Genomic DNA, 62,721 nt, shown 5'->3' with positions numbered 1-62,721 from the left:
TTTACAACGTTGATCGTGTCACAGAATGGGTGCCGCACCAGCGCTAGTACCTTCCAGACTTGCTGAAAATGAGAAACATTCAGGGTTAAGCATTTAGCAATAAAGTAAAACCATGCAGCTGGTTTAAGCAATAAAAAAACATTTTTGGAACTTCACCAGTGTTTACCACAGTCTACCCAACATAGTACAGGGGCGTCCAACGTGCGGCCCTCCATCTGCTGCAGGACTACATCTCCCATACTCCTCAGTCAGCCCCTTAGCTGAAAGAGCATTATGGGAGATGTAGTCCTGCAGCAGCTGGAGGGCCGCAGGATGGACACCCCTGACATAGTATATTCTCATCTGCTCCTGAATACACCATGACTCATTCCTGTATTAATCTTGAGCTTGCTGTACGCATCATTATCTGCTAAACCTTCATGGGTCTGGAATTGTCTTACATTATAATGAAACGGTAAACTCCATTGAGAAGGCTTCTGTCTCCCTGTCGGTAATGTGTCCGCTATCATACAATACGGCAAAGTCTGTATCGGCTTTATGACAAAGTGGTAATGTTGCTTTCTGTTTATGCAGGAAAAGTATCCGTCCGCTGTTGGACTTCCCCTTGGATCCTCTGGTGAATATGTGGCCCTAAGAAACCCAAAGCTTCCTGGGTAAGAGGTGTATGCTGTATATGTACCCCGTTCGGAATTTGTTGGCATCTAGCAGCACTAGTTGCCAATAACACAGCACTGCATAGTTGACGTAGCACTTATTCCCCAAGCGGTAGGCAGTACCATAACCACCAGGTGTCATTAACGTTATTTTATTTCCCATTCAAAGGTGTATTTTTAGGTCCAAAGTCATTTTTCAGTCTTGATAGTTTAGTGGACATGACATATTCTAATCTTAGTTAGCGCTCCAAGGCAGAATTAGTCACTAGGACACTTTGACTGATTCCTTAAATATTATTTGCAGCTCATCAATCTTTGGGGGCTTTGACACAGCGGCAGTGTGATCAGCAAAATGAACGGTCTAATTCATCTTTGTAAGCTTTCAATGCTTTAAAACTGGTTTACTGTTTTACGGTTTTTAGTCTGATGTCTTGTTCCTTTTTTCTACCCATCATGCATCTGGATGTTAGTCAACATCTGCCTGCAAAGCACAAAAATCACAACTGTTTAGCTCAGTGAAAAGGACAGGGTGGCAGAAGTGGACAAACTCTGGGACCCCGTCATTTGGACCCAGAGTGACCACATTCTACAAACCTTGGCTGCCAGGTCGCCATGCCGACAAGAAACCACTTCCTGGCACCCAGGGTTGCCATCATGAATCCCCGTGGGTCACGTGATGCGCAGTGCTTGCCTCACCACACTCCAGGAAAGCATAGGGTGGCAGATTAATGATGGCAGAAGATATACAGCGGCATTGCTGGTCTCCATTATGTGAGGGGGGAGGTAGTGTATGTGAGTGTGTGTATACTATAGCGGCAGGATCTGTGTGTATATGTATTTGTATACAGTATCCATACACTGACTCTAGCACTATATATTATATATATATATATATATTATATAGTGCTAGAGTCAGTGTATGGATACTGTAGTGCTGGGGTCTGTGTGTGTGTGTGTGGGTATACTGTAGTGTAAGAATCTGTGTGTATATGTATAGTGCTGGAGTCAGTCTCTGTGTGTATACTGTAGTATCAGGGTGTGTTTGTGTATATGTATAGTACCGGAGTCAGTGTGTGTATACTGTAGTATCAGGGTGTGTTTGTGTATATGTATAATGCCGGAGTCAGTGTGTGTATACTGTAGTATCAGGGTGTGTTTGTGTATATGTATAGTGCCGGAGTCAGTGTGTGTATACTGTAGTATCAGGGTGTGTTTGTGTATATGCATAGTGCTTGAGTCGGTGTGTGTGTCTATGTATAGTGTCAGTACGTCTACTGTATTATAGTGTGACAGTAAATGATGACATTCTGTTATACATTTATACATCCTTCACGTGGCAAGCCAGCACCAGGGTGGAACATAGCGTTACCGGAGCCTCTGGGGAGTATTTCTTCTGTGCCTCCCCTTTAACGAAAACACACGGTAATATTAATATGCAAACGCCCACACACTGTAATGCTATACACATACATACCTTACATTACTAACCCTAGACTCACACTGACATTCTGACACACGCACTCTAAAACTATACACTAACATGCACACATATATGCTGACACCAAATGTTTTTGCGGGGGGGTGTCCGGGCGACGAGAGCCGAAGTCCGTGGGCAGGGCATATGATACATGGATGCTGTAGGACGGGAAGGCGAACTGGGCATAGGCGATAAACAGCACATACATAGAAAGGGAATACATTATTCAAAACAGGAATTGATATAGATACAGAATTAGTTAACCCCGGATGGTCGAAATAAATGTTCTGGACGGCACTTATTAACCAAGGGCCATCACAAATATGTATAGTAAATCAATATACCGTATTTGCTCGATTATAAGACGACCCTGATTATAAGACGACCCCCCAAAATCTGAATATTAACTTAGGAAAAAAGAAAAAGCCTGAATATAAGACGACCCTAAAGGAAAAAAGTTTTACCAGTAAATGTTAATTCATGTAAACTATTTTTTTTAATAAAAGCTATGATTGAGAAAAATATTTTTTTTGTTTTTATTTCTTGTATTTTCCAGCCTGTCCCCCAGTTACGCACATCTGCCCCCAGGCTTGCCACACCAATATGGCACTGTGGCCCATGATATGCCTTTTAACCCTCTATATGCCACTGTGCCCCATGGTATGCCTTTTGACCCCCTATATGCCACTCTGCCTCCAGAAATGCCTTATACCCCTATATCCCATTCTGGCATTTAGGGGGTTAAAATGCATATTATGGGGCAGAGTGGCATATAGGGAGGTATAAGGCATTTCAGGAGGCAGAGTGGCATTAAGGGAGTTAAAAGGCATTGTATAGAGCACTCTGCCTCCAGAAATGCCTTATACCCCTATATGCCACTCTGGCATTTAGGGGGTTAAAAGGCATATTATGGGGCAGAGTGGCATATAGGGAGGTATAAGGCATTTCAGGAGGCAGAGTGCTCTATTAAATGCCCCCTTAACGCCACTCCAGAAATGCCCTATGCCCCCATTTAACTAACACACACACACACACACTCTCTCCCCCCCTCCCCTCCCCTCTCCTCTCCTCTCTCCCCTCTCAGCCCTCTCTTACCGGTGCTTCCAGCCGGGGCAGCGGGTTGACGTCGCCTTCTGCTGCAGCCGGAAGGAGGTGGAGTTGGCAGCGGGGGTTTGTATGCTTCCGTCGCGTATACTTTCCCCGGCTGTCAGAGATCAGAGATCTCTGACAGTCGGGGAAGGTCTACGCGACGGACGCAGACAACCCCCGCTGCTAGCCACACCTCCTTCCGGCTGCAGCGGACGTTGTCTACGCGGATCGCGTAGACGTCAACCCGCTGCCCCGGCAATACAGCAGGAAGCACCGGTAAGTGTGTATGATGGGGGGGGGGGGGGGTGAGACAGGAGGATCCAGGTCCCCTGCAGCTCTGCGGGGGATCTGGATCTTAGTCTCCTAATCAGACTCTATTTGAGGTCTGATTAGAAGACGACCCCGATTAGAAGACGAGGGGTATTTTTCAGAGCATTTGCTCTGAAAAAAACCTCGTCTTATAATCGAGCAAATACGGTAGTTTTAATACTTTTTTTTTTTTTTTTTTAATGCAGAGCTACTATTTTTTATTTTAGGAGCCCTCTTTTTGTTTCCCCCTTTGGCTTTCTGAGATTCAATTCCCATGTAGAAGTCTGCCCCTGTCTGTTGTGTTTCAAAAAGGAGCCAATTAGTTGTAGTCCGGTTTATGGAGTGCTGTAAGAATTGGTAGTAATGTTAACAGTACAGATGTCCTTACTCTGAGATTGCAACATCCTTGCCGCCAGCATTTAATATGCCTGTACTAACACTAACTGCCCCTTTAGTACTAGAATGTCTTTGTCCGCAAACCATGAAACACGGGGTCTGGAATGCGGCTTCGTTATTAACATAAACATTTCTGGTTTCTTTTTACAGGTGTGAGCTGCTGCTGGTTTGGAAAATTGAAATTGATGAAGAAGGAGCTGTGTTACCAGTCTTGGATTTGTTGCCCAAAATGCCAGATCAAGGTAGCTGTCCATAAGAGTTTGTATTCTGAAATGCATCATCATAAGCACAGGGTTTTTGTTCATCATATGAAGTTCTACCTACACTCGTGGTGTGCTTTAACATCTCGAATCACCATGGGGACCTGCATAAATATTATTAGAATAGGAATTTCTTATTCTCTGCCTCTGTATTCACAAGCCCTGTTACTTACACGGTTCGTTGTCTTCAAAGTATCAACACTGATTTTGCCGCCTTTTGCCAGGAAATATCCAGTGAACCATTTGATGTGATTTTCTCAGCTCCCTGTGTTTTGCCGGTCTGTCATTATCCCTGCACCTGCTTTATCCATTCTAAATACATTTCCGTCATTACAGTGCCTCCCTTCAATACAGAAATATTTCTTAACAACAAGTTCAGTTGTGTTTGAGTGTCTCTCTCTCCTAACCCTGACATCTCTTCCGCAGCTTTAGCCCTGGATAAAATGAAGGTCATAGAGGAAGCTGCCACGGGCTTTAGAAACCTACTACAGGCCTTTGGAATTGAAAGCTCAGTTGAAAGCATCATTCGAGTCTTCTGCTTGCCGGAAACGGAAATGTCAACGTAAACTTTTTGGCCTGTTTTCACTGTGTTACTTGTAATCATTTATATCATAGATGTTTTCATAATTTTTCCACTCATAAACGCCTAATGACATACGTACATTATGTATGACACATTCTGTTTCACAATAAATTACACAGATACTTTAAATATGAATGGTACAGAACATAACCTGACGTTCGTTTAGACATGTTTACAGCATAAACCTTTTATTGGTAACTCATTTGCAGTTTTTCCCCAAAATGTCATTTTAAAACCTATGCAGAAAAAAGTATCTGGGAGGGCAAACAAAGCAATAGAAATATGCAGTAACCATTATACCCAGAACTGCACTCCACTGTCAATATTGTGTGTGTGTGTGTGTGTATATATATATCTCCAACGATAGTTACCGGCACTCCAGGGACTTTCTTAATAACCACACGAAAAACTTCGAAAATCGTGTAGTTATTAAGAAAGTCTCTGGAGTGCCGGTAACTATCGTTGGAGATTGTATTATTTACTGCTACTTGGCACCGGGCAGAAAGTTGGTACTTGGAGTGCAATTGTTAATTTTGGACATATATATATATATATATATATGTCCAAAATTAACAATTGCACTCCAAGTACCAACTTGACAATATTGACAGTGGAGTGCAGTTCTGGGTATAATGGATAGATATATATATATATATATATATATATATATATATATATATATTATATATAAGCACTACTCAACATTCAACAAAACGGAAAAACAAGATACAAATAAATTTGTGCATTTAATTTGCTGTTGTCCAACTTTTAAATGGGAGGGTACATCTCATGAAGAGCCAGCGGATGGGGTGGATGTCATTACATTATCAAAGCAGATTACATGATTTATGTAATGAAGCTAAAGTACTGCCAAAGGCTATAAACTGCTAGAGGAATGATAGGGAATGTTTCCTAAATAAAACGTACTTCGCCGCAGATGAGGTTTGTTGAATATTGACGCGCTTGTCAGACGAGCTAAAGTAGCCACGTTAATGAGACGAGACAAACCTTTGCTATTTGTTCAGCATTTCTCTAGCAGAAAAAATGGTAGAACAGCTTTGAAGAACACTGCGAACAATCAAAACTTTAAGGCCAGCACTAGCATAATAAACCCTCACACTTTTGTATCCTATGGCTAGTACTTTAATGTGCCTTATCATATACCTCATATAAAGGAAAATAAATTAGTAAGCTTTAGGAGCATCTGGCCTCTCATCGGTCCATTTTTCATACAACTTTTGGTCAATCAGTGGCTGGAAAGCACTTATTGTTTTACTTGTATACCATTAACCTACGTCATTCACATATGAAGACCACCTACAGTTTTACTGCAATCATTGCAATTGCTTGGAAATAAAGGATTCAAAAAATACTACTACTATTTGCCACTGAAAGAGAGAGCGGAGGCAGAAGGTGGCTTACGTGTAAGCATTTTCTAGCCCTAAATGCTACTCCGTCGTCACTGCTTTCATAAAAGTAGCCTGAAGCTATGAGCTTTCACCAAAGATGAGTTAAAAACATGCAGACGCAGAGAACAGAAAATGTAAATCGCTGCTCCCAATGGTACGCGTTTCTACTATTTTCTACCATGTCATCGTGCGCACAATCCGTTAAAGCAGCTCTGCTGCCATCTAGTGGGTGATAGCTGTAACAGATATAAAGGGATGTTTTTCTACCTGTTTGCGTGTGAGCAAAAACTCATGCTTATATGGAGGCATTGTAGCAACACAGTTTGAGTGAAAAAAATTGTCATTGGTCGTTAAATTCGATACCTCTGCATAAGAGGTATCAAAGCTAACTTTAACAACCTCCTCTTAGTTGCCCCTTCTGCCTTCTTATCTGCATCATCCACAAAACAGGAGGCATCAGTGGAATTATGCTTGTAAATCAATCTACTGAAGGGTCCATTTTCAGGACCTGCCACATCTCACCCAATCTCTTCTCAGATAAAAACTGTCTCCTTGTGTGTTTCTTTGGCACCTTCCATTGGTGTAAAATAATCTGCACCCTGAATGCTTCCTAACGTCCTTGGAAGGCTTACCTTCTGTGTTGTCTTACAAATCTAGCGTAGTGCAAACAGCAGAGAGTTTTCCTGTATCTTGCATTAGGAAGAGGTGGCTTTAAAATAAGTCACTTCAGTGTCCTAGGTGAAAGAATTTGCTATTTTTCTTAAGTAGGTAGTCGGTGGATGGGCTGGAGCCACTTGGTTCAAAACTTGGCTCTTAAAAGGTTCATAAGTGGCCTGGAGTTCAGCCTGGAACCGGTTCATAAAAACATAAGCTACATTTCACAAGAGCGAGGCACCTTACTCCCTTTGTCCCAGAGAGTATATTTACAATGTAAGCAGGTTGAACGTTCCTGTCAGAACCTCCCCTGATGAAGCCGGAGTGTTGAGATGGGGTTTTGTTTTTCAGCCATTCTGGTGCCGATACAAAGGAACACTCTTTCCTAGCGAAAAAAATAGCAATTATATATCAATATTGTACCGACCTTCCTTGCAGTGTAGATACGTGGCAGCAGCCTTTTCCGGATATTATATAGACCATAGGGGTACTTTATTTGTTTTTAGACCTTACATGGAATTTTTTCCAATATTTCCTTTTAAGGAATACTAATAAAAGTATTTTTCAATATATTCCTTTCATCTGTTTACAAGTTTTGAACCTTGCATTGAGTTCTAATTTCTCCTTTATAAAAGGATTTCAATTGTGTATTTTTTCACAATAATTACCTGGGCCAGGCAGAGCAGAAGACGACAAGGGAGATACAGGAACACGAGAGATACACACTCAGAAAATGTTCATAGAACAGAGAGATTACGTTGAAATTGTTTATTGAATATAAATTTTGTAGGTTTTTCCAATTTATAAACCATATATAACTCATGCTTTATGTACAGTATATGCATGGCACATGTTCTGTGTCTCAATAAATTATACATAAATACAAGTATTAAATACGAATAGTACAGAATGTGATCCGACGTTGGCTTAAGCATTTATTAACAGCGTAAAACTTTTCTTGGTAATTCAGTTGCAGTCTTTTGTGAGATAAAAGTTTAAAATTTACACAGAAAAGAAAATATTGGCGGAACAAACAAAAGCCTTAGAAGTGAAAATGTGAATATCGCTGCCAGCCGGGCAAATCATAGAAAGAAGACAGGAGGCACATTATATCCAGAACCTGCACTGTCAATATATAAGCAACACTCGGCATGCGCAGACTAAGGGGAAGAGATGGAAATTAACACTTTCAGTAAACAGCACAACCACGCGTTGAAGTTCTTTGTGTGTTTGCGTTTAGCAGACACGGTGCCGGTATAACCCCGGCAAGGAAACAATACGGTCTGATGCTGCATGTCCCTCCCAGCCCTGGGTGACGGGATCGTCCGGTACCATTTCTGCTCTCGCTAGTTATATATACTCATATACAGTATTTGGCCAAAACATCTGCAAACCTAAGAATCATATAGTGCCCCCCTCGTTTTTTGGGGGCCAGAACCACTTGTTGATTTTGTGGGGTTTACATCTTCTTAAAACCTTACCTGATAGCACCGATCTAAACAATAGCAGCAATATGTCTGAGAAACCAAAAGGGAATCATCGTTCTGAGTCATGACATGAAACCAGCCGACAGGGTTTGGTTTCTTCACGATCTCAGGCACGTTTTGTAATTTTTATAGAAGAATACCAATAAAAAGTACATTTTGAGTGTACAAGATAATATATCTTCCATGATAGTCCTTTTTAAGAGACATATGTGTGGCCAGTCTCAAAATACTTGCCGTTACCACAAGGTCCACCAAAACATTCTGAATCTTGGCTGTGCGGGTGACACGCGGGCGTTAAAAGGTTAGAATGATAAACCGCTTTCATCAGAAAAAAGGAATATTTCTGGATATGGCTGGACTACATGTTACATTTTGTTGTCTAAAGTACAGAAATCTGTAATGCCTTAGAAATAACACATTCTGATACAGACAGGCAGGATAGTAACCGGTTTAAAAACACTTAAAAGCCACGGGACGGATGAAAACACACACACTGCCTCGGACGTTAGTTCTACAGGAGGCAGCCATGGTGATCTTTAATAACACAGCTTCTTAAACAAACCATTTAAGTTTCCGCTTTAGGATAGATTTATAGAACGTAGTTGCTGCCCCTATAGAAACATGAGTAATATACGGCACTTCATTCACTCTCCTGAAACGTTCTAATGAGAGGACATGTTTCATGGCTCAAGTGATGACGCTAGAACAGGCCGCAAAGCTCTAGATGATAGGAAAAAAAGTTTCCTAAATAAAAACATTTAGAATAACGAAGCTCCAGGCATTTGAGACAAGTAGCAAAAGTAATGTACGGAGACAAAACTTTGCTATCGTTTTGCACAAAAGGTTTAGCGTGTAGAGATAGTAAAATGACAACCATGCCCAACAAATTCACCGGTAATAGTCACCCATCTGCGGCCACGTACTGAAAATACAACACAAGTTATGTATAAAGAGCAACAAATGCTGAAGGCACTATAGCAACCAACAGACTCGTCCCATTCATTGCACAGAGTACGCCCTTTATACAAATCCCCAACATAGCGGTCCTTCACTTACTGATGAGCAAACATTTAAAAAACGTAATAAAAAAAGATTTGACTCTATGCCACCTGAACGTTGGCCGCATTAATACATCCCCACCGGTCATTTCTCTGATGGGCCGATCGGATCAAAGGATAAGACGAGGCAGACTCGCGGCTCCGGCACGGAAATCATAGTTTCCCCTCTTTAGGGATTCTGTAGTAAAAATGATTCTTTGGCACAGTTTATATCACCTCAGCGCCCAAAGGAGATATCCTACTGACTGGACCAGTCAAATCGGTCACCGTAATGAAAAGACTTTTTAACCCTTGCAGCAGAATCAGCCTTTTGTTTATTTTGTTACAACGTGTAAGATAAACTGCTGCTTCAAAGTGAATACAAAATAATACGTTGTACATCTCCACTACAACCAATTGGCACAAAACTGCTTCCACCAGCAGGTCAGACATCATGGGAAAGCACAGATGGAGCTGCAATCTCGGACAGATGCATGAATATCGGTACTGAATTTGCCCCCATGCGTTCTTTGAGTGGGGTATAAAGTAGGGACTGGTGACTGATACATCATTAAAGTCTACCGGCTGGCATTCTCTAAACAATGGATTACAATAGAAAAAAAAAAAAATCTTCCACAGCCCACAGAATCCCATCTTAGCGTTTGGATGAATCCATTAGCAAACCCAAAGGGAACAAAGACACGACATAAACAAATAGCAAATAGCGATATTCTAATATAAAAACTGCCACTGTAGATCCCACCAAAAGCACCCAAAAGCACGTGGCACGAAATGACCTTCAGCACCCTCCATCCCGTGAGCCAAGCTGCCTTCCGATAAACGGCTTTAATAAATGTATCATCATTCTGGTGCGTTTCCCGCATAGTCTGGAAGTTTTCTCTGACGTGACAGCTTGATAAAAGCTTTTATTATGGAATTTTATGGTTAAGCCAGGCAGAAGTCCTTTACCACTTTATAAAATATCCCATCGGTGGTTTCCGGTAATAAAAGACCCGTATAATACAAACATGGATGTATTTCGTCCAAACAGTGTATCTGTACAGAGAGGACTAAACACTTCTTCCCATTTCCTGCTGGTATTAATATTTCCAGTGGTTTTGTTTTCACATCTTGAACAAACAATTCCAAACTTGCAACCAACATAGCCTGAATCTAGACTTACATCAAATGTAAAACGATAGAGAAACTGGAGATTTCTACAAGGTATAAAGGTGCCATTACCTACAAACATTTCCTTAGCAGCCATAATGGTAAAACGGCTTGAAATCCACCGCAGTCATTCAAAATACACAATAGCAAAAATCTTACCCCAAACCACTCAAATCGTTTGCATAAAGCTCAGGAGAGGTATATCTGCCCCTCATCAGGCACTCAAACATAGCAAAACTGAAAGGAGATACGTTCCCCGATATCCCGTCCCAAAATGGGAAAAATGGCGTCTGCATCGTCAGATTAACAATCATGGATTCTTAACTTTACTCCACACGTTTTTTGTGAGAGCAGCGGATGGCACGCGGCCGGTCATTTAACAGAATCCCACATCAGAGAACCCTGACCATAACGTTCACAGCTTGAGTGAAGAAACATTCCGATGGAAGGGTTAGACTTTGTGAAGCAGTAGAGTGCAGTCCTCGTTTTCCGTGAACATGTGTGATGTGGCTGGGTCTCCTCGGCTGAGGTAGTGGCCGACAATTTTACTGTCCCGGTTGTACTGGTATGGAATATTCTCGTAGGGTTTAAGGTCCAGATCCAGGATAGAAACTGAATACTTAAAACTTGACCTTGAACTCTTGATAGCAGATCTCTGGTCAAAGCTGGGGGAAAAAACGATGGAAACCATAGGGTTTTAAAAAAGAAAGGACTAGCAGGCAACAAAGAATGTAACATTTCACTCTTCCAAGGAGAATTAGCAGGCGGGAGTAATCCCTTCTTACCATTCCTCCTGTGTTGTGGGAGAGAGAGCGATCATGATGGAGCAGTCCTTTGCCGTCATGGCCACTCTGTATTGTTGAATCTGCATTAGGAACAGGAGACATGTCCATGAGAGACACTTTTGTAGCACTAGATCAGGTGGGAATACATCAGACTTCCTTTGCTTTCTAACAAAGCAAATGTTCTGAAAAATACCCCTCGTCTTATAATCGGGGTCGTCTTATAATCAGACCTCAAATAGGTCTGACTATGAGACGACTAAGATCCAGATCCCCCGCAGCTGCAGGGGACCTGGATCCTCCTGCCCCCGCCCCCCTCCGCCCCACTTACCGGTGCTTCTGAGTCCCCGGTGTGTAGTGTAGACAACTTACGCTGCATCCATCGCGCAGACCTTCCCCGACTGTCACCGGTGCGGGGAATTCTCTCTGACAGCCGGGGAAGGTCTGCTTGATGGACGCAGACAACCCCCGCTGCTAGCCACACCTCCTTCCGGCTGCAGCGTAAGTGGTCTACGCGAATCGCATAGACATTTACACGCTGCCCCGGCTGCATGACAGGGGAGTCAGAAGCACCGGTAAGTTGGGGGGGGGGGCAGGGGAGTGTTAAATGGGGGGCATAAGGCATTTCTGGAGGCAGAGTGTTCTATGAAATGCCTTTTAACCCCCTTAATGCCACTCTGCCTCCAGAAATGCATTTTTAACTCTCTATATGCCACTCTGCCCCATAATATTCCCTTTAACCCCCCTTAATGCCAGAGTGACATATAGGGGTATAAGGCATTTCTGGAGGCAGAGTGGCACATAGGGGGTCAAAAGGCATATCATGGGGCACAGTGGCATATAGGGGGTATAAGGCATTTCTGGGGAGATGTGCTTAACTGGGGGGCAGGTTGGAAAATAGAAGGAAATAAAACCAAAATATTTTTCTCAATCATACCTTTTATTAAAAAAAAAAAAAATAGTTTACATGAATTAACATTTACTGGTAAAACTTTTTTTCCTATAGGGTGTTCTTATATTCAGGCTTTTTTCCTAAATTAATATTCAGATTTGGGGGGTCGTCTTATAATCATATATTGGGGGGGGGGGGACAATTTTCCTCAATATATTATAGACACCCAATTAAACTCAGAAAAATATCCCTCAAAAGCATTAAACTGAAAAATACCAAAACCCTCAGCCAACAAAAATAAAGGGCTAAACATGGAATTGATTGCAGTCATGTGACAGTTGATCTGGTAACATGTAGGAGACGTGGTCTTAGCGAGGCCCATCGCATGTGGGACCTGCTGCTAGAAGTACACACAGATCGGTGCCTCTTAGTTAACCCCTTAATGATAAGACTTTCTTATTTGTAGAACACTTTGGGATAAAGGCTATTTTAACATTTTTCCGGTGTTTAGCTGTAATGTTCCTCTATCTCATTTAGTGTACCCACATTATATATTGGGGTTCTTTTTCAGGACATTTAGACACCATTATTTTTATCATGTCATCTAATTTACTAATAAGAAAATTATAAAATATGGTCAAACTTTATGGTAGTACTTTTTTTTTTTTTTTTCTTACACACACGTATTTCAGGTGTGAATTTACAGCTTCTGGTATATGTCCGTGTCAAGCAGCCCAATATGTGTTCAGCAAAATCTCCTGAGTGCAGTCCTGAGCGCAGTAATACCCCACCACATGCATGGGTTTGTTCGGTTGTTTGGGGACTGAAAGGCCACATTTGAGATAAGTTGAAAATTCTGCCCACGTATCCTATTTAGGATATCTTTGAATGCGGCCAATTCAATTTACCGCATCAAACCATATATTTTTGAAAATATACACCCCTGGGAACGTCAAATGCTGCTATTACATACCCTTTTTATTTACCCAAAAGAGTGAAACGGTTACCTTTGTCACGGCATACTCCACACTTCCATCATCTTCAAGAGACAGATCTTTTAACTTTTCAAAAAACGTTTCATCATAAGGTCCATCAAGAAGTAGCGTGCTTCTGCAAGACGGTCAGAAGATTTTAATTAAGTAGCAAATATTTTATTTAAAGGCGATATAAACTAGTGTGTTAAAAGGAGAGCTGGGAGAAAAAGGCGTGCAAAATAACCGCATGTAGAAGTTTAGTCATTGAAACTGTAGCTTGCTGTCACTAGGTACATTTTGTGACTGATTCAGCCTGTTGGGATTATGCATTTTCCATATACAAAATTCTGGGAAATAAGAGTAAAGAATAAAAAAATGTAATTAACAATATCTAAAAAAGATGCAAAAATAAATCAGGCACTAAGATTTATGAAAGGGGCTACTGAAAATAGAAAAGGGCTTTGGAGCAATCACTGAAGAAACATCATTCTAGTTTGGAAGCTGGTGAGACCTTTAACAGAACATTTGAGATTTTGGAAGACAGCCAGAGTGTGAAGGAATTTATGGATCTAGAAAACCCTTAAAGTATACGACTTGTTACTGTTCATAATACTAGACCTGAACCTTATTTAAATATTGTCAAAATGCTTTTTGATATCGTGAAAAAACATGGATTCTTCCATTTAAAGCAACCAGAAGAGGAGGAAGGTACTGACAGCTGTTGGAAGTCAAGCAGATCCCAATCGCCTGCAGGACTTCCAAAGCTTCACAAAAACACTTCACATTAAATTAAAACAAAGGAAAAGGCACGCACCCAACGTCAACAAATTATCTAAAAGTTCTTGCAGGATGGATATTACTAATGCAGGAAAATTCACATGTACAAAACACCTTCAATAACATAACTCTAAACAAAAGTCCGGAAACATTAACCATGTGAAACCGTACGCCTGCACGCAAGCAACGCTCACCTTTCTTCAGGGCATTCCTCTAAATATTTCTCCACTCTCTTGTATAAGGGGTACAGTCCTTCGATATCCAGCATGTCCAGCATCTGAGCTTGTAACATCTTATACAAAATACATCCTTTTGGTAAACCCGAGTTTTCAGGTTTCTGTTTACCTGCAAGCAAGAGGCCTCATCAATATTCTGTACCTGCTTTCTACTGTGGCAAGAAAAATGTAATATAAAATAAAAAAATATTCAATAAATAACCAAAGTCCAATGATCTTTAATATAAGAGTAAGAAAATGATTATTAGTACCACAAAAAGTGATAAGGAAATTAGTTTTAAAGCGATGTGGAATCAGACGGGCAGAATGGGGGTTCTGAAAAACACTTTCCCGAGTTACCGGTTCTATAGCGATATATTGGGCAGTCTTGCTGCACATCCGCACTTTAGTACTCACTGTTTCTTAGGTGTTCTGTAGAGAAGTGACCTGCCTCACAGTAATTCCTCCCCTGTGACACAGGAATAGATTTAAAGTTTCCTGCTCTGCCAGCATCCACGCTTGTGCTGAGCATCGCCGTCGTCAGGACATGGATAAGCTCCTTCAGGACATTCATCGTACAATGAGAGCCGCTGACTAATCCATTGGAAGGGAAGAAAAATGGCTTCAGGTGGTGAGCGAGCGCATTCAGGTCTGACACGTGATCTTGGTCATCCCGACAGCCATAAATCAACTCTCCGCTCTGATGAGGAAAGATGGCAAAGTTAATACTTGCCGTTAACAGAACAGTGCCTTCTTGTGACAACTAATTAAGGTTACATCTTAATTTGGCTTGGAAATAAAAACACTTACCTTAAATACTTTAAGGTTGTTTTGTGACTCCTGTAATAAACTCATAAACGCAAAGTGCATTCTCTGCTTGTTTCTAGGGAAAGAAAACAAACAGCATATCTTAAAAATTTACATTTTCAATGGACTGTCCTATGAAATTGATTTTTTCCCCCAAACATGATATCTTCCCCATTGCCCAGTTGTGTCCTGTCAGAGGTCTGTCCGCATTTATATGAATAAGGAAGACAGATATGGCCTCGTCCGTCCATCAGAAGGTGGAGCGTTTAGGCAAAGGCGATAGCTTTTATTGGGCCAACACAGAAAAATAGACAAAATTTGAGATTTTTCTTCTTTAATGCCACATGTGAGCTGAAAACTCTCCTGAGTGTGGTGTTAATGTAGGTCAGGCTAGTAAATAATTGTCCTTTGTCAGCTGAGCTAGTCTTGCACTTTGTTAGAAATACGTCTCCCAACAGCAATCACAAAGATGAAAAAGGTGACTCCAGAGATTTGCTCACAGTGCCTAGAGCAGGGGTGTCCAACCTGCGGCCCTCCAGCTGCTGCAGGACTACATCTCCCATAATGCTAAGGGCCTGGCAGAGGAGTATGGGAGATGTAGTCCTGCTGCAGCTGGAGGGCCGCATGTCCTAATGCAGAGGACATTTCCTGGCATTTCGGTTCGACCATGTCCCTCTGGGCAAGCTGGGAAAGGGTTGTCTGTTCTTACGTTGGCTCACATCTTTCTGTCCTAAATCAAAATTTCCCCAAGGTCTACATCGCAAGGGTTAATTTATACCACACAAAATTAGGCATAATCATAATACCAACCCAGAGAATAGATCCAGTGGACAATATTTACTGATCCGCTTCCACTTTCCTTTGGCAACCTAAAGAGTATATAGTTATGAAAATCAGGTATCAATCATCTAGAAAGAACTGAATTTTGCTACACAAGACAAAAAGAATTGAGCATGCGCATTCAATCAAAAGGCTATACAATGCAATATTGCTTGACATCAACGAATTCCACACAACCGTAATGATAAAAGGATAAAAGAAAAAATAATCTACCTAATGTATGATGCAGTATGATGCGCATTTCCCAACGGTTACTGGCCCTCCCAACCAAACAAAAAATAAAACTAAGGCTACGACAAAAGTTACTTCTTTCCCTAACAATACTAAAGTTTGTTTACATTATAGTTTTGCTTGTAATGTTAATGGTGGCAAAATCTCTTTATCTGAACCCTAGACTTGTAGAGGAACGAGTGTCTATTTTGGGTAATATGATTAGATTTTTATTTAAATGTTGAAGTGATTTCCATGTAATGCCAGAATCGTTGCACTTAATGGCAGCGACATAATGAAAGCCTCCAGTATTTTGCATCAGCGGTGAAATCTCTGTGCTAAGGGACACCACTACGTAATACCTAAATAGTGGTTTAGGTATTACGTTCCTGCAGTGTCAACAATCAAAAGGATGCCTTAACATGACAGCCGCTTTCTGACATCAACAAACAGCTGAACGGGCACTTTTTGTCCTTCGCCGGTCAGCCTTTTAGTAAGAGAAGGACAATGGCAGGGCCCCGTCGGTTTATTACCGTAACTGTAGTGGCCCAGAGGCATGCTTCGGAGTCATTTCTACCCCTTTGCATGCGCACAGCTTTCATAGGGGGGGAGTGGGGGGGTAAACCAAAAAGTGCACCGCAGCAAGCAAATAATCCACCCAGCATTTATCAAGACTATCTAGAAAGAAGCTCTTGTTTAATATGAAATGAAATCATTCAGATTTCCCTTTCAAATATATTGTAATGTAATTCAATAAATAAAAGCAGGCGTAACGTGCTATGCAAACGTAGAGCTCCTTCCTCCGTAAAATGGAAACGAATCCGTCCGCACGGGACATCTCCGCCGGCGCATAAATAAAGGAACGTTCCCGGCAAGAGACTCCTCGCAACGCAGCTTACCTTGAGGTGCTGGTACATGCAGAAGCGGCAGACTTTTTTCTTGATATCCTTGGTTATATGAGGGGAGGTCGGGATAAAACCACATTTAGGCTGACGATGAAGAAAGATAATAATTATACATCAGGCAGAGGAAAGGCAACAGGGTATTAACATTTAGCTGAGACGTACAGTTTAAACATAGCAGTGAAAACCAAAGCGAGACGGTAAAAAAATAAAAACATATGCAGTGCCAGCTCACCTTAATCTCCACACAAAAAATGGGTCTGTGTTCTATAAACGGAAAGGTCTGCAGACGCGTGAGGTTCGGGAGGCACATGGCATAACCGCTCACATCCATCTCTTTCTCACACCGAGACTCTGCAATACAAAAGAAAAAAGGGACTTTTCAGGATGCAAACATAGATCAACAGGGGCAAAACAGCAAAGAAACCTGGATATACATGCAATAAAACTAAAACACGATAAAGAAGCCTATATTTACGCAATAAGTGCATACACAACACATGCAGTATTTGAAAGAAATAGGGCAGCAAATGACATCTAATAGTCGGAATCGGCATCATTCAGAGTTCTAGCCGGCAGTCAGAGCTGCCCCGGCCAGTAACCCCCGCCCCGGCCAGTAACCCCCGCCCCGGCCAGTAACCCCCGCCCCGGCCGGACTCGGACAATGCAGGCAGCACCAGATCACGGGTTTACGGCACCCGGCGTGGTTACAGCACGGATTCAGAGCCCGTTCCAGGCGGTTCAGGACAATAATGATGAGTTACAGCTCCCAGCCCAATCACTAATCTTTTCTCTGCAGGCCTGCGCCACGTTCCCGATAAGAAGCTGGGACCGTGCTGTGGTCTACTGACCGGAACGATGCATTTCCAGGCAATGACAGAGCGAGTTTATGAAACAAAGTAAATCCATTGTCTACAAACTGGCAATTTTTCTAACTGTACTCAAGACGCTTTACACCAAACACCACATTTATATACATTATCATACACACAGTACCTAGGAAAGTGTGGAAAAAATGCTTTAAAATGTAAAAAATACATGTTATTTTTTATCATTTCCACAAACGGAGTTGGGAATTTGGTCAGAATTAAAGGTCTCCTCAATGCTGAGAAGTACAGGCAGATACTTATCCAACATGTAATACTATCAGGGAGGCGTCTGACTGCCCCCAAATTTATTCTGCAGCATGATAATGACACCAAACATACGGTCAAAGTCATTAAGGAGTATCTTCAGCATAAAGACGAACAAGGAGTCCAGGAAGTGATGGTTTGTCCAGCACAGGGCATCTTAGCATCAGAGTCTGTCTGGGGTTACGTAAAAGAGAGAGACGCAATCGAGGCTGGCTACATCCACAGAAGAACTGCGGTTATTTCTCAAAGATCTTTGGAACAACAAGCCTGCAGAGTTCTTTAAAGACAGAAAAACATGTGCGCTTATATCTAGAATTGATTCTGTTCTGAAGGCAAAGGGCGGTCGCACCAAATATTGATTTGATTTAGATTTTTCTTCTGTTCTCTCACTTTGGATTTTTTTTTTTACCCCTGCCTAAAACTTTTGCACAGTTCTCTATGCCTACACATATCACTCAGGCAAACGATGTAGCAGAAGACTGAATAATAAACCCATAATACAAATCTCAAAAATAGAACTTCACACCAAGCTGCACACTCTATCGATTTGATTACCTGGTCTTTCCGACTGGATCCTTAAACAGAGGAGTTTAATAAAATCCAGCTGCAGCTTCACAACTTCCTGTGAACATAAAAAACGACATTTAATATTTCAGCTAATTTGCAACAAATAATATTCATATTCACAATTACAGCCCTCCCATAGCAATGCCATGTAAATGAAAGAATATAGATGGCTTCAATAGTTTAGTAAAAAACAAATATATAAAAAAACTAAAATAATAAAAACAAATAACCACAATGAGAACAGGTACTCTTGGAATAAACGTAGGTGTGTGTGGTCCATTAGTATGAGGAGCGGATTACGGTGGTATCGTTTAAATAGCTTACAGCAGAATGATTTGTTTTGTTGAATAAAGTTCTCCGACATCTGCATAAAAGGCGTTCCTGCTGCGGATTCGCTGCTTCAAGCAACCAATCAATGGCAAGAATCATCAGATCACTGCAGGGGTGTATCTTATACATCAGCTAAAGGCATCATTGTAGTTTTTCATTGAACTGTTCAAGTTTTTTAAGGTTTTTTTAATAAAAAAAACAACTATAATTTAGTTTAAGATTTTTATTTGGCAATCAATTTAACTACAAAACTAGCATGTCTCCTTAATCATCAACTTTATCAAATGGCAGATAAAAATACATTAACAAGGGATAATAGGGATCATAGATATCGTGCAAAGCGCCAACCAGCACATCCACCAACTATCACCAGCGTCTGCTGAGGGAATTAGCCGTTACCGACATAAAAATCCAGTGATGTTAAATCAAATATCCAAAATAAAATCCCTCAGGTGCAGTCAATCAACACAGAAGAGGGCTTGCCTGCTATACAAACAGCAGTGTCCAATACCCCTATATTATCATTTCTGGAAAAACAATAAAAGGGTCACAAAGAAAGCAGAGAAGGCACAACGTGTGATGCCGACATCTGCTCCATCAGTGGCTCTATGGCCTTGTCGGGTGGCTGGTTTACGTAGCAAAACCCAATTTGTCATGTCCTCTACTTGTAATGGCCAGTAGACAGGTGTGGATGGTGTAGTTGGACAATCAACTGTTGCTTTTCCTATGGGGTACTGGCCAATGAAAAAAGTAAGTTTACTTACCCCATGGTGAACAAAGTTTTCTCCCAAAAACTGTTTCATAATATGTTTTCCGAAGTCCAAAATGTTGTGCAAGTGTTGGTAGACTTCTTCTGCCGTCTGAATAAGGAAAACAAAATGTTTGCTGATTGGCAAAATATATTTTTTTTTAAAAACACCATTTAATGTATATATTTCATTAAAGTTGTGTAATTATATAAGTTGTGAAAGGCCATGAGGTTCTATTCATAATCACAAGTATAAATTTCTGATAGCACCCTCTCTACCCCAAGCTATACATGCTAACGTACTTCAGGTTCCCTGTTAATTTTGTTTTATCATGATTTACAAGGCCTCCTTTGAGACTTCGCTACAATATCTACATCTAGAAATTATTTGCGCCAGGCAAACGATATATCAGTCCTAAGGCTCCCACTGTATCTAAAACCACTCTAACAGCGCCTTAGATAACTAAACCCAACGATCCCATCGCAAAATACATACAAAGCAATTCTACGAGAACTTAAATAACCAACAGAACCAATTTACTATACAGATTGCATTAAAAACTCGATCTTGGGGAAAGATGCTCTGAGATTTAGAACAATAATCTACAAGTTAGTTCCCGCCAAGCTGCTCTGGACGGAGTCTAGCAGGGCTGCACATTCAGACATACGTCACTGTAACTGGAATCGTATGCAACTCAAGAAAATATTCCAGATTTACATCCATGTAACCCAGTTCTATGCCTCTCACCAACGTTCAATAAGGATGAGATAAACCATCTCTAACATGTCCTTATTGTGACAGCTTTAATTGGCCCTATTAATAAATGCTGCCAGTTATACGTGGTTTATACGGGTCACCTAACTGAACAATTACATGCGCCACAAATTCCACAAGACGACTTACAACGTACACTATATGACCAAAAGTATAATCACCAAAAACGAACAAACTACCAATGATGGTAGAGGTACGTGCACTGTACATATATAAACACCAAAACCTATTGCAAGGAGAGCACGTAAGGAAAAAAGGTATATACTAAGTAAATCTTTATTAAACAATATGATTTAAATACATATAAAAAAATATATAATATAAAAGCATCTCGGCACCAAGACACATATAGGAAGGTACATATGAACGAGGGCACAGGACTATAGGAACTAGGATGGAAATACGTATGTATATAAAGGCACAAATAAGAAACAAGGATGACCACAGCGATAAAGTGAAAAGGAACAAAAAAAATAAAGTTATGGTACATCGGTGCTCAAAAGTTACTAACCAAACCTAGAAGGCTGAAAACAGCAAAAAGCCTGGTAATTAATGGTGCCAAGTCCAAACGTACCAACCCCAACGTACGTTTCGCTACAATGAGCTTTGTCAGGGGGCCCCCTTTTCACTTTATCGCTTTGGTCATCCTTGTGTTTCTTATTTGTGCCTTTATATACATACGTATTTCCATCCTAGTTCCTGTAGTCTTGTGCCCTTGTTCATATGTACCTTCCTATATGTGTCTTGGTGCCGAGATGCTTTTACATTATATATATATTTTTTTTATATGTATTTAAACCATATTGATTAATAAAGATTTACTTTGTATATACCTTTTTTCCTTACGTGCTCTCCTTGCAATAGGTTTTGGTGTTTATTTATGACCAAAAGTATGTGGACATCTTTCCTAATTGTTGAGTTTAGGTGTTTCAGGAACACCCATCGCTAACAGGTATATAACATCAACCACACAGGCACGCTATCTTTACAGAGAAATTGTGTGGTAGAATTGGTCATACTGAAGAGCTCAGTGACTTTAAATGTAGCACAGCCATAGGATGCCGCCTTTGACAAGTCTGTCGGCGAGGTTTCTGCCTGCTAGATGCGCTCATCTGTAAGCACTATGATTGTGGAGTGGAAGCATCTAGGGGACCACATACACTAACAGAGCGGGAAGATCACCATGTGCCATGCCCAGCGTCGTATTGAGTGGTGTAACTGGACTCTGGAGCAGTAGAAAGGTCTTCTCTGGGGTGATATCACGCTTCACTATGTGGAATTCTGATGGATGAATTTGGGTTTGGCGGATGCCAGGAGAACACTAACAGAGTATAGCGCATGCTGTGAAGTTTAGTGGAGGCGGGTAATGGTCTGGTACAGTTTTCTCAGAAAAGCTTTTCCAGGTGTGGTCAGCTGTCCAAACGCCTTGGGCCATTTAGTGTGCATGTTATGTGAGGTTTGGAATTTCCCATGTGCCTGGGATAGAGACCGTGAAAGGGCTGCCACTGGACTCTGAAGCATGCAGCACGTAGCACGTAGCACGCACACGCACGCACGCACACACGCACACGCATCAACATTGATAGTTCTTTGAAGACTGGTTTTGAATGTTTCTTGTAATGGGGACTTCAGGGGTTATGAACATTGTTTCAACAGTGAATACCAATATTTGATTGCAGTAAATATAAGCATTGAAGTAACGACTGAATGGAAAGTCCTACCTTATTTCTGTTTGGGAGAAATTTCAGGAAACGAAGGACCACACATCGCTATAAAAAAAAATAAAAGTTGCTATTAAATATCATTATACATATCTTATAATAAGATTATAATCCTACATGACACACACATTGTATATACACACACACACACACACATCTACACGTGTATCATTGCATTTAATTGTATACCCCTATTCTATTTCAAACAAACTAAAACTTCTATGTCTCATGAGGGCGCAATTCAAGTAAAGTAAAACAAACATCGTGTAACATATAAGCCAAAGTCATTCAGTCATTTGTAAAAATACAAACGCTTGTAGTGTAGCAAATTCCAAACACCATTAATTCAAATCAATGATATAATGCAAGACATAAAAACAGGCCGGCCTCTGTCAGGGGTCTCGGTGTCACACAGCCACAATGGCGCATTTGTCAAAATATCCCTTTTTAAGGTGAACCTAGTTTTTTGGCGAGATTTTATTGATGAAGTCTTAGTTACTTCGAAAGGCAAGGAACCAGAGCTTAAGCTTTTGGCTTTTTTAAAATAGATTTCAAGTTCAACAATTATATTTGAGATGTATTCCATAACAAATCCCACTGCTTTTTAGATGTCACATTATGTGGGGGGGGTGAATAAAACTAAAACTATAGGCAAACGGCTTTACTGATTCTCACAAACCTCAACGGCTGCATAAACACCCCAAAGGGACAGATCGGTAAAAGCAGTTATACAGACGTAGAAAAGTGTAATACACAAGAAGAACTAGGGCTGCAACAACGAATCGATAAAATCGATAATCGATTATGAAAATCGTTGTCAACGATGTTCAGAATCGATTAGTTGAATCGATTTTTATCGATTTATAAAATTATGTTTTTCAGAGCAAACACTCTGAAAAACTCCCGTCCTTCTATAATCCGATCTCAAATAGAGATCGGATTATAACTGAAAAATCCAGACCCCCCGCAAAGCTGCAGGAGACCTGGATCCTCTCTGCCACCCGGTGAGGGTCTGTGCAAAACACACAGACATCCTCCGCTTCTCCCCTCCTCCACTTCCGCCGGGGCTTCTATTACTGAACCCGGCGTCATGTGACCTTCCGGTGCGGCTTCCATCATGGAAGCCCCAACGGAAGCGGAGGGGAGAAGCGGCTGTCTGCGCACATCGCACAGACCCCTACCGGCTGCTGGAGAGGATCCAGGTCCCGTGCAGCGCTGCAGGGGATTTGGATTTTAGTGCGCGATGTGCGCAACCTCCGCTACTTCATCTCACTGCCACTTCCACCTGCCTCAACAGAAGAAAAACAGGACAAGTAAGCAGCACTGGGTAAGTATTATCTTTATTTTTATGCTCATTTGCCCTGTGTTTCTTCTGTTGATATATTAACCCCTGGTGGGGCAGGTAGAATTTTTGCGGGATCTATTAATTATGTGCATTTGTGGGTTTTTTTGTGTTTTTTTGATGTCTATAATATTTGATTTATTGTCCATATATTTATATATATTTATATTGTATTGTGTATTTTTTTTGTCTATATTTAATAAATATAAAAAAATTTTTTAGTGATGTCAGTTTTTCTTATATCGGGGGGGCATAAGACATATCAGGGGGCACAGTGGCATAAAGGGGCAATAAGGCATATCAGGGGGGACAGTGGCATAAAGGGGCTATAAGGTGTATCAGGGGGGACAGTGGCATAAAGGGGCTATAAGGCATATCAGGGGGGACAGTGGCATGAAGGTGCTATAAGGCATATCAGGGGGCACAGTGGCATCTCAGTGGCATATAGGGGTAAAAGGCATATCGGGGCATGGTGGCATATCAAGGGTAAAAGGCATATAGGGGGCTATAAGGCATATCAGGAAGGCACTGTGGCATATCGGGGCACTGTGGCATATATGGGGCTATAAGGCATATCAGGGGGCACAGTGGCATATTAGGGGACAGAGTGGCATATCAGTGGCATATAGGGGGCTATAAGGCATATCAGGAGGGGTATAAGGCATATCAGGGGACAGAGTGGCATATAGGAGGTATCCCCTTATACCTCCTATATGCCCCCTATATGCCACAGTGGCATCTCTGACATATAGGAGGGTATAAGGCATATATAGGGGCAGAGTAGCATATAGGGGTATAAGGCATTTCTGGGACAGAGAGGCAAGCTGGGGGTGAGATGTGCATAACTGGGCAAAAATAGTTTACATGAATATTTACTAGTAAAGCTTTTTGGGGTATTTTCTGAGTTCTTGTTAAAATATAGCTTTAATTATTATGTCAGTAAAATAAGAAGGCGAATCGTGAAATGCCATTGTAAATTATACGTTTTTATTTTAAATAACCGAAAAATTTGCATATTGTTTTTTTTACCCGATTAATCGAAAAAATAATCGGCCAACTAATCGATTATGAAAATAATCGTTAGTTGCAGCCCTAAAAAGAACATTTAAAAACAACATTTCGTCAATGGAAGCATCCAGAGAAAATTGCGAAAAGGTCTAAGATAAGGACGGTAAGTTTAAGATAAATTTAAGAATGGGTAGAATTTTAGCACAGACCAAGAATTGTGGCTCTGTTTAGACATTGAACCTGCACCTCAGTGACACTATATATATATAAATATATATTTATATAAAGTATATCATTCTGTATATTGTCAAGGTGCTTAAATTATAACCTTTACATTCTTGTGCTTGAAGTTCTCACCCGTGGCTCGTGGGATTCCATGCTTTGTGGTCTCTCTGTCTGGTTGTGTAGTCTATAAATGTACTCCACTAGATGCGCTGCCTTCACATCCATCGTAGCCCGATTTTCATTATATGCGACCATTGCTTTGAGTATTTGTTTTACCCTTACTAGGTCATAGACAAATTTCTGGACATGCCTCACAGAAAGCCCTTGCAACGCTCGGCCCCCAAGCAAACTTTAAATTTGAAAGCCACTCAACCACATTCAGATAACTTTGTGCTCGAGTCTATGCCCGAGACCTATCTATCCTTCAATCAGCCCACTTACACCACATCGCATCGAATTCAGCTAAAATTACTACACTTTGACACAATCAATGACCTGGAAGATGATTGCTCAACTTAAAGAAATGTCTGGGCAACAATCCCTATTCAGACCTTGTTAGCCAAAATTCATGATTTGGAAAATTGCAGCAGGCGAAACTATTTTATGCATCATACATTTTTCCAGAATCTGTCAAACCTCACCAACTGAAAACACTTCAAAAAGGTGGTTGCCGGAGGTATTGGGTCTTGATTTTACTGATCAAACGCAGGGTTGGCTTGGAAAGGAGAGGACCAAAACTCCAGACCGTGGTCAGGGATCCTTAAACTGCCAAGTTTTACTCGCAGGACTACAATGCTAGAGGCTTACAGGAAGAATGATCTACATTATAAACACCACAAAATTCAAGATTATTCTGCTTTAGTTGCTGCAAATAGTAAGGGATTTCCCCCCAATTGGTAGGCAGTTAAATTCACTCTTCTGTACCCAGCAGACGGCTGCATGAGGGCCAAACATTCTTCTTGGAAGCTGAACAGGAAGCTATTGACAAACTGAATAAACTTAAGCTGTCAGAACCCTCATGGCCGGGGTAGATCTGCTTTTACATATTGAAGAACAAGCGTCTTCACTCAATGTTATGCTTTGTAAATAGATATAGCCATTTAATTCTGTTTGTACCTCAAGGTCATTGCAAAGAACTATATAGTGGTGTTTTGGGGGGGTATTTCTAAACTCAGGACAAATAGACTCTATTTAGCAGGTGTTTTCATTAACTTTTGTAGATAAGTGTTTTTTCCCCCCAATTTTTCACACACACACTTTTTTTTTTTTTACAGTAAAAGACAACCAAAATAATGGTATCCAAGAAAAAAACTATTGTAACTTGTGTGGGTTCAGTAAATGAGAGAGAAGAAAATGACATCTAAACAAGAGCCCGTTAAAAACAGCCATTGTCACAAAGCATAGAAAATCAGCCAGTCATGAAGGGGTTCATTTATTTTACCGACTTGTCACAGCGCTACAGAATCTGTGGGCACTATATAAATGTAATGTAGTAGTAATAATAATAGTTTAAAGTTGGTAAAGAGTTAATAGAAACCTATATCACCCATGTGAAAAAGTGATTGTCCCCCAAACCCAATAACCGCTTGTTGCCACCCTTGGTGATGATAGCAAAGTAAGGTTTGCTTTAAATTAGTCTTTTATGTCGGCGGGGAGGAATTTTGGCAGAATTGTTTTAATTCAGCCACACTGGAGGCTTATCGATCACGAAGTGCCTTTTTAAAGGTCATGCCAGAGGATCTCAATTGAATTCAAGTCAGGACTTTGACTAGGTCACTCCAAAACCTTCATTTTGTCTCTTGAGCCATTGAGTGGTGGACTTGCTTGTGTGCTTCGGATCATTGCCCTGCTGCATAATCCAACTAAACTGGAGAATTGGGATTGTGGTGGGAGAAAGAAGCGGGCGGGACTGGACACACGTGTTGCAGGACTGGACACACGTGTTGCAGGACTGGACACACGTGTTGCAGGACTGGACACACGTGTTGCAGGACTGGACACACGTGTTGCAGGACTGGACACACGTGTTGCAGGACTGGACACACGTGTTGCAGGACTGGACACACGTGTTGCAGGACTGGACACACGTGTTGCAGGAGCGGACACACGTGTTGCAGGAGCGGGCGGTAATGGTCAGAAACTCAGCGGAATTAAGAAAACAGTCAGGGCTCTACATTAGGCGACGTTCTCCATCAGGATTTTGTGGTAGAGAGCAGAATTCATGGTTCCATCGATTACGGCAATTCACCCTGGTCCTGAAGCACCACCAGGTTTGACCATTGCTATGAAGCTCTTCTTGCACAATGTTGTGTTTTACAACAGGTGTAACTGGAACCAGGTCTTCCAAAAAGTTCCTCTTGATTCCTCAGTCCACAGATTATTCCAGAAGTCTTGGGTGGTCAGCAGTGGTTTTCCGCCTTGCAAATCATTGACCTTAACTGAGGCAAGCGAGGCCTGCAGTTCTTTACGTTAGTCTTGGTTCTTTTGTGACCTTATGGATGATCCACACTTGGAGAAATGTTGGTAGACTGACGGCTCACCACTGTTGTGTTTAACCCTTCCCAGAATGCCGATACCATTGACTTTGAATTTCTTTACACTGCACCATCATGCTTTGAGACCTTTCAGCCTACTTCAACAGGTTCTATCTAATTGACGTTTAGTTTCTACAGGGCTGGCAGTAATCATGTCTGGGAGCGTCTAGTGAAACTGAACCCAATTATCTATTACATTCAGTTAATTGGATGATTAAGTAGCCAAGGGGGAAGCCAGGTAGGGTTGGGTACGTTTTCATCATTTAAGAGCCGCATTTTGTGTTTACGCTTGTTATTGGTCGAATATTAAAACTTGTTGGATGACCTAAAACATTTCAGTGCAACAAACATGCAAAAAGATTGTGTATAATGCAAAGTACATCGGTAAAGGTTAATTTATCCCGAGCTTCTAGCCTTCATGACATTAGGTTAAGTTTAGTTATGATGACAAGTCATAGAACTGATAAAAGCATCAGAATGGCAGAGCGACAACCAGATCAAAACCAATGATTTACAAAAAACCAGGCGGCAGACAGCAAAGCAAAAACAGAAAGCATCTCAGGAATACACAGGATTGTCGCGAGCTGAATGTCACGGTGTCACGTTTACCGCTGAAGACATACAGCAAGCCACCTGAATGTTAAGTAGGCTACAAATGAACACTTTGTCCTGCCAAGTTCTTAGCTTTAGGAGGGAGTGGCAGCTTCTTTCAAAATGATATATTCTTTAAAAGTAACAGCAACAGCCTTAAGTGGCTAAAGATTACAGAGAATCGTAATTCATATATACATCTCACTCGCAGTTACAAATAAGTCTCCAATACAGGGTTATGTGAATAGGGGTTTATTTGCTAAACTGGGAGTCTATATGACTACTTGATATCAGTGTTCATTATAAAAGAATAACTGCAGTTAGCTTTTCCTGCAAAGACCCATTTAGCGCTCCACAAAACCCTTTAGGGGCAGAATTATCTTACAGACCGCGAGCGCAGAGATTTTAGTGTTTTTCTGATGTACTTCATCCCATAACCACCCCTCCTCCATTAGCAGAACCACAAGAACATAAAGCATATAGGGGGGGGCTTCTGTTTAAAGCCATCATGATACATATAACAGTATACTAAAATACAAAAAAACAGGCTAAAACCGGAGAGATAAAAGGTTTCTCTATTCTGCTGTTTTTGGCAGGGACACCCATCCTACGGAATAAATACCAACCCAGTGTCCAGCGACATCTCCCGAGTGCAGTCATAATCTAACACGTCCATCCATCACTGTATAGTATGTATTACTTTTGGTGGGCCGCAAATGTTTTTTATTGTACATTTCTGATGGGAGGGACACAAGGTATTAGGAAATGTAATCATTTATTTGCCGTTTCATTTTAGGGTATTTTTTACCCCTCTTTTCAGAGAGCAGAAAGTACAGATCAGAGTATGGTCTTTGTAGACCCCACAGAACTCTCTTAACCGCACAGTCCCTCTCGTGGTGAAATTGGCTTTTCGGTATTTGAATTGTCATTCCAGCCATCATAGTCACTTCCATGCATATGATCGCCAAGTTTGCTCCAGGTTTTTCCCCCGTACGGGTCAGAGAATGACATTTTAAAGTATTTACAAAGTACATTAATATGCATTGTTCATTGGAGGGCCTGCATAGGACACTAGACTGTCCATTCAGGAAGAGAATAACAAACACATAATGGTTAATGTAGAGGAATCGGCACAGAAACACTTAGCACTATGCTTTATAAACATGGGGAGCGGTGCACTGCTGCGCAACAGCCATGATTAAAGACAGCTTGATGATACGCGTTGGAAGAGCCACATGACGTGTTCTCCCTGATAAGGGGGTCCACTTTAAAAGATGAGAAGAGTCCCCTCAGCACCAACAGAAGTCTCCAAGCTTTGTTAAAACAATAACCAGAACTCTCATTCTAAATGTACCGCTCTCCATGGGGGCATTGGATGTTTACACACACTGTTATATACCGTATTGGCTCGAATATAGGCCGCGCTTTTTCCCCCCACTAAGTTTTTAAAGTGGGGGTGCGGCCTATATTCGGGGTCTGCCGGGCAGGCAGCGGGGTTTGGATACAGATCCCCCGCAGCGGTGCAGGGGACCTGCATCCTAATCCCCGATACGCTCAGACAGCCTCCCCTGCAAGCACTTCCCACGATGCGTTTTACCTCTGCCCCCCCCCCCCCCGACTTACTGGAGCAGACTCCCGGGTGTCTTGCGGGGAAGTTGTATACGCGTATTGCGTAGATGTCCCCCGCCGGCCCCGCAAGACACCCGGGAGTCTGCTCCGGTAAGTGAGGAGGACAGTGGCAGCATATCTCGGGCAGGGAGGACGACAGTGGCAGCATATCTCTTGGGGTGGAGAGACAGAGTGGCAGCATATCTCTTGGGGTGGAGAGACAGAGTGGCAGCATATCTCTTGGGGTGGAGAGACAGAGTGGCAGCATATCTCTTGGGGTGGAGAGACAGAGTGGCAGCATATCTCTTGGGGTGGAGAGACAGAGTGGCAGCATATCTCTTGGGGTGGAGAGACAGAGTGGCAGCATATCTCGGGGGGGAGGACAGTGGCAGCATGTTTTTTTGGTGCTTTTTTAAAGAAAAAAAACTTTTTCTTTAAAAAAGCACCAAACTTTTAGGGTGCGGCCTATATACGGGGGCGGCCTATATCCGAGCCAATACGGTATATATATATATATATATATATATACACACACACACACACACAATATATAATATAGATCAGCCCCCAGAAAACATGTTCATACATAACAAGTTTAAATAACTCATTCATCTGGCTTTTTACCACTACACAGAAATATTGGCATCTGCATCACCGCCGTGTCAATGCTGCCCGTGTCAATGGCGTGGTGTTAGCGTGTCAGATCTGACTCACATTGCAGTAGCTGCTACCGGAACGCGTACAGAGAGGCGCACACGGGTTACGGCTGAAATACTATTCATCTAGCAGATAACCCCTCGCATTCCGCAGTAATTGGCTCACATTCCAGTTGTTTGGATTGTAAGCAGGTTAAAGTACCCCCCACCACCCAGACATTTATCTTACACTTCACCTTATTATTATTATTAACAGACTCCTTAGGATCAAAAGATGTATCTTCAGAGATATTTCTAATCTGCTAGGACGCGGTTACACTATGATGGCAATGTGTGTTATTATACGCGACTGGAAGAACCTATCGAGCCGTGGGCTCGCATATGGCTACGTCATTAGAAAACACACACACGTGACATAACACATGCTAAGAGTCCAATTGACACGCAGCACGTGTGAACCTATTAGCTGCCGATACATTATCCTTCACATAAGGGTTATGCGGACTGTCCCTCCATCGATGCACAGAGGCTATAAAACAAGGACCATGTTGTGTAAACAATTTGTCTCCTGAATGTAAGAGGAAGCACCATTTCCAAATATATTCACACACGGCTTCAGTAATAAACCCTCCACATGTAATATGTACGACTTGTGTTCCCTCCACATCGTAGATCCTATCGCCGAGGCGCTGGAAGGACAGGTTGTTAATACGCGCCCCGGACGGGAATCAGTGTCACATCTGAGTGTGGAATTCGAGGTTTACCTCTACGTTAGGATTGTAAAGCCGCCATGTACTGGTTTGGGATTGGAACGCTTTACAGAGAGCCAATTTGTCACCTAAACATAAGGCTATACAGAAAAACAACATGTATTATAACCAAGGTTCTCATGGCTCTGAGGAGGCTTCAAACACCGCTGCATATGAACTGCTTAGGTCTCCGGCCATGTACCAGCTCATGTGATGGGCAGCAGGCAAATGGGCTTATTCACTAAGCTGGGAGTTGGCGTTGGAGCTTGCTGGACAGCTGAGGTTTCATCTCACTGACTTCACATTACATTATGATGGGCTCAGCGAGCTTCAGCTTCATGAATAGCCCGGCAGAAATTTCTTTAAATTAATCCAACGTAAGCATTACACAGGGCCAGAGAAATGGGAATCCGGGGCTGAAATCTCATCTCGACCCCCGCTTCAGGGAATAAACCCCGGTGTGCAACGGGAACAGACAATGAAGAAAAGTGCAATAACATTTCTATGTCGAGTAGATTGTCCTGAAATGTAGGGCATATTAATGAAAAAAACCTTGGTCAGTGTAAAAGGACGAGAATGCATTCGTATGGAACGCTTTACCCCCAACGTCAATTACCGTATAAACTCAACGTCCACAAATTTAACCAAAAGTTACATCCGCACCAAATTCATGCAAAATCTCTTAATATTTTTATTTTAAAATTTGAATTTAAGCATTTTAGACTGTGCCCTCTGAAAAGGAGACACTTCTTTCCACAAAAATGTCTGCACGAACAGCACCGTGCGATCTTTATTCATAGGGCCAACTCCTCGATAAGACAGCAATGGACCCATTCAGCCAGTTTTACCCGGATAATGTCTGCGGTTGGCGTGCGGTTGGCGTGCACTGGCTTCGTGTAACTTCCCTATATGCCATCCGGATGATCAAGATCTTCAGACAAAAGCTGAAATGATTAGTGTGTGGCAAATAAAGAATATTTAATAAATAACTGGAGAAGCGAACACTTCACATCTAAGCACACAACCTGAGAAACGCGCGAGCGAACCAAAAGGTCACCCATTTCCAGCGGAGCCTCTCGTGCCGGCCTCCACCAAACGCTTTACGCAACACAATTCCTTTCAAAATCATTCCAAAACAGTAATCCTTTAATAAGATTATGAAGTGAAGTTAGAAGGAAACTGCAATAAAGTACAAACTGTAGAGAAGGGGGAAAGGTTGCATTGCCATCCAGCACTCGCCCTTCTGCAAACATTTTAATACTTGGAAGAGGATGAATCTATACGTATGGCGAGCGTCCACCGGAATATATACTTTAAAACATGCATTAGCCACAGGAGCGTCTTTGTTTTGACAAATTAAAAGATCCTTTTAAAAGAAAGAGTTATTTAGAACTTGGGTGTTTTTGATTCATTTAAGACTTATCCCCGTGTTAAGATGACGTGCCCCAATAATTATGGTTTGATGATACAAACACAAAAACTCCTTTTGAATGGAATACACAATATGCGATTATAGCAGCACCGGCACTGGTGCGGAGAACTCTGATCTCTGACAGCCGGGGAAGGTCTGCGCGATGGACGCAGACAACCCCCGCTGCTAGCCACACCTCGTTCCTGCTGCAGCGGAAGTTGTCTACGCGAATCGCATAGACATCTACTCGCTGCCCCGGCTACACACCGGGGACTCAGAGGTACCGGTAAGTGGGGCGGGGGGGGAGACAGGAGGATCCAGGTCCCCTGCAGCAGCGGGGGATCTGGATCTTAGTCGTCTCATAGTCAGACCTATTTGAGGTCTGATTATAAGACGACCCCGATTATAACACAAGGGGCATTTTTCAGAGCATTTGCTCTGAAAAAACCTTGTCTTATAATCGAGCAAATATGGTATATGCATTTTATGCTGTGTGTTCCCTTTTTTGTATTTTTTTAATTTTTTTGTGCGGTGAATAATCAAATGGCTCCCGGATCGGGAGCAATTTGATTATTTTATTATTCACAGCACAAAAAAAATATTCAAAATACAAAAAAAGGGGAACACAGCCTAAAAAGCATACAATGCATATACATTCTGATTCCCGGGTTGCTGCTAGAATAGTAATGACCAATAAGTACACAAAACAAAGCATCATCTATCTGAGACGGGGGATCAGGGGATTCCATCACACGATATCAGTGGGACTGCTTTGCATTATAAGCAAAAAAAGAGACAAGCAATTTAAAGCCTTCTATGGAGACCGAGAACTCGGGCTGCTTTGACGTAGCGGCAGGCAAGCAATATATGGCCATACAGTGTGACGGAACCCCCTATTATTGATGCCTCTGGTACGTGCTTTCTGAATGGTGTTCACCTGGCATGCGCTGAATCCTTGATTTGTTTTGTATGGTTTAATTTTATACACTGTATTTGTAAATATGAAACATGTCACACAGACTTTCAAGCAGCAAACAATATATACCCCACGTGATGCATGGGTAGAAGAGCCTCGGTGTCAGTTCCCTGCTTTCACTACTTCTTATGAAGGGCCAACGCTGGCAAGTTTCTCCAGGAAAAGGGTCTGGACTGACTCTCTATAAACAGAACACGCAAGGGGGCTCTGATTTAACTATACATTATACAGGGACAGCCAGTCTTTTTCCACAGCAGAAGCTCACTAGAGATGTATCCTCAGCATAGGAGCTGACACACAACTCTCCTTTCTAAACTCCCTTTAGTGAATAGACCCCCTTGACTATTCACCATTCGGGACTATTCCCTATTAGCATTCGCTGTAGGAAGAGCTTGGCTTGCTTGCTATAAGACTTACTCAGTCTCCTCATCCATAAAGTTATGCATTATGCAGGGCCAGTGCAGCCATTCTAACTGGGGAAGCCTGCTTGCCTTAGCCCCTCATAGTGAATCAAGAGAGAGTTAAAGCCGCAACTATTCAACTCTCCATTTAGTGAATAATCCCCTAAACGTACCAGATGTTACACCAAACAGCATAGTTCAGGTTTATTACAACGCTTTATCGCATGATGCAGAAGTACACCCGTGTCAAAGCATCCAGTCCTGACATGACTCGTTTAATGACATTCATTTACTTAAGCCTCGTTTGCACAACGCAAGTACACCTCAGCATGACTATGACAGGAACGGCGTAACCCAACTCAGAGTCCGTGCATTCGCTACATGACAGCAACAGGCGGGCAAACCTCCTGTGGCACAGTACGGGGTTACTGCAGGCCCTACATTCCTGGGTCAATTCCCATTACTCTCAGCCAGCCTCTGAGTCAGAACACCTGACGGGGTCGCCGCATTAACCCCGCACGGTTGAGCTGGGTAGCCGAACAGCCATGCAGTAAAACATTAAGGACGCGCATCTTCTTCCTGTGCAACACAATAACCCACCCTCCGCCAGGCTAGAGGTATACAGGCTGCACACAAGGCCAACGTTTCCCTTACTCCAGCTTCGTGCCCGCGGCCTTCCCGCCCCAGTGCCCCCGTTACCTGAGCGTGACACACCACCAGGCTTTTGTTTCCCTCTCCGTGATATCTCCATTCATTCTCGTCCATCTTCTCTGCTTCCATCACCAAGGCCAAGCAGAGTGAGGGGGTCACGGCGCTGGGAAGCCCACCTCGTGCTTGACGGACGGGACAGTTAAGAAAACCCCGAAGCTGCGTAAGGTGGGAAATCTCCCCCACCTCTGACCAACAACCCGGCGAATATCACGAAGCTCTCCGGCAAGGAACCAGACACAACTACTGGAACTACGTCACATTCCCCTGCCCGCTCCTGAGCCACGCCCCGCAAACGGGACGGGGTCTCTGATTGGGCTCTGGTTAGGCTTTTATTACCATAGAGCAGAGGTGTAAGTGGCAGCGAGCGGCATCTCTATGGTGTCTTGGGCTATTAGGCTAAGAACACTTTGCTACGGAAATAAATTGGTAAACCTGCGAGCGCCCGGGACTTATCATATTTTACTTTACTCGATTATAAGACGACCCCCATCTGAATATTAATTTAGGGGGGGCTGAATATAAGACGACTCTATAGGAAAAAAGTTTTACTAGTAAATATTAATTCATGTAAACAATTTTTTCATATTTAATAAAAGCTATGATTGAGAAAAAAATATATTTTTTGTTTTTATTTCCTTTTATTTGCCAACCTGCCCCCCAGTTATGCACATCTGCCCCCAGGCTTGCCACTTTGCCCCCAGATATGCCTAATACCCCCTATATGCCACTCTGCCCCATGATATGCCTTATACCCTCCTATATGCCACTCTGCCCCATGATATGCCTTTCAACCCCCTATCATGGGACAGATTTCATGGGACAGAGTGGCATATAAGGGGGTATAAGGCACTTCTGGAGGCAAAGTGGCATAAAGGGGGTATAAGGCATATCATGGGGCACTCTGCCTCCAGAAAAGCCTTATGCCACCCATACAACACTCCCCCCCCCACTTACCAGTGCTTCTGACTTCCTGGTGTCTGGTGGGGGCAGCGGGTGTTCCCCCGGAACTTCTATGAGCACCGGAAGGTCATGTGACGCTGGTTCTGCGCCATAGAAGCTACGGCAGAAGTACAAGCAGTAGTGGGGGTTGTCTGCGTTCATCGAGCAGACGTTCGCCGGCTGGCAGAGAACCGAATTCCCTGCAGCGCTGCAGGGTATTTTCCTCTCTGGCAGCTGGGGAAGGTCTGCGCAATGCGCATAGACAACCTCCGCTGCTGCTAGCACTTTCGCCGGCGCTCAGTGATAGACGCTCGGTGTAAGTGCCGGCAGCAGCTGAGGTTACCAGACAGGAGGATCCAGGTCCCCTGCAGCGCTGCGGGGATCTGGATCTTAGTCTCATAGTCAGAGCTCATTTGAGGTCTGATTAGAAGACGACCTCGATTATAAGAAGGGGTTTTTTTAGAGCATGTGCTCTGGAAAAAACCTTGTCTTATAATCGAGCAAATACTGTACATGTCTTACTGGGTCTACAGCTTGTTTCTCATGTGCCAGCCTGATTGAATGATAGTTGGGCGTCCCAGGTTTTTTTTATCCACTTACATTGTATGCTTAAAATCCCTGCTTGAATACAGGTGTCTCGATGCCAAACCCTTGCCTTGAATCAAGTAACATTTTTGATTGACTTGTTTCAATTGGTTTGCACCTTTAATACTGGTTGATGCTAAAAAAGCCTCAGCTCACCATAGTTATATACTGTCATATGATTCGGTTGAAATAGTCTTTTGAGTATGTGTGTTAAAGTAAAGAAAATTATCTTTGGATGCCCTCTTTCAGACATTGGCACACATGTCCAGCTGCTTTTTTGGCAAAGGGTCCACTGCAATTGACCCTGCCTGTTTACTTATCCTGTTACACAGACGTGAGGTCACATCAATGAGACATTTCCCTTTGGCCTCAGATACAAAATGGTTTAGATGTTGTGACAAACCCTGTTAGTCGAGGGCCATAAATGTCACTTTGTAAGGATCTTAAGCACGGTCTACTAGGGCAATAAGAGTAGGGAACACCGATTTGCTGCAAACCGTGTGATTTATTTGCAGGATCACAAATCAAACTCCCCAGAACAAAGTCATGAAAGGAAAGCCCAGCACCAATTTGAAGAATTCTGCTGGCTGTACTTTGCTGGCCCAGACTCACCTGTCTAACTATTCACTTCCCTGTCAGACCCACCTAAGCCAGGCTCGGGAAACCTCCCCCAGTACAATACAGACAGGCCTAGGTAGGTTTACTACACTTGGCTCAGCTGATCTTCAGGTCCTCCCCTTGCCCCAGTAGCACAGGGGAACTTTGTTTCCACACTAAAGTTCCTCAGATTGTCAGGCTCCAGGGGGTTCTGATTCCCAACACCTGTACCTGATGTCCTGGACTGGATCCTGGAAACCCGGGTTGGGCATCTTGGGCATTTCTTGTCCATGTACTGGGCTGTGGAGGACAAGTAGCTGTTTAAGGCATCAGAATATTGAAAATAAAGGGCCCTCTGTGTTATCTTATTAGACATCTGCTTCCTTAAACTTCTCCTTCTGAAATATATCAACTTACAAGAAAGCAGTAACATAACATAATAGGGCTTCATACTCATACATATAAGTTGAATTATGTCAGTAAAGTAAGGGTTTAGAAGGCCTTACCCCATTGGGCCCTTGCCCACATATTTACACACTCTTAACACACACTCTTAACACACACTCTCACACACATGCACATTCATGCTAACACACAGTAATTCATGCCCATACACATTCAAATTAACAAACACACTCACTCTTAACATACATACATACATGCTCACTCCTTCCCTCCCTCTCTCTCTCACTCCCTCCTCTTGCCCCTTTACCTCGCCCCCAGCTTGCTTTCTGGCTGCTCACATACACTGCATTTCCTCACTGGAAGTGGCCCAGATGTTCGTGTCCCCCATGCCAGCCCATCCCTGTGTTTCAGCAAAACCTGTCTGTCTGGTAAAGCAATACATATTAGCTTGCTTGAAAACAACAGTCATAGAACAGAATGATAAGAGATCTTAAAGCATATTACATGGGATATTGTGTTCCCATCAAGTAATGCTCCACATGCTCCATAATAGCATGCTTCACAATTTATTGCCCCGTTTTAACTGTACAGAACTGACAATGTTACAGGAGGAAAGCTGTTAATATACACTATATGACCAAATGTACGTGGACACCTGACCATCACACCTATATGAGCTTTTTTGGCATCTCATTCCAAAACCATGGGCATAAATATGAAGTTGCCCTCACGCCCCCCCACAGGTGTTGGACAAGAAGGCCTGGGTTGCAATTGGCATTTCAATTCTTCCCAAAAAATGTTCAATGGGGTTAATGTGCTGGGTACTTGAGTTCATGCACACCAAATTAATCAAACCAGGTCTTTATGGACCTTGCTTTGTGCACTAGGGTACAGTCATGCTGGAACAGGAAAGGGCCTTCGCCAAATTTGTGCCCAGACCAAACCCTGAAAAAATGCCCCAGACCATTCGCTCTCCTCCAAACTTTACAGTTGGCACTATGCATTTCAGAAGGTAGCTCTCATCTGGCATCCAAACCCAGATTTGTCCATCAGACTTCCAGATAGCGAAGTGTGAATACATCACTTTAGTATCATGGTTGAGCTGTTGTTACTGACAGACACTTCCACTTCACAATAATAGCACTTACAGTGGAATGGGGCCGATCAAGCTGGGCAGAAATTGAACAACCTGACTTGTGGCAAAAGTGGCATCCTTTCACTGAGCTCTTCCGTACAACCCATTCTACAGCCAATGTTTGTCTATGGAGATGGATGCCTATGTGCTTGATTTTATACATCTGGTACCAATGGGTGTGGCTGAAACACCTTAACTAATAAGAGGGGTGTTCACATACCTTTCGTCACAAGGACCAAACTTATTCAGTACACCCCATCTTGAAAATGTAAACTTTTCAATGCTAAAAATAAAACAGTTACACCCAAAAAAACATAATTTCCAAGTTGCGAGAGAGAGGTGGTTTCCTAAATGGCGTGGGGCTAGAGTTAGTAACATAGTAACATAGTTCATAAGGTTGAAAAAAGACCAAAGTCCATCAAGTTCAACCTATATACATATTGTGTCCCTACTGTGTTGATCCAGAGGAAGGCAAAAAGCCCTTATGAAGCAGATGCCAATTGCCCCATACCAGGGGGAAAATTCCTTCCCGACTCCAAATATGGCAATCAGAATAAATCCCTGGATCAACGTTCTGTCCCTATTAATCTAATATCCATAACTTGTAATATTATTGCTTTCAAGAAACACGTCCAGGCTCCTTTTGAACTCTTTTATTGAGTTTACCATAACCACTTCCTCTGGCAGAGAGTTCCATAATCTCACCGCTCTTACTGTAAAGAACCCCCGTCTGTGCTGGTGTAGAAACCTTCCCTCCTCCAGCCCTAGAGGATGTCCCCTTGTTATAGATACAGTCCTGGGTATAAATAGGTCCTGGGAGTGATCTCTGTACTGCCCCCTTATATATTTATACATAGTTATTAAGTCCCCCCTAAGCCGTCTTTTTTCCAAACTAAATAACCCTAATTATGATAATCTTTCTGGGTACTGTAGTCCTCCCATTCCCCTTATTATTCTGGTTGCCCGTCTTTGAACCCTCTCCAGCTCCACTATATCTTTCTTGTACACTGGTGCCCAGTACTGTACACAGTATTCCATGTGTGGTCTGACTAGTGACTTGTACAGTGGTAGAATTATTTCCTTGTCGTGGGCATCTATGCCCCTTTTGATGCACCCCATGATTTTATTTGCCTTAGCAGCAGCTGCTTGACACTGGTCGCTACAGGTAAATTTGCTGTTAACTAAAACTCCTAAGTCCTTTTCCATGTCAGTCGTCCCCAGTGTTTTCCCATTTAATACATATTCCCAGCCTGGATTTTTCTTCCCCATGTGCATAACCTTACATTTATCTGTGTTGAACCTCATCTGCCACATCCCAGCCCAAGCCTTCAACCTATGCAGATCCATTTGTAATCGTGCACTGTCCTCTATTGTGTTAACCACGTTACAGAGCTTAGTATCGTCTGCAAAGATTGATACTTTACTATACAATCCCTCTACAAGGTCATTAATAAATATATTAAAAAGAATAGGACCCAAAACTGACCCCTGTGGTACCCCACTAGCAACAGTAACCCACTCAGAGTATGTACCATTAATAACCACCCTCTGTTTCCTATCACTGAGCCAGTTACTTACCCACATACACACATTCTCCCCCAGCCCAAGCATTCTCATTTTATGTACCAGCCTTTTATGTGGCACCGTATCAAATGCTTTGGAAAAATCAAGATATACGACATCCAGCGAGTTACAGCTCCTGCCCTGCATAGTGGGAAAGTACAGCTCCTGGGCAAGTATAATATTTGCTATACTTTGTTCTGTGTATCTTGGGTTCCTGGGGCGAAGTGTCTGTGTTCTGAAAAGTCCAGTTCATATTTTCCAAGGACTGAGACTCTTAAGCCTATTAAGAGAAGCCTAAGTCTAGAATAGTCATTTACGAGCAGACCAGGGGGAAGACGTTGCCAGTCATTTTGTCATTGTCTAAATGATCTGTAGCCTAATGAAACTCCTATGTGGACTCAATGGAACCGTGTAAAAGGAAACTTGGCATGTACCAAATCACTTTGGGATATTGCAGATACGATGGATGTTCTAGAAGGTATCCTAGATCGGAGAGTAATCATATAAACACTTTGTCATTTTAAGATATAATAATGTGAAATCCTGCAGGAAGTCAAGATTTTCCATCTTAAACAGGAACTTTTTCACTAGGTATATTTACATTTAAAAGCTCTTTTGTCAGAAAACAGATACAACGATAAATTGAATTAACTGTTGGATATACAATCTGGTCTGCAATAATAATTATAAATAGCTTCTATTTATATAGAAAGGCTAATGGGGAGTTAGCATGTGCAGCAATCTAATGAAAAGTAATGTACTGTAAGCATGACACCGTGATCTTATAGAGGGTTTGGGAAAGGGAAATAGAAAGTGAGCACAGAAAGTATAAATAAACCCATCTTACAAAGTGTTCTTCACCATATCCTTGATTATTGGTTATATTGTTGCAAACAGTATATTTACTCAGCGCTTGTTCTCCAATAAAGAATAAAAATGTCATAACAGGGAACAATGCTGTGCACAATAACATAAGTTACGGTGGGTAAAGGTGATGGAAAACCCTCCCACTTAAAATTAAGGGGGTAGTAAAAGCATTATTAAACACTCATCTACATCTGGGTAGGCGCATGCAAATAAGGTCAACAATGATCAGCTTTCACCTCTATATCCACTTTATACATGGAACCCTCGAAGGTAAATGCCCGCTGTACAAGACCGTCTTTAGACAAAACTCGGGTAAGAGGTGCAATAGCCAGATCACCACTCATGGACAGCTGTGATCATTGTTCACCTTATTTGCATGCGCTTACCCAGAATTCCTTGTGGTTGTGGCAGCAACATGAGATTTCTGAGGAAAAAAAACAAGCCTTCTGGCTTGTCTGGTGTCTGTAGATGAGTGTTTAATAATGCTTCTTCTACACCATTATTAAACCTAAGAAATAGGATAGCCTCAACCCATGTATATACACAATATGGACAAAAGTATTTGTCAATAAAGACATGGTTGGATGAGTTTGGTGTGGAAGAACTTGACTGACCCACACAGAGCCCTGACCTCAACGCCATTGAACACCTTTGGGATGAACTTGGACAGAGATTGTGAGCCAGGCCATCTCGTCCAAAATCAGTGCCTGACTTCACAAATGCTCTACTGGATGAATGGGCAAAACTTCTAACAGAAACTGACCATCCCCAAAATCTTTTGGAAAGCCTTCACAGAAGAGTGGAACATGTTATAACTGCAAACTGGGGACCAACTACATATTAATGTCTATGTATTTAGAATACAATGTCATCAAAGTCCCTGTTGGTGTAATGGTCAGGTGTCCCAACACTTTTGTCCATATAATGTATGTATAATTGTATGGTGTTAGAGTAACTGTATGCGTTAGTGTATGGTTTTAGGGTGAGTATGTGTTAGAGTGAGCAAACTAAAGACACCGATGTGTAGGTGGAGGGTCATCCCCTTCCAGCTGCACAAGACAATTCAGAGACAGGGACATCAGGGCATTCAAGCAGGCTGCTTGTGATGACCGTGGTACCATTTTGTTATGATGAGGAAAGCCACAAGCCAACATATCAATTGCAGTTGGGTAAAGTTATATAGGGCTTAGGCAATATGTCTCCTTCTTTTACTTTGGCAAAATATAAAAACAATAACAAGTATTCTTTTGGAGCCTAGCAATGTCCCTGGGTGACAGGTAGGGCCTGATTGTGACTAGAATCAGCAAAGACATTTCCTTTATTACCCTATGACAATACAGACTTAATGATGCTTAGTAAACCAAAGGGTGGAGGCAGGCAGCACTATAAGGACTTGCTCAGTCCAACATGGTCCCCAAATGGAAGCCTGGAACAAGGAGCCTCCAATTTGTGTTTGAGTCCTCATTAACAACAAGATAGAAAGATAAAGTGAGAAAAATCAACCTTCATCTTCGAGAAGAGACAGGAAACATACCAAGGTATACAACAAAAGTGGAAACACATATAATAAATGGTTTTAGGAGAGTGCATTGTTAGAACTTTAGGCACATCACCTAGACCTGGTGGTCTTTTTATTTTTTTAACCAACACAAAACCAGTTAATTTTCCTGTAAACCAGCCATTGCTGCTGGGAAAACTATCTTTAGTTAAGGTTACACATAAACACTGTACAAGTGTATGTCCCTGTAACCTGAACCAATGATCGCATTTAACAGTGCACTTCTTCACATGCCCTTGTCATTGCATGGTACCTGACACCTTCGGTGGTGTATGCATGGGCCTCATGTCTAGTTAATGTTCACTTTTGCGATACAAAAGCATACACAGCAAGAATGAACGATTCTTTTTTGTTAAAGTCATGCAGCTCTGTGCATATGCAACTGTCAGCCCTGATATATCTTAATGTGCCCTTCTGTTTCCATTCATGCCTGGTCTATGTAAACCCAGTCCTTTTACAGCATGTTTTGTGAGATTGATTTCATACTTCTCTGCAATGTGATGTTCTGTTTCCTAACCTAACTTGTATTTTTGATTGAAGCTAATTTTATCCTGCTTTTACACCATACATCAATGTAGAAGTTTCACAAGAAATTGAACATGCTGATCCATTAGGATTTAGTGGTGTTATCAACCACGTAGAATGCTGATAATGCTGATTAGAATTGCAGTTCTGTTCAGCAGCCACCGAAGCCTCATGGACTTTATTATACAAAGCATCTTGGACGTGCTGGCCATAGACATTTGTGTCTCCTTAGACTTGAAGTTTTACAACCAGAACTAACTTTATAACAGGAAACGAAGTAAAATATTAAATCTTTTACAACAAAATGTACTGTCATGTCCCTGTTTGGAATGAAACTCTGACAGTTTTTGCTTTTCTCTTTTTCACGAATGAAAAGTCAATAAAAGTCTGATACGGAACAGAGACAAAGGTCGAAGGTACCAAGTGTAAAAATACAAGAGGTTATTGCCAGAGAGAGGTATTGCCAAAGAGGTAAACATGATTATGACATGATGGGGACTACCGTATAGATCTGTACCTAGAGCATGCTGGTCACTGCCCTCCACAATATTCTCAGACATTCACTAATGTGTATATTGCAAAACTCCCTATAGCGTTATGCTGTACCTCGAATAATAAATAAAGGCTGGATTCTTCCTATAAAGATTAGGTAGATACTATTTTTTTTTGCTTCCCCATTATTTATTTACTTGGGACATGCTCTGGTTGCACATTAGGCTTTAATTAAACCTCTATATCTGATGTAACATCTTGTTTCATCATTAGGCTGAAAAGTAAGCCGCTAGAAGAAAAAAAAACATTATAGGCACCTTTTAATAAACCAATCTTTCTGATCTGCCATGTAGTGCGAGTATGCCAGCAGAGAACAGATACAGCTACATTTTCTGTCCTTCAGTGAGTATAGGTTTAGAGAATTCTCCATTTTTCTTCTTATTCACTGAGAAGCACGTTTTTTTGTACTTGCAACTCACAACCTGATGAATTTCAATGGGAGTTAAACATGCAAAAATTCATAAGCTGCATATTCAACTATTATTGTTTTCTTGATCATTTATGTAGGCACCAGGCCTGGACTGGCCCTCTGGCACACCTGGTAAATATCCAGCGGCTACATATGTCCAGGCGCACACTGCTTAAGTATAAAAATATAATGGCCATCTCGTCATCCCCAGTACGGCCCTGGTAGGCGCTCAATTCTAGGAAAAACTCCAGCTGTGGAACAATCCATCCCCACCTGTTTTATGTGATTTAGGTATTGTGCATGTATAGTTGACAGCAGTCCTGGAAGTAAAGACACAGCTGGCAGCTGGAGCTTATGTCCGGTCGTTGTGTCTGTAGGTATGTGGTGACACCACCTTTCTGTGAACTGTTTGACTACCAAACCCACCCTTGTAGGTAGGCAAGGCTGCCATCAGTAGTATGCAAACCTTTGTATGGCAAACAGAAGGGCCTGTTTATATAAGTTTGATGTGGAGAAACTGGAGTGGCCCGGAAAAAGCCCTGACCTTAACCCTACTGAACACCTTTGGGATACATTGGAATGTCAACTGAGAGCCATGCCTTCTAATCCAACGTCAGTGCCTGACCTCACAAATGTATTTTTGGGCTGAATGGGTACAAATGCCCACAGACACACTCTAAAATGTTGCGGAAAGCCTTCCCCAAAAAAGTGAAAGCTGTTATAACTGCAAAGGTGGGGGCAACCATGGTTTTGAAATGGGATGTCCAACAAGCTCATACAGGCGTGATGGTCAGGTGTCCACATAGTTTTGGTCATTTAGTGAACTTCGTTCATGGCAACTAATTCCTAATTATCAGTTTTCACTTACTACTTTTAACCAAGGCTCAGGATTCACCTTGCAGTGCTGCTAAAATAAGAAGGAAAAATCACAAGCCAACCAGACAAAACAAACATAAGTATTCAAATGTGGCAAACAACCTGGGGCTTCAGGGGTTTTCTTAATTTCTAAAACTTTACTCTCCTCACCACAAAAGTAAACACAGTGTTATCAGAGAGTTAAAACAGTGAAACAGCTCTTCACAAGTATAGATTCACATAGAAGATTCACCATATACAGTATAGATTTATATATATATATATATATATATATATATATATATATATATATATATATACTGTGCGTACAGTACTGTCAAATGTCACACCGCATATTGATTTTTTCACTAAATGCAAACAAAAATGTTAAAAATGTAAAAATGTTAAAAAGAAACAATAAACATATCTACTTTCTTTACACAAAAATGGATAGCAACCTTCTTCCAAGAGGTTGGAAGAAGGAGTCATATTGTTTACAGTTGTGCTTTACATACATTAAAAAGCAGGCACGTTGCAGTAACATTCACAAAGCTTTAAATATTACGAAACACTAACGTCCCACCTTAACTGTCTCTGGTATGCCTTGAGAAAACAGGAAGATACAATTGCAAGATAAAGATATACCAGCCAGGAGATCTCAGCTGTGCAATTATTTCTCTGGTTCTTCATGTGTTCTTTAACGTTTGAAGTTGGCCTACATTTATCGAGAAATCAAATGAGTGGCAGATCCTGTTCATCTTGTAGAAGGTATCATCAGCGCTACGGAATTTGATGGCGCTATATAAAATAATTATAATAATAATATGTATATATTGTAAGTCTATCCTCATGTACCGAGTAGTAGCCCAACTTTTGGCACTTCTACAGGCCCTCAGTCAGGGCAGCAGAATTGTATAATGAATACTTTATTCAGGGCATTAGTTAATTTGCATAGGTTGGATCTATTTGGTAGGGTAAGCCTACATTTCATGGTATATTACAAAGCAGCATAATGCTATCCTTTACTCCAAGTAGGGTGGGTTAAAACCTTTCACAAATGCTCTGGCTTGCTGAGGTTAAACTTCCGAAACCAATTGCTCCACCCTTAACCACTTTTTTAAGCTATGGAAGGCAGCTAGGTATCTATAGACAGCACATGCAACAGCCTTCCAATGGTGGAAGGACATGGGTTTTTCATATGATGGACTGTGATAAAACACAATGTGTTTTGTACACTCCCTTCTGAACACTTATTAACTAAGCTTTGGAATTTTATGTCTTTCAAGCTTAAGCAAACAGGGGTAATATCACATTCCATTTGACTGAAGTAAACTTCTCCTCTGACCCATCCTACAGAAGCAGATGTGAGAAAATGTGGGGACTTTGGTTGGACATCACCACATAATCTATAGATTAAACGTGAAATGCCCCACACATTCACAAGTTGACAATGTAATTCAGTATAAGCCATGATGGAATTGCATCAATGTATTTGCATACGAGAGTCTCCACATCTCCTTTCTTATCCTTGACTGATGACTTTTGGTGCTTTCAGGGGGTTGGGAACTCATTAAGCGTACAGGTTTTGTGTCCAATAACAGTAAAATGCAAATGTGTGATGATGTGTCTACATCTATTCCCCATGCAAAACATAATCAGGAAATGTCAGCAACAACGGTGTGCTTCGCAATGTCTGGGCTCTCAATGAAGCTTGGCAAGTGCAACCAGTTGTTCTGATGCCTCATACTTGCAACCCTGCATTTTCCTGTTGCCTTCCATTTCTACTCCCTCCCTGTTTCATGGGATTGTGTTATCAGGCTGAGCAGGAGCTTGAACCCTGCTGGTTAGAGGATTGCAGCCCGCAGACAACAAGAAAGGGTCTTCAAGTTCAATGACTGATAGCATCTCTAGGTCCACTGAAGTGCCTAGTTTTTTCCACTCCTTTGCTGTGTGGTATATGTAATATTATATTGTGCACCATAATATATTTTTGCCAATTGTCCTGATATGAATGGAGAAGTCTTGACCAGGATTGGCACTCAATTGGCTGAAAACATGGTTTGCACACGTGCAATGACTAGGCCTTCAATTAGATAGGACATAATGTGATGCCAGCACTTACTATGAACAGGGTGTGAGTTCATGAAGGTATATAGAGGGATCTGCAATAAAATGTTTTGTGTTTTATTTTACATTCATTATGCTTAATTTGTTTTGACATGGCAAAATAGTTGGCCATGGAAAAATAAGGGGCCCTTCTCTTTGTTTATTCTATTTTTCTTTTTTCTGGCCTTGGGTTTGCTAGTCATTGAATATGTAGCAAGTCTGATACATTTTGTAGGAATCCATACCCTTCAGCTCTACCATTTTCAGCTGGACAGTTCGGATTTTTTGGGCACTGCCCTACAGTCCTGCTGAGCTGCCCCATTGTCCCACTTTTGCAGGCAGCAGAAGCCTGTGAGGGAGATGATAAGACTTTTCCTGGCTGGCCACTCACGCTGTGAATTATTGTACATCACGGACTGCAAACATCACAAAACCATATAGAATCAAGAGGCAGTAGAGTGATAGAAAAATTCCAGTATAAAAAGGCATGAAACAAAGGATTGTAGGGAAAGAGAATAAAGGAACAGCCTTGGGATGTGTTTACAGTTCTTCTGTTGTATTACATCTTAAGCTAATTTTAAATAAAGGGTCTCATTGGACATAGCAGCATCACAAAAGGGTTAGTATCAACCCTCTCAGGTGAGAAGACAGGAACAATTAATAAAATATAAGTACAGTATCCACCTCCTCTTTAGATTCCCCAGTCTGTTCCACTAGACGGTAGAGAAAGGTAATCCAAGATGCAAAACTCTGGATAATCCATAGCATCTAGCAAACTGTTACTGTCCAAGTAAGGGATACATAGGGGGAAACAAAACTACCAGCCACAAATATAAGTAGTTTAAAAAGCCCACATGAAAAAGCATTGGTTTTACTGAAGCCAAATTTATCAGTCAGTAGAAACTCAGATAGGTCGTACTTGGATTCAGAGATGACAATACAATGAGGACCTGGAGAAGGTCTCATGAAGGAACTCTTATGACACCGGCTAGAACACAAATCAACTTTAAAATGTACAGTAGAGACTCAAGCTCTTGTACAAGATGGACTGTCGGAAGTTAAACGTGTATGAAGGGAAAGAGACAGAGTATGTAGATTTAATACTTGTCTGAGAAGGATGCTCAGGACTGGTCATGACAAAACAAGGAATCAGTGCTCCGCCAGCAGATACATATTGTAAATACAAAAAAAGTTCTCAATTTCACATGGGCAGGGCCTTTCTCTACGTCAGTACCAGAATATCTTAACGTGTGTTAATGTTATTACTATTACTATAAAAACTACCACTTTCGTAACCGGGCGAACAGGTTTGTTTCCATCTGGCTACTGCAATTAAACCTTGAAAGTTTAAGCTTTCTGTGATTCTTTAAAAGAAACATAACAAACAAGATTTAATACTGAACAGCGCTGCAGGTTCCATAATCTATGTGTAAAATATATATATATATATATATATATATATATATATATATAACAATGCCATTAGTGTAGAGGCTGACATGGTTACTACACATACAGAGGAAAATGCTCTCAGACATTTCAGAACATGTATGTTTTGGAACTCATTTCAAATTAATGCAGGACTATTGCCAAAGTAAGGCTCAGGATAGAAGCGGTTTTATTTACACACCCTTTTGTTTTATTGTGTTTGTATATATATATATATATATTTTTTTTTTTATTTTATTATTTTATTTGCCATAAAACATACACCCATATATGAGCCCAAGGAAAGATAGATAAAAAAAAAAGTAGAAAAAGAGGGACAGATGGAGTTAGATCTCAAACAAAAGACGGTCTTACTAAAATTGGTACATGGAAATTTGAAGGTTTGGTACTTTGGTTATATGGTGACCTGGCAGGTTTAGGCTCATGCTGTGTACCTAGTTTGGCATTTAGACTATTATTTATTGTTTCATATAGCACCATCATATTCCATAGCGCTGTACAATGAGAAGACAGGACATAAGAATTAGTATATAACATAACAAATTGACTTACAGAAACAACAGGTGAGGAGGGTCCTGCTCAAACAAGCTTACCATCTAGTTGGAGCACAGCATGACCCAAAATCAGCTGTAGCATGGCCCGTTAGACTATCCCTATTACACCTAATCAAAGAGATGACATTCTGCGCCTCTGTGTTATATGTCATCCTAAAATCCTGCCAGGATCTTGTGGTTCTGAACAATAGGGTTGGACATTTGGCGGCAGCACAGATTTTTATACGTTCAAAAACTGGGTAATGCCATATCGGTCCCAGAGAAAACAAAAGTCATGAGAAGTTTGTGAGAACTTTAAAGAGACCAGTAGTCATAAAGTAAGATGCAGATTCACACAGGCTTTGAAGCCCTTACAAGTCCCTTCTTTAGATATAGTTTACTTTGTGCTTGTGAAATCTAAAGGACGCACAAAGTGGGTTCACACCAGTAACTAGGTGTGCTGATTTTGGCACATGCTGCCACAGATCCCATCTCCCCTTTCATAAAAATGCCTCTTGCGTTCAAACTATTATTTCCAGACCAATTAGACTGATTGAAAACACACAAGCTGTAGGTAGTTTATTAAATATATTTTCAGCAGGTGATACTTTGCATTTATCGTCCGTACAACCCATGATAACATCTATATACACATGTTAAATGTGCCAACTACTTTCCATACACAACCAGTAAATGAAAAAAAATCTGCAATTACTACAGTACCTATTATTCATGATGTATTTGTATTTAATGTAACTAAGTAATTATTGACCAAAGGAGGAAGAGACTTTGTTGGCACAGTAAAATCATTATGGGGGAAGTAAGGAAGCTGAATGGACATACGGCCCAAGAACTTGCAGGGGTGCCAAGATGCAAATATACAGAAATAAGATCAACAAGCATTTTCAGCAATGGTTTCCCTTAAAGTAATATTTATACTTTACAGCCAACATGATATGATTTTAAGCAAGAGTGGAAGTGAGCAAAAGGAAAATGTATGACTATAAATGAATTTGTTTGAAATTCAATAAATATCACAAGCCCAGTCAAGTGGAGCAAACTGTGAATATTCCAGGGCAAATCCATGAGATCCTGCCATATTATTTTTGTTATACAAAATTATCATTGAGCACAATATTTCTTTTGATGGCACGAGGATGCCATTTCGGTTTGAAAATGATGCCACAGTGTTTGGGGAGAACTCAGAGGTGTCTTGCGTCATTAAGATTTGGTCAGCCAATGCATATACACTATGTGGCCAAAAGGTATGTGGATATCAGACTGTTGTCATTCCAAAATTATGGACATTAGTATGGAGTTGCCCCCCCCCCCCATACCCTTTTATTTCTGCAACAGACTCCACTCCTCTGGGAAGGCATCTCACAAGATTTTGGACTGTGTTCATTCAGCCAAAGATAATTTGTGAGGTCAGGCACTGATATTGGGCGAGAAAGCCTGGCTCGCCATTGACATTCCGATTCATCCAATAGGTGTTCAGTGGGGTAAAGGTCAGGGCTATTTCGAGGCCTCTTAAGTTCCTCCTCACCAGACTTGTCAAACCATATCATTATGGACTTTACTTTGTCAGGGGCACAATCATACTGGAACAGGAAAGGGTCTGTCAAAACTTGTGCAACAAAGCTGGAAGCAAACAGGCATCTAAAATGCCTTTGTATACTGTAGCATTAACCCTGAAATACAGCTACAGACCATTATCCTTCCTAAGCTTCACTGTAAGGACTATGCAGTCCAGTAGGTAGTGTTCTCCTGGCATCTGCCAAACCTAGACTTGACTTGCAGATAGCGAATCGGGATTTATTACCTCGGAGAACACATTTCCACTGCTCCCGAGTCCAGTCAACGCTTGGCATTGTGCATCGCTTGTGTGCAGCTACTCAGCCATGGAAATCCATTTCATAAAGCACACATAGTGATTGTGCTGATGTTGCTTCCAGAAGCAGTTTGAACCTCTGTAGTGAGTGATGCTACAGAGGACAGGCAATTTTTACATGCTAAGCATTTAAAACACATATTGCCGCCTGGGGCAAAGTTTGAACCCCCCCCCGCCGACGCCACTGCTCATTATCTACCCTTCCTCTCCCTACCTTCTCATTATCTACCCTTCCTCTTCCTACCTTCTCATTATCTACCTCCCTCCCTCTTATCTACCCTATCTCTCCCCCCCTTTGTACTTCACTTACCTTCCAGCAGTCCTTCGGCGAGAGCCTCCCTGCTCTGCTGCAGTGTGCGCTGCGTCACTGCTGAGCGCCGGAAATGACGTCATATTCTGGCGCTCAACATTACAAGCCGGCACCGAGACAGAGCTAGAGGGCTCACAGAGGAGAGGGGCGCCGAATGGGTACTGAAAACCACTCGGCGCCCCTCTCTCTCCTCCGCTTGGGGCGGCAAAGTGCCGCCTCTTCAAAAGTGCCGCCTTGGGCAATTGCCCCACTCTGCTCCATGGCAGGGCCGGCCCTGTGTGGTCTACAACTCCATGGCTGAGCTGTTGTTACTCCTAGATGCTTTCTTTTCACAACAACAGCACTTACAGTGGACCGTAGAAGATCTAGCTGGGCAGAAATTTCACAAACTAACTTGTGGCAAAGGTGGCATCCTATGACAGTGCCACATTTAAAGTCACTCATCTCTTCAGCATGTCATAATCTACTCCCAGTGTTTGTCTATGGAGATTGCATGCTGATGTGTTAGCCTGTTCGCAATAGGTAGTCAAAGCCACATAGCTATGTAACCAAAACAACCAAAAGAATTGAACAAGTAGACGTGCCCTTCCTATACACAGATACCCTTTGGTTACTTTTATCAAACTTATGCCGCACAACATATACAAAACAAAGTATTGCTTAATATCTGATACAATTTTAACACCTTTACTTTACTTTACTTAGGGCACATTATTCCCTAAAACTTAGGCCTTTTCCCATTTTTATCATACACTTCTTCACCCATGATTCTCCCTTTTTATTTTTAGTGTATCCCCCAAAAATATACAAAGGTTTTCAAGGATAGCGTAATCTAACAAAGCATGCATCATATCACAACATTTGCTTTTTCCTCATTTCTACATATATGCCAAACCAAATACCATATTTTCTCAATTATAAGACGACCCCCCAAAATGTGAATATTAATTTAGGAAAAAAAAGAAAAACCCTGACTATTCTGTTTTTATTTCTTTTTATTTGCCACTCTGCCCCAGATATGCCTTTTAACCCCCTATTTGCCACTCTGCCTCCCAGATATTCCTTATACACCCATATATCCCACTCTGCCTCCCTGACATGCCTTTTAACCCCCCGACTTACTAGTGCATCCCTTTACTTGTGACCATGCTTCAGACTCCCTGGTGTCTAGTCAGGCAGCTGGTGGAGGTCTGTGCGATGCAGACCTCCGCTGCTGGTAGATAGTACTTCCACCAGGGCTTCTATGACTGAGTGCCGGCATCACATGACCTTCCGGTGCTCCACCATAGAAGCCCCGGCGGAGGTGCCGGCAGCAACGGAGGTTGTCTGTGTGCATCCCGCAAACATTCACCGGCTGCGGGATGTGCACAGACAATCTCCGCTGCTGCTGGCACTTCCGCTGGGACTTCTATGGTGGAGCACCGGAAAGGTCATGTGATGCCGGTGCTCCGTCATAGGAAGTCCCCAGAGGAAGTGCCGGCAGCAGCTGATGCCGCCAGTGAGGAGGATCTGGGTCCCCTGCAGCGCTGCAGGGGATCTGGATCTTAGTCTTGTAATCAGACCTGTATTTGAGGTCTGATTAGAAGACGACATCGAATATAAGACGAGGAGTATTTTTCAGAGCATTAATTGACCAAATACAGTAATAAAAAATGTAGTCGTAGATTGCACACGCGGCCCATGTAGCTGACAGTAACAACATGTGGCACTGTAGGCACGCATAGGATAAGGTTACATAGCATAAATATACTAAAGAAACATTTAAGGGAAATACACTTCCTACCATCTTATACTCCAATTTTTGTGAATAACAATTTCCATCACCTTCATTATCAGTCTGGCTTGAACTCTAAGATGAACTCACCTACAAATTTAGTGAATATGCTTCTTAGTGTCCATTCTAAGGTAACAGACATATACACAGGCAAAACATATACATTAAGTCTGAAACATTGTATCATGTGAAGACAATAAAACTGACACAAAATGTGTGAAAAATCCTCAATCATTGCTGGTTCTCTGCTGCTGTCTGCTGGACATATCTAACACTGCAATGTCATTGCTGACATGGCAGAAATCGAAAACGTATTTTACAGTTATTTTATATTTTTTACAGTTTTACAGTTATTTACACAAGAAAGCATTCACAGGAAATATTTTAAATTAATGTGATGTAGCTGATAAACTGATCTGATGTAGCTGGATACGATGTATCTAACTTGTTCACTTTATGTTAATGCATAACCAAATGCAGAGAGTTGCACAGAACACAGCTAGCTAAAATATATAGTTTTATTATTATTATTATTATTATTATTATTATTAAACAAAACCCAAATAATACATTAACCGGTCAGACAAGGATGGTCTATCCAGACCCCATTGGAATCTCTGATGACTGCTTGCTCATTGTTGTATGATCAAATATAGTGGGGGTCAACCAAAAAGAGGGAGAAACCGTTAGAAAAAAACATTATAAAATATATTTAAATTAAATACATTTCAAAAATAGAATAAATAGAATTACTTGGACCCTACTGATGTTGTTGTGAGGTCATAAGAGTTACTGTCTCTTTAAAATAGATTATTAAAAACATAGTTGCTTTCCAATTTTTTTTTAGATATTATTCATGTCATGGAATAGGCATGATGGGAATTGAAGCATTTGTGAGCGCGTCCCCAGGATCGTCATCAGGCAGCCACATACAATAAAGGTTAAGCTGGTCTGCCTGTTCCTATGCCTTAGGAGTGATCCCGATATCAGCTTAACGTAACTCGTCACCCTTCCCCATAGTCAGTGACATATATTGGCCTAGGCCAACTAGGTCCAGGCCTAGGACGGCAGGTCCAGGTGGGTGGCAGTCATTCTGCTGTTAAACCGGGGGCAGATTGTCCTTTTCGGGGATGAAGATCCCCAGAGTCCTGCTGCTTAATGGGCTGGTTATAGGGGAGAAACAAAGCAAGAATTTAGCGCATACCCTACGAACACCAATAAAGCATATATATACTCCATCACTCTATATGGTCATATATTGCTTAGCGCGCCAAGTCAAATAGGGCCAAGTGTGGTGAGTCCTATCTAATTGTTCACAATTATATTGCTTACCAATATACCAAGGAGCTGAATCAGGGGGACTGCACTGCATTTCAACCCAAATGAGACTCTCAAGCAGTCTAAAGCCTCCTCTGGACACTATTAATGAGGTACCTGTGTGATTTTCCCATCTAGCCTCCTCACGAATTTAGACTGATTATGGCAACAAGGGATGTGGCCACGCCATTCACATTCCAGGACCGCTGCCCCAGGCTATTTAAAGCAATACTATAATGCTCATTGTGTGTTGCACAGGCCAAAGGGCATCACTGTATATTCATAGTGGCCAGGGCCAGACTGGTCTAATGATAATGGGACATTTCAGAGTAGGCCATCTCCTCTGGGGCCGGTCTTGATGCCCCAATAAATGCGTAGGGGCAAATAAGTTTAAATAAATGTGATACTTAAGATTTTTTTGCATTATACAAACTATATAGGTGCTCTCTCAGTTGGTCACAACCCATTACACAACAATGTGTTTTCATATGTATCTTAATAAGACTAATGTGTTCCACTAATCATCCTTTCTGAGGCAAATCATATGCCTAGCTGAGGTCCAGTTTTGTAAAAATTGTAGAATTATGATTACAATTCAGGTATGAGGGGTAGCGGGTATTTGTTCTTTACGGTGATGTGATTGAGTACACGGTTTTCAATACATGGTTTCAGGCTTCCGTCCTTTTTAGAAATGAAAACGAATCTTGCTACAGCTGGGGATGTGGATTTATGACTAAAACCCCTCTGTAGATTATCTTTAATTTATTCGAAGGTAAGAATTCTGAATCTGGGAGGGACTGCACCTGGAAGCAACTCAATAGGCAAACATGAAGGACGGTGAGATGGAAGCCTGTTTCTTATCAAGTACATCTTGATAGTCTTAGACATAGATGTAGACTTCAGGAAGATTTTCTGTAGGCAACGTGAGAGACATGAACCTCTTCAGGGTCTGCCAGTCAATTATGTGGTTGTGTGACTGCAGCCAGGGGAGTCCTAAAATGATGGTGCAATTAGGAGAGAAGATTACATGAAACTACATGGACCAGGCCCACTCTGATCACCTGTGGATTGGTAATGGCAGTGGGGTGTAATGGGTGTCTGTCAATAGCAGAGATAGCAATAGGCAGGAACACGGTAGTAAAAGGAATGTTATTTTTATAGACAAACGAAAAATCAGTAAAGGACCCTGGAGCCCTAGAGTCGAGCATGGCCATAGTGGATAGTGTGATGTTGGTCCATTGGAGGGTTACTGTAGACATGAGTTCTTTATTGATTTCATTTAGGAGGTCTCTAGTGTTTTTGGATAAGAGGGTAGAGATGTAGGGGGTGTAGAGATGTTAAGGGCTCAGTGGGTCTAAGTCAGGAGTTTGAATTGTGGCACGATGGAACACCAGATAAGGAACAGTGACAAACGAAGATTAGTCTAGCCGCAGTGTTTTGGGAAAGGAAGTTGCAATAATTCAGACTGGATATAACAAGGGAGTGGATTAATATTTTGGCTGTGTCTTGTATGAGGAATGAATGAATTTGGACAATGGTTTTGATGCGAACACGGCAGGATTTGGTGAGTGACTGGATAAAAGGGATGAAGGAGAAAATAGACACCAAGGTAGTAAGCTTAGTCTGTTGGCAGGATAGTTGAGTTGCCAGCAGTACTAGAGATGTCAGCAATTGCGGACGGAGCAGATGACAAAATAACCATAAATTCAGACTTGAAGATGTTGGGCTTCAGGTAATAGGTCGCCATCATGATGCAATCCCAGAAAGACAGACGGTGAGGCGAGTTATAAAACAGGGTGAAAGGTCAGGAGCGGAAATGTAGATTAGGGTGTTGTCCGCATATAAGGAGTATTGGAAGCCAAAGGTAGATACCAGTAATCCAAATGAAGAGGTGTAGATTGAGAAGGGTAAAGGCCTAGGAACTGAGCCCTGACTAACACCAACAGTGGTAAGGGTGAGGAAGGAGACACGAGCAGTACTGTTAGAGAGGTATGATTTAAACGAGGAAAGTCATTTGAGCGTGAAGGGTTTGAAGAAGGAGGGGGTGGTCGATCGTGTCAAAGGCTGGCACTCATTAGTTTCATTGTTTAATCCTGACTTTCCACTGGCTGGATGCTATGCTTGAAGCTAAATGTAAGTATAGTCCTGACTTCCTAAGTAGACCTATTAAGCGGTGAAATAATTTTGTTCCCTGCCCTAGTACTCCCTTTGTACTAATGCAGTATGGGTATATGAAGTTTTACAGATGTATGCACACTACATGGGCTCATATACGAAGATATGCGAAGAGTGCATATTAAGATCACAGTTTCCCTTTTACTTAAAGAACCTTTGGATTAGGGGAGGGATGGGAAGGGGGCAGCTGTCATATAGAGGTCCTGATGTGTTTTACTAGTAATTCTTAACATATGTTTACATATAGTTTGTGGTAACAAGAGGTTTGATTTCATTACCCATCTAAACCTTAATTGGTGTTAAAGTTCCTGTAAATGCACGATTTGCATGACAGCCTACCTAAATCCCCAATATGGAGTTCTGGATTAGTTTGGTCCAGAAGTTAAGTATCACAGGCCACAAGTACATGCAAGTATTTTAACTATGCAAAATATACATTAAACACATTTTTGTGCTTACATTACAAAATAATTTGCCGTTTCAGTGTTTACATTACAAAATAACTTGCAATTTGAAACAGGGCCGAGTCTAGGGTCACTGATGCCTGGTTATATTGCTAACTCCTCCCCTTAACAAACATAACCCCTCTAGCCACACCCATTGTCTTTGGCGACCACTCCACGTTCTTTGGGCCCCCATTTTTACCATTTAACATGTCTCTTACTTCCCACAGCACCAGCCTTGCCCCAAACAGCTTGTCAGTGGCATCTTCGCCACCACACAACTTACTAGTGCCGTCTCTAGCATGTCAGTGGTCAGCTTGCCAGTTCCGTTTTGGGCCCAAACAGCTTGTCAGTGGAATCTTTGCCCCACAATAGCATTACACCGAAAGTGTTAGTGAAGTTTCGCGCTCTCACTTTAAAGAAGTTGCGGAGCAAAAAGGGCAAAGCTGTAGCTAGCGCCTTTTGCACCCAAGGCAAGAACAGGAAATTGTGCCCACACGCTATATTTTCACTGAGGTTATTTTGAGTAAAGTAGATAAACAAATAACAAGGAAATTCAGAATATTAGATATGCAAAGAGTTATAATAATAGTAAAACAAATTTCCCCAAACCCAGTGATTTATTCACATTTTGACACTGAGGGTGATACAGCATAACTCCCATCATTATATATTGAGTCTGATGGTGGTACAGTATAACTCCCATCAATATATACCGAGCTTCACAGTGTTATACCACATCTCCCATTACTTATTATAGGACATCATGAGCCAAACACTGAGGGTGGTACAGTGTATCTCTAGTCATTATATATAGCAAGACAGTGGGACAGAGGTGGTAGAGCATATATCCCATCACTATACTATATTGACAACTGAATGCAGAAGAAACTATAAAATATTGGCCCATCAGAATGCAAATTAAGAATATAAACATTGGGACGGGACCGACCTGTACCCCGACTGGTTACGCCCGCCGAACGTTGCTTCCTCCGCCCCATGGCCACTGGGACACCAGCGATTAACCCCTTCACCGCCAGTCAGAACCAGCGTGTAGAGAGAAGGGGCTGCCTTACCACTGTGGCTAGCCGAAGCTGAGCTACACAGTGGGGCTACTGTCCTTAAAAGGACAATAAGTGATCATAACAGAGGACACAGCTTTTCAGGAACCTCGGCGTCACTGTAGTATACCGAAATATAGCAATACAGTGCTCTACCGCCCTGATAAGGGCAGCACCGAGGCTTACCTCAGTAACAAGACAGGACTTGTAGTGAGGTAAAACAGGGACTCTTTATTTGGGAAACACACAGGGTTATATACAGTCTAACACAGGAAAAAGGCCATAAACCATGTCCACATAACCCCACACAGGCCGGCGCCACACTTAGGCTACTGAGCCCCACAATGACCATACAGCTTTCAACCGTCCTTTTCGGGGTGATCCCGAAAGAGCGGCGACGATCCCGGGGTACCGATGGATAGCTCGGGGTCCTGAGGATATCCTGTCCAAAAAGTGACATGATCGGTCGCAGGGACCCCGAGCGGCAGTAATTCAAAGTTACACCGGGATGATCCGCGAGGTAGCCGGGCGCGGGCTCCGTATCCTCGCCTGCTAACCCCCGCTCTCCTGGAAGTCCCCTCGGCTGGGAATCTAGAGTCGGCTCCCTCCCGGGACCACCCCTGGTCGGCACCCCCACCATCCGTGGGGTATCTCCATATCTCCACAGCGATATCACTTTTTCATATTATAGAAACAATCTGAGTTTAAGCATTAGACAACTTCTGAGAAACTAGTTGCCTCATCTTCCATTGTTTTAGGAGCAAGACATAATGTGGCTTCTTGCAGCTTTTTACTTTACATATGAAAACAAATGATCTTACATAAATTAGCTACTGTCTTCCATCTCTTCTGTAATGGTAACGACTTCATGCCTATAGAATAGTAGATCTTGATCTGTTTACATAAGCCATAGGATGCAGACACTCCTCCATTGGGATTTCATGTAGGGATCCAGGCTTTTTAGAAGTGGGGACTGTTTGATTTTTTCCAGATTAACAGCAGGGGAGTTTACATGTCACAAATCCCTCCCTAGAAACCTGCTAAAAATGAATGCTCTGGAATTTTGAAAAAGCCTTCATAGGAACCTATCGTTGAAGGAATTTTTTGTGGATGAATCGTGCATTGTAGTCACAAACTATTTTTATATATAAGATGCAAGTTAGGATATCATTTTTTTTTACTTTAAATCATCCCTTATAAACCCACTGAACTCTCTTCTGTGTTGGCTCAATAAAAGGTATCAATTACAATTATGTAAATTTTTTTTCTTCTAAATGCATTACAAAAAAAGTATCAATAAGTCAAAGTCTCCATAAAGTGTCATCCACTAGCCACAACTCTAACCACATCCCCTAAAACAACAGTGTGCCTTCTTGGCAGATTAAAATGTTGAGAGTTATGCATAACTGATTTGAAAAATAATTAGGAAGGCAAGCGCATATATTCAGAAAGTAGGTATTTAAAGAGCAAAGAATTTTCTTTAGTTTATTCCACTTATTCTTAGAAATGGCAAAAAACAGATCACAAAACTATGACCTTGTATGGAGAGAGAGAGGGAGGAGAGAGCTAGAAGAGATAGAGAGAAGTGAGAGAGAGGAGGGAGAGAGAGAGAGAGAGAGAGAGGGAAGATAGGGAGGAGAGAGAGAGGGAGGAGAGAGAGAGTGTGGAGAGAGGGAGGAGAGAGAGAGATATGGAGTGTGTGTTCAGGTGCTCAGCAGGAGAAGCAGCATTCTGGGATCTGCATCGGTTGGCCACATTCAATAAAAGTTGAGCCAGGTTGCCTGTGCCGATGTCTGGTTTCCATTACAGTGTGTTGTTATTGTTATTATTTATATGTTGATAAACCATTTTACTTGACTATATTGCTTCTCTGCTGTAAGCACTGCAAGGTTTGTTGCTCAACTAAGCCTCAACAGGGTAATGCGTTCAGTAAGTAGATGTGCAGGCCTGGGCTGGCCGTCACACATACTGGGTAATGCTGGTTTCCTAATTAGCTATTATTTCAACTTTATATGAAGTGATATTGACTTTAAAGAACTGTGAACATGAAGAACTAGTCTGAGCATGTAAAGGCAAAACAACACTAAAAGCCTGAATCCTTTCCAAAAACACAATTATCTGGGAAATTTATATGTCTATGCAAGACCTCATATTTTGTTATCTCTGGAGGGGGTCGTCTTTGAATTTGCTGGCATTTGCCCTTAGACTATCAGTGATGTGAGCTAAAAGGGTAAGGTTATCGATTCTGGTACGGAAACCATACCCCATTTAGTTAAATTGTTTGCATTGTGGTTAAGTACAGCCTTTGGAACATTATTGTAGCGTGTTCTGAATTTCTAAACTATGCCCCGAAACATTCAGAAGGTATCATGTATTCATGGAGTCTTTAGTTGAAGGCAATACATTATATTGGACCAATATTGGAAAACGGGAACACAAGCTTTCAGGACATGAGAATTCTCTTTTCAAATAAAAAATATACATAAAAAGCTTATGTAACTACATATTTTTCTATGTTGGCTCAATAAAAAGTATTACCTTTGACTAAAGACTAAATCTTCTCTAGTACCAATATAGCTATATGAATTATCCTTATTAAAGGGGAACTCTGACCAACAGATTTTTTTGCAGTTATCAGATAAAAATATGCGCCAACTAAGCCAAGGACTTATCACTCACCTTCATGCACTCACACTCTCATTGACACGTTTTCATGCTCTCTCATTCCCTACCTTCTCTGTCGACTGCTTCCGTGTCCTTGTCTCCCCATAGCTCTGTTTATCTTGCATTTTCTTGTTCTTCTTTTGGTCCACTTCTCCATGAACCAGGCCTCCCGGAGCAGCGGAGCCCCCAGGCACACCCTCTACCCGATTGGAGGAACAGGCTGTCCCCATGGCCCTGTTCTTTTGGTGAAATACTGCGAGATGCCATCATAATGCAGACAAATTGGTGGAGAAAGATATTGCAAACCCATCTGCAATATTCTGGCCTCTTGGAGTACTTCCGCAGAAGGGCGGAGTCATGGTGTGCACCACTGAAACAGCCTCTCCCCTCTTCCTCCAGTCGAGAGAGAGGGTGTGCGCCAAGGGTCCATCCCCTCTTGCAGCAGTACACCAAGCAGCCAGAATACTGCAGAGGAATTCGCAGAGAAAGAGAAGCGTTTCTCCGCATGTCTGATCTATACACGGAGCGGATACCAGCCAGAAGCAAACGAAAAAATAAGACAGAGCAAGAAGCAGCAAGAGAAAAAAAGGGAGCTGTGGAAAAAGACACGGAAGACATTGACAGAGTGACCCTGTGAGAGTGAATGAGTCTGTGAGAGGGTGTTAGAGTGAGTGATCGAGAGTGTGAGAGAACAAAAGCAAAACCAGCATTTTTTTCCCCATTACATTCAGGCCTTTTTTTTTTTTTCTTTCATTAAGATTCACAGTTTGGGGGAGTCATCTTATGATTATGGTAGTCACAGCATAACAATGTTTCAGACAAATTCATACTTGCCATTTGTATGTGTTATAGCTCTGTTAACTTGCCCCAATGTACTAGACAAACACCCGGACCCCTTTTACTACTGTTTTGAGGTAAACCATACAATGGATCAGTCTAATTCACCCTGTCTGGCACTGACAGATGAAAGTCTATGGAGGAAAGGATTTCTTTGTCATAAACAATCAGTTCAGCGTGGTGTTTGAGCAGGGAGTCACCCAAAATACCACAGACTGAAAACAATGTCAGCCTCCAGGTCTGCGGATATTGGAGCAAAATGAGATACATTTTCTCAATGGTAACGTCTCCTATAGTCATGTGATACAAGAAGCAGCCAGCGATACACTTTAAGGTTTTTCTACCAAAACTGCAGAACAAAGTTTTCTTGTAACTTAGTATTTTTAGTAGCAGAGGCTACTCTGTGACTATGTCTTTCTCCTTCCATTTACTACCTAAACATGTCATTTAATAATGGTGATCAGCGTTACTTCACTTTAAGAACCCGCTCTTGCATACTTCTAGATTTATAATCTTAACCTTCAACAATCAGTTGAGACTGAAGGTAACAAATAATCAAGAGGGGACATATTGTAATTGAATTTGTTGCATTAATGATTTTTTTATGCTCTCTACTGAGAAATACCCTCTCCTGAAAAATGTAGGTTGTTAGTTTGTTAGGTTGTTGGTTTTTTTTTCTAAGCCAGGGCTAGAAATGCTGAAAGCTGATGACCTGGTATGTTTTGAAGCTTGTGGGTAAAGGTTTTTAGTTGATATTATACCCCCCCCAAAAAAAACTGATGTATTTGTTTTGACCAAGTGACCATACAACACAGGAAGTGCAAAAAAGTAAATTTTGGCTTTATTAAAAAGAGTCAAGGACTATCCCAAAATATAAATCTTCTCTTGACTCAAGATTTCATTTGCAATGTACAATTCCAAAGAGAAGAGCAATAAAAGTAAACCAAGTATGACAGGAAGTGCCTTGTGTCCCTACGTGGTATGAATGGTCACCTTCAGCAAGAATAAAAGAGATATTTGGCAGTAATACAATTTTAATGTCTACGGGGTGATGACAATTAAGTTCATCTAACTTCATTGTGAAAGAGGAAACTGAAAGGGGATAGATACATAATTGTACAATTCTTCAGTTTGGTGCTTTGATGTTTCAACTCATAACAGTCATCATGGTGTAATTTTTGGATGGACTGCTTTGGCCAATCCGGAGGGCTTCTTTACAACTGGCATGGCTTTCCAAAGACTTGCCCACAGCTGGAGATCCTTCGTATAGCACACAAATCGAGCCGTCTTCCCCTATGCGATAGGAAACTTCGAATGGATCAACCCAAAGCGTGAGCTCGCTGGGAAGAAGGTGAAACAGTCTTTCATGGCTGAGCCCGATGTGGCCTGCTGCTCGTCCTATTAAGGGGTCCATTTTGTGGTTGATCCTCAGACAGCGGTACCCTGACCCTCTGCAAGGGGTTTGGGGGAACCAGTGATGTTTGTAATGATCTGTTGATAACAAAGGGGGAAAGTAGGAGTGGAGTGGGGGGGATGGAAAAAAGCAAGAGCATGAACAGGGGTAAAAAGGTAGAATAATGAAATAAGATAATTAGTAGTATTATGGTTTTCTACAGTTTCTGTATGGTTTGCGCTATACACATAAATAAAGTTGTCATTGAATACCAACATATCACCTAGAAAATGCCTCAACTCTATATCTTTATGGATGACAGATGCTCAAGAAAGCAGGAGTTGGAGTCTCATGTGGGGGATATTTATT

General features: G+C 41.8%; 2 protein-coding genes across 3 annotated transcripts in view; both read right to left on the bottom strand.

The window, feature by feature from the left end:
• Nucleotides 1-10,975: 10,975 nt before the first annotated feature.
• On the bottom strand, nucleotides 10,976-34,484 carry LOC149281097 (inositol-pentakisphosphate 2-kinase-like). 2 transcript variants are annotated; one of them, XM_089499792.1, is made up of 13 exons: nucleotides 34,398-34,484; nucleotides 22,198-22,245; nucleotides 19,718-19,813; nucleotides 18,612-18,678; nucleotides 17,159-17,277; nucleotides 16,921-17,010; nucleotides 15,782-15,840; nucleotides 14,975-15,047; nucleotides 14,582-14,864; nucleotides 14,144-14,294; nucleotides 13,206-13,308; nucleotides 11,310-11,389; nucleotides 10,976-11,189 (listed from the first exon to the last, which is right to left on the bottom strand). In XM_089499792.1, exons 1-13 carry the CDS (start codon nucleotides 34,476-34,478, stop codon nucleotides 10,976-10,978), a joined length of 1,464 nt encoding a protein of 487 aa, XP_089355918.1. In that variant the 5' UTR covers nucleotides 34,479-34,484. The 2 variants fall into 2 exon arrangements, with proteins under 2 accessions (XP_089355918.1, XP_089355917.1); XM_089499791.1 differs by having other exon boundaries at nucleotides 14,144-14,309; nucleotides 34,398-34,478.
• Nucleotides 34,485-62,106: 27,622 nt separating this feature from the next.
• LOC149281096 (protein BTG1-like) overlaps nucleotides 62,107-62,721 on the bottom strand; it is a 1,391-nt gene continuing 776 nt past the window's right edge. Inside the window, exon 2 of the mRNA XM_089499743.1 lies at nucleotides 62,107-62,450. Coding sequence (XP_089355869.1) covers nucleotides 62,107-62,450 — 344 coding nt within the window. The remainder of the gene's footprint in view (nucleotides 62,451-62,721) is intronic.

The sequence above is a fragment of the Sceloporus occidentalis genome, unplaced genomic scaffold (genome assembly GCF_023333645.1).
Source record: "Sceloporus occidentalis isolate IW3139 unplaced genomic scaffold, rSceOcc1.0.p SCAF_139, whole genome shotgun sequence".
NCBI lineage: Eukaryota > Metazoa > Chordata > Lepidosauria > Squamata > Phrynosomatidae > Sceloporus > Sceloporus occidentalis.
The sequence above is the reverse complement of the archived record's forward strand: the minus strand, read 5'-3'. Positions and strand labels throughout refer to the sequence as shown.

Bases quoted from the DNA above. Each gene is read 5' to 3' on its own strand.
- LOC149281097 (XM_089499791.1), bottom strand. From the start codon at position 34,478: ATGGAAGCAGAGAAGATGGACGAGAATGAATGGAGATATCACGGAGAG. The intron at 22,246-34,397 runs GTAACGGGGGCA...TTTTTTTTATAG, and splicing joins TGGTGGTGTGTCACGCTCAG to CGATGTGTGGTCCTTCGTTT. The intron at 17,011-17,158 runs GTGAGCTGGCAC...CTTCATCGTCAG, and splicing joins TTTTTTGTGTGGAGATTAAG to CCTAAATGTGGTTTTATCCC.